Genomic DNA, 60948 nt, shown 5'->3' with positions numbered 1-60948 from the left:
GCGTGAAAAATGTTCGTTGTACACGTTGAATAATAAAAGTGGTTAATCTTGCAGGATGTGGTTTGAGACAATCTAAATAGAAAAAACTGTTGTTTTCGTTTAGTGCGTAGCATCTAAAATGCTGATAATGTATAAAAGAGTTGTATGTGATGTGATGGGCCAGACTTTGCAGAAAGCGATATAATGTATAAAAATAATTGCAGCATTAGTAGAGGTTCCATTCTAGTAGCACTAAGGACCCATGGAGACATGGGTGGACGAAAGACTTTTACCATAATACCTAGCATAGATGTGAATAACTGAGTGTCTCTGTAGCACCATTGTCCCCATTCGTTGGTGATATTACCACTTGTGGGTAATAATATGGTACCTATGAAACGTTTTATAATTGAAATATTCTTACATAGTAATTACTATGCGTTAATTGCGTTCATTATAACATTACATTGCTATCCATCATTACTTGAACGAGAACCTCATTAATCAAACCGTAATAGATAACTACACAGCCCAACAACGTTATGCTATTTGATGTATCCAATTCAAGACGATTCAATTGTCTTAACATCCAGAAGAATCTAAAATAATGTTAACTGTTAAAAGAACGCAACTCGTTAGACATACAGGGTCAGGTTATGTTTAACGAGCATCTGCCTTCAATGGTTGTCTTCCTTTATTTTTTACATTATGTATGGTTTGATTTTGTACTTCGAATTTTAAGGTCTTGATTGACGTCTGTCAGTGGAACAGATGGAAATAAATTTCCGTAACTAGATACTACTGCTAGAGCGTTCTATTTTTACATCGTGCCTGCAGGGAGGAAATTCTGCAAGCCTAGTTTACGAATACTACCTCCTGGCGGTTATGGTGGACTCTCTGATTTTTAGTAGGTGGGTACAGCCATTACGTTTCTCACTAAAATACAATTACAAACGCACAATATTTTGCTAGTAATTTTTATTTTTTTCTAAACTGCATGTCTAGGGTCGATTTCCAAAATATTGCGAGTGAACCCATAATATAAAAGGCATAAGTAAAAAACATAGAATACTATAAATACAATCAGTTCCTTTTCAGTTAATTCCATGATGTAATGAGGTGGTTGATTATGTTTTGAACTTTTCTATCTAAAAGAAATGATAATTAAAAGAAGAATATGAAAACGTTTAATACGCACCTGCTCGTTATTGTAGTACCAAATGCTTCGCCTTTCTTTTAATCCGCATTGTGTAATTTAGAATTTTCCACTGTCAGTCATAGTCATTATCCTGATGACAATAGGGAACTCGCGATTGTCAAATTTGATAAAGCAGAATTTTCCCACGGATTGTCTGACCCCTATACTCGTAATGTTGCCCGCGTTAAGTCAGATCCCCACCCTAATCTGACGTCGGTCGCCGACGGACCTGACTGTCAGAAACTTGAATTGAAGCCGGAAGAAATGGGTTCACGACAGTTTGAAAACTTTAAAAGAGAATATGTAAACTTGTGGACGATGAATGTGTTCCTAATTTAAATACCTACCTACAATATCCATTTGAACGTATTTTACGTATTGGAATTAAGCGCAGCGGTGGGCAAATCCATGGAACACCAATCAAAGCATGCGGCGCGGTATGGGTCCGAAAGTGACGTCACTACACCCGGCGAAAAAATCCGTTATCGATCAATCCTGTATTATATGTCATAATTTGCGCTTATTGTGACGTCATCACTAAGTATGTTTACATAGCTTCATGCAATCAATGGAAGAGAATACGTATGTAGGCGGCCATACAAGTGCTGCATTATGGGTAGGATACCCATTACATCAACGACTTGTATTGACCAATTACTAAAAAAAATTTTTGTAGTTATTTGTAACAGGTTGTCTGCGTCACGATTATTATTTGGACGTAAAGGAGAAATTTAAAAAAATCATTTCAATTGTTTTTTGAAATGATAAAAAATTTATAATTTGTGCGTAAGAAAAGACGAGAAGATTGATATATTACGCACACAACCAGACGATACCAGGGAAACCCTCTTCGGGACAAAAACCCTGACATAGTCCACACAAATACTCGAACTAAATTAACAAAGACAACAAAATCAAAAGAAAACCCACAATTGTGCATGAATAAAAATCAGGTCACGAATTTCAAGATTCTAAGAACGTCATCTTTTTTCCAAAAACATCAACGTGTATCCTTCCAGCTGGTTGTTGAACGTTGCAAGGGCGATAAACTTTCGCCTAACTTGTTCGTCGATCTTCCTGTTTTCATCCTGGTAAAAATCGAACCACAGCTTTTTTACCAAAGTGAAGACGCGTTGCTTTCGGATCTCTCCACGAATTTCAAAACATCGCAGGCGCCGTTCACCAGCCATTTTGTTGACTTCAAATCTTGAGGTTACTATCTGGAAAACGCAAAAAAACATGCGAATCATCTTCCAAATTAATTATTAATGGGACTAGGTCTTCTCGGCCAAACTTTACTTCTCCGTGCATCGAATCTAAAATAATGTTGTTGGTATGTTCTACACTGCGTTTCCAGATATCAGGTGTAACTGCATTAGTTTGTTGTCACATACCTAAACAATCTTCACAAAATTCCCCATATATTTTCGATGGGATTGAAAAGGCAATGGTAGGGAGACAACCGTAGTACCGCGTGTCCATTTTCTAATGCAATCTCATCAGCAGCATACCGTTTTGAAGGTTTGTATCTGAAATAACAAATTTATAGTCTCGAAACTAAAAGTTACTACGAATAAACTAAGCTGCAAGGTGCTAATATTTGTTTTTTCTTACTTTTTCTTGGTAAATCTGATGGCATATTTGGGTTATGCAATGTTGGGTGCAGAATATCCCAGTGAGATGTATAGTTATTGTTCGTTATGAAACTAACGGATTTTTTATCGTTTAATGTAGCAAAACGCGATAAAATAGGGAATGACAATGGAAGCAAACAGTTGTAAAATGTGACGTGTCGTAATGTAAACGTAAACTACCACAATTTTGATTAACAGGTAACCTGAAAACACTGAAACTGAAATGATTTTTTAAAATTTTGTTAATAATAATAATAATACGTTGGCATTACAATGCTCCCCAAAAACAGAATGGATGACGTGCGCGCAAACTAAGAAAAATCCTACTTTAGTTATTTTGTCCTCCAATATCCCACTACTACCGTTAATTAGTGAGTGACGTGACTGTGCTTAATTGTAATTTATAATTTGTTGTAACACGACAAATTCAACTGCAAATTTTAATTTGAATGGAGCACGCAGTAGAATTGCTATCAACTGATCTAAGCTACTGAACTATTTACACGAGATCTATACGATCAACGTCCGTGGTTTTAAGAAGTAAAGTAAACTAGCGTTTTCCTTTTTTACATTTTTGAGCGAAGAAATTGTTACATTATTTTTGTTTTGGACAACACGATAAAACTTTAATCAAAATCTACAGTTGGGTGTTTCCAAGAGTTCAAATTCTGACGTTCTTAGTGTATAGGAAATATGTGACAAAATTGCAACAAATTAATTAAATTTCAGTGACAATTCAACTCATGTATAAAAAATCGCATAAGCCGCAGTGCAATTGTCACTTTGACAGCGGCAAAAGTTACCTGCATCTTTTCCAGCGACAAATGCACTATAGACTTAGACCATATAGTACATGGACTGCTAATTGTAACTAAAATATGGTCAAGGACATCGCCTGGGTATGTGAGTTTCAGGGTAAACGAGTCTGATCGAAGTTGTCCGATTAGACACGATTTGAAACTGTCAACCTATAAATTAACAAACGTCAATTGATTAATCGCCTAGATATCCCAAAAAAAAGCAAACTTATTCTTATTTGTGGACGTATAGCAAATAATGAAGAGTATTTAAAGCTTCCCGTACTACGCGGGTAATATAAAGCTGCTCTTTACGCGATTCGAGTGGTGTTCATACGGCTTTAGTTTACCCTGAGATTCACATACCCACGACTACAGTGCCCTCTATCCGTGACCACCCATTTTGTATTGAAAGCATAGGGCGAATAGCAGTCCATGTACTATATGGTCTAAGACTATAGACCATTCGCACCTTAGTATGCAGTATGGGGCTTATGGAGAAACAGTACATGCTTGCCAAACTGATTATAGGATCGATTACTGCACCGTAAAACGGTAGTTTAGACACTCTTTATTACTTTTTAACCTAACCTCAGAAGTCAAAAAGGTAAATTAATAACAAGTTGTAATTGTTTGTCAAATGTGGCCGAGAACAGCTTGTATTTATTAAGTCCCCAAAAATTTACAAATGTACAGTATACATATTAGTCACTGGAATCGTGATTGACATAATGTTGCCAATTTTGAACCGTAACTTGTGAATAACCCATTTTTATTAATTCTTCCATGTCCTTTATTTTAAATGTTTTGTTATTCATTTTGATATGATGTTTAACTTGAGCCCACACCATTTCAATGGGATTTAATTCACAATGGTATGGAGGTAAACGGAGAATCTCATAACCTTTTTCTTGTGCAATAACATCAAGCTTATTTTTGTCGTAGTGATGCCGAACATGCGCAACAGAAGCCAGTAGGTCTCGTTTTAATGGATTTTCTTCAATCGGTACATTTTTCTCACGAAGCCAATCTATAATGTGTTCTTTTCTCCACGACATTGTTGGTATCTTCTCCAACTTTCTACTGTGGTACGAGGCATTGTCAATAACAATGACTGAATTCGGTGGCACATTTGGTAGAAGCTGTTCAAAAAACCACTTTTCATAAGTGTCTGCATCCATTTCGTTGTGTGCATCAGCAGTGTTCTTTTTGCAGAGAAAAGTCAGTTCCGCGCCCGGAATAAAACCATTATCACCACCAGCATGTACTAACGCAAAGCGAGGCCCTAGACCAGTGGGTGATTTTAAACCTGTACTGAGTCCTTTGATGAATGCCTGACGATTGCTTTCAACGGTGGTGTCATGCCACGCCCTGCTCACCGAATGACCAATGTTAACCCATGACTCATCCGTATACACAATATTTTTACCTAAAATATAAATATTATGTAATTTGCAATTAAATATAATAAAAAGATTAAGCACATTCTTCTCTCAACTTCCTGATGCGACGTAGGTATTTATGTCTCCATCGTATAATATCATCCCGTTCAATAAGGATACTCTTGCGGCCAACCTTCTTAAATTCAAAACCCATATCTTTCAAGAGATTGAATAATGTGGTGCGTTTAAAGTTGGGTAGATCGTTATCGTCATCAGCGGCGCCGGTCAGCGGCGCCGGAAGGGTAAGGCGACTAAGGCATCGAACTTAGGCCTCGCGCTTGATAGGCCTCGCACCGGTGTCTGAAATACCATTGAGAAGATGTAATGACATCCATAAATACCAGTAATAATTTAATAAAGTTTCACGACTGCCAGAAAATGTTTTTGTGTACATTGCAATTTGCAAGGTGAATGTTCTTTGCATTCGCTTAACACTTTCTGTTACAGCCACAGCGGAAGTTTGAATGACCCTTAGCATATCATAATTCATTGAATGAAAGAAAATTGCTGAAACGCCAGAAATTGCACCATTTAGTTCCTCTTTTTGTTTTCACACTCCCACTCAGTCGTCAGCTATATCAAGTTTCCTATATAATGTGGTCTTTATTTAAACAAATATTTTATGCCAATTTATATCATATTCGCATGGGGCGAGATTCAGCTCAAGTTAAACGCGCGTGCTGTAAAGAGATAAAGATATTTTTATACCTTACTACCAGTGTATAATGATCTTTGCTACCAGTAGACTAGTACGTACCTACCTACAAAGATTATACATTTGTGATTGTGATTATTTAATTAATATTGTTTTCAATTTTCCATTCGACGGATTTTACTTCATTTATTGACCAATTTCCCTACATTAATGTAAGTACTTTTAACTTTACCTACTTGTTTGTAGGTACCTAATTTGTAATAAGCGCTTAGTAACGTTCTTACTATCCTATTTTTATTACCTAATAGACACCCTCTTACATGGCAACGTGAAGTTGTGATGATATGAATGACTAATACTAATAACTAACAACACTATTATATAACTTTTATAATTATAATAATAATGTTTATTTGTGCTCATTGTGCAGCTATGGCTTTACACTAGTCAATAGGTATAGAAAAACGGGCATCTTATGACACATACGCATACCTAACATTATGCATAATTTCAGTTTACATCCACAAATTTACCTTTATGTTATCACATCTGTGTTTACCATATTTTCCCGAGAACTACCCTACCTAGCATAGGCCTCTTCGGCGCATTTTGCCTTAGGCCTCCTAAAGCCTAGCGGCGGCGCTGATCAAGATGTTCGGATGCAGAGCGCATTGGGATGTGAATATGCAATACAATAAGGCAATTTTAAATTTTCTAGAGCATCTTGAAGTTATAGATATTTTATCGTATATCTCAATCGGTATATTTCCGTTATAGTTTTATTTTTCTACGAAATATCTTGCGCTGGACACTGTACTAATATCTTCAGTAAATTACACAAGGAACGAAATCTTTTCTCACATGTGGAAAGTTGAGAACGAAAGCTATAACGTAATCTAACACTTGATGGGTGCGGATTTTCAGTTTATATAGGCGTTACAGAAATTCCATGTCCAACAACTTCTCTAACAAGGTATTGAAATTTATATAAGGTGGTTCGTCACTATTTGCAACCCTTAATTTAATTATTATTGATATCTTTCTTAATATTCGAATAACGAGACAAATACAGCAGGTGCCAATTAGGATTGCATTATGCCATTTCTCTGAGACTTGAATTTTTTCCTCACTGCAATTTTGTGGGCCGTGGCAACTGGCAAGAGCTTTAAAATGGTACCATACGTGTACACCGTCTACTTTCGGTTACTGATGTAAACTGGAAGTCGTGCAAGCGTAAAAATGTCATATACCGTTAAATTGGCGAAAGGTTTTGAATTTTCTTCGCCCTGTATACTAACAGAAAAAGGGTGCCACCAGCCTCTCTGACTTCTGATATGAATTTTTGTCATTGAAAATTCTCACTATATTACCCAATTGAATTTCGTTTTGCAGAAGTATCAGTACATGTGCATTCGGTTTTAAGATCCAGCAAATACGCGAAACGGACATCCTGTTGGTTCTGTTCTGCGTATACGGTACACGTCTGATCCGGTAAAAATTGACTCCATGTGAACGAGCTGTTTCCACAGGCGGGCGGGCAGCACGAGCGTTTGTAGACCTTCATTTTAGGTTGAGCACACTATGAAACGCTAGGGACGAATATAGTCGAATTCTTAAATAGAATATAAGGTTTTAGGCTATATTCAAATTCGTAAAGGCCCTAATAAGGTTAGATTTACTGGGATTATTTTTGTATGAGTATACAAAGTTACAAAGACCGCAGTTTTCTTGGATATTTGAAGAATTTGGGTATTGTTTGACTGTACTAGATAAGTAGCTGCCAAGTCGCTGGAATATTTATTAAGCCAAATGCCATTTTCTTAAATTGAAAGAGTCCACGCCCAAGAATGGTGAAGGCGGTATATTCACGACTGGATCCCTTGCTGACTATTTGATAGAATGCAGATTTTAGGTCTAACGAACTTGATAATTTAGCTCCTTTTAACTGGTCGAGAATTGCTGACGCATAAGCCAAAGGATAGGCGTCTTTCTTGGTGACTATTTAATTTTCGATAATCCCGAGGATAATCCACAACAACTCCCTTTCCAATAAGCTTAAATTTTTCCGAAACTAATGAGTTAGTCTAGCAAGTTAATCCTCTGTGAGGTCAGTAGGGGTATTTACAAACTATCTTGCAAACACCACGATTTAAATTTGAAATTACGCCCTTGGTTTTACAAAAGTTTAGTCCAAGGACTAACGAATGATATCCAAAATTGGATCAGCCTATTGAACTGGTACTGTCATACTACAGATCACATCACAACTAAATGCCGTTGGTCAAGGTACAAAATGTACTGTCCGTTTTTGTTAGAGGAATTTGCATATATTGTAAAATATACCAATACTCATTAGTGAATGTGTTGCACCGGAATCGAGTACTCCAAGAAATTTCTGACCAAATATATATAGATGTACATGGTCGTTGGCCATTTCCAACATGAGCCAAAATGTACCTAACCCAATACAATTTTCTTTCTATTAGATTTGAGATCGATGGTTGATTTTGAAATGGATGAAGAATGTGGATTGCATTTAATACAGTTTTACTAGTAACATTTGGACAGCCACATTTTGTATCAATGTAGTATTTTAGGTTGCCTACATTGAAGTGCTGTATGCCCAGAATTATTACAATTCCAACAAATTTTTTTATCCATAGAAGCGGGACGACTGCCAATTGATGGATTATCTAAAATTGCTGTAGATGAGTATGTGACTAAAATAGCTGAAAAATCTGATTCGACCCAACCTGATTTTTCCCTTGCAAGAAGGACATAATTTTCAGCTGGATACCTTTTGGTTTCAAGCATTAAACATGCCAATTCAAATAGTGAATGTATGGTGGCATTTAAAGTGTGTAAAATGGAGAAAGGTTGTGAACTATTTTCAAGGACCATAACGTCTAAATAAAGAATTTATCCAAGCAAAATAATCGACAAACCGCTCATTTTCTTACCTCTTGAGTACGATTGATGATCTCTTAGAGTAATCGAGGCTTATAATTGGGAGGCTCATAGTGTTTACGTAAAAGTTACCAATTTGCAAAGCGATCTTTGTTGGACCTATATCATAAAAGCGCCTTACGTGAAAACTCGATATAATATGATGTAAATTACAATTTCAGCTTCCAAATTTCCAAATAACCAAACCAACTTGGCAAGCTTTACTGAGCTTATAAAGACAGATCCAAATTGGGTATATTAACCGGGTACCTATAAAAACACCGAACCCATACAGCCCCACGTTGGGCGCCAAGATTGTGCTACAAATCTTTGTAAAAAAAATAACGTTACCGCCTGACAGTATCGTATTCTTCACCTTTAGTTACACAACTACATATAGGCTTTTGGCCCAAAAAGTACATTACAATTTCTGGGGTACCTTTCTCGTATATAAAAAAAGTACACACTCCAATTACCTCTAGCTAGATCAATTCTGCCACGTTGTTTCTTACAAATCATGGTTCTGAACGCCTCCACGAAAAGAAAGCAACAAAAAATCGGAACAGAGTGCATGCGCCGATCGCTTAGTTATTTTAACATATAGAAAAAAGGATTCTCTTTAAAATGATAGATAATTGCACACGTGGAGAAAATTTATAGAAGTCATAAACATTACACCGCGGATTACGCTAAATTGCCGGTGAGCGCGTTATCAACGTTCCCCGGTTAACAATGTAATATTATTCGCACATATTTGTTACGTGATTACCAACGCAGTTAATGTCACAAGTGCCAATTGATATAAAACAGAAACGCGATTAAGAGGGAGCACAAGATATTTCGCCAATATTTTCAAATTATCTTGCGGAATAAAATGGAGTATAATTTCTTGTATCGTTGGAGCATTTATTTGCTCTCCCACGCTTGAATTCAGCATTTGGGGACGCAGAGGATGTTGTTTTTCTATTAAAAGATAAGGCATTCCTGTGTCATCTTCCTGCGAGCTTCCGTCGGCTAATGTGGCCGCTGAGAAATTCTCATTAATGTAAATGATATACTGAGCAATACAGCGGCATGCGAAGCTCGAGTCGTATTTCAAACTCCATCGGAGCAGAGTAGGTTTTATATCTCTCCCAAGTCTTTTTTATGAGAAATGTAGATGCCGAAACAAAGCAAATTTGCAGTCGAAAAAGCTTTGATGTTTTTGTAATAAATTGTACTGAAAACTTGAATGATGTGAATGAGAGCAGAAATATTTTTCATCGAACCAAACTTAACCCACTAATACAGTTTTCCTATAATGGCGTAATGTCATTCATTTTTTTGTTAGACGTTTCATTTTCTTCTTAAATTACTGCATTTGTATTACCCGCCTACTATATTTCACACATTTTCACCTTATTAAATACAATAATAGGTAGTAGCAAATTAAATTCAGATTATACTTTACTAAGCTAACAGTGTTTTAACGAATTAATAAATAAAATACACACTAATTGCTTTGCAAAAGCTTGCACAAAATTCTTTCGCTAAATACAGCTCAGAATGCACAAATCTTTGCAAGCTCACCCAAACTCTGCTTTAAAAACACAGAAAACGTATCGTTTGAAATATTTTGCACTGACGCCAGTTAACTCAAGGGTGCCCCCACTATATTCGTGAAAATATTTGTAGGAGCTATTCTTTTTTAAATAGCGGGGGGTGATTACTCCGTTACTATCTAGACATAGAGGACTTTTAACAAAGTTTATTTAATTTAAACTACGGAGGAATGTCTATTACTAATCATTACTCTTTGTACAAAAGGGTATTTCCTTTAAAAACGCCTCCAGCTTTATAAGGAAAAACTGTAACGCACGTGGTAGTTTTATTTTGTAAAAGGTTACATCTGGTCGTTTGCGATAAGAAGTTTTATTGCTAGGGGAGCTCTTAATTAATGCACGTGTTCTGGTGCCGATAACGAATGTGTTTCGAAGAATTGCGCGTTCCATGGGGGACGTTTGGTGCGTTTCGTAGTGATTGGCGATTTATTTGAAAATTCTTAAAGAAGGGGTTTATGGGGGTACTGGAAACAACAACAAAAAACGAGGCGGCTGCTAGTTTCGCGACGGTTGAAGAGCGTATACATTTGTTTACACTAAATTTTTGAGCAGTCTCTATTTCCTTTTTGGTTTGTTATTGATCACTGAAAAAAACCAAGGGGGCGGTTGCTGGCTAAATACATTTTTTCCATAGTAATTAACTTGATAACATCAAACATTGGCCCAAAGTCGTAAACACTTGCCTCAAAACTTCGTAATATCATAAATGTACCAAATAATCACGGGTTACCTACCTACACCTACACTTCATTCAAAACCGCAGTTTTCCTTCACATTTCATTTTGATTGTCGCATAATTAGCTACTACCATTATTACACAGACGCCTACTACATCACGATTAATTAATATGATTACGCTAAATTTTTGATTTATTTTAGGGTCTAGTCAATGAATTTCAAATTTGGTCATATCAATGTGAGATCTCTCTTGAGTAAGGTGGACAATGTGAAAAATCTGCTATATATTAATGATTATGATTTCATGGGCATCTCCGAGACTTGGTTAAGTAAAGATACGCCTCTTGGACTGCTTGGGATTGATGGGTACTCTTTCTTCCATATATCAAGAGCATCTAGAGGTGGAGGGGTTGGTATCTATGTCAAACAGGTATTTCAGTGTCAAGTTGTTAGTCATGAAGTGTGTGACGATATAGAACATCTGTGGGTACAAATTAAAATCAATAATAAGAAACTGTGCTTTGGTACTATCTATAGACCGAACGGTAGTTTTACTAATTTTTTATTAAAGTTTGAGGATTCCCTTGCACATTTTGTTCCAACTTATGATTTATTATTTTGTATGGGGGACTTCAACGTTGATGGGCTTAAACCTGATAACCATTACTATACCAGATTAGTCGATACCTTGAACTCATTTAATTTATTGCAAATTATTACTGAACCCACGCGAATTGCTCCTCACTCGTCTACATTAATTGATTTTATTATTGCTGGAGATGACGTTTCTGTAGCGAATAGTGGAGTTGTTCCAGTGCATGATATTGCTGATCACTCTCTTGTTTATTGTCATTTTATTCTTGATGTGATAGTTACACCAACCACTTTGATATATCGCAATTTCAACAAAATTGACCTACCCTCTTTTAATAATGATTTGTTTGCAATACCATGGTATCATATGTTTGATATTTCAAATTTAGACGATAAAATCGATTTTTTCAATAGTAATATGCTTTCTTTATTTGATAAGCATGCACCTATGTGCCCACATAAGGGTAAGTTTGGTGATCCCAAACCTTGGATTACGGAAAACGTTAAACGTATGATATCACTTCGTAACTCTGCTTTTAAACGCTTCAAACGAACTTCAAACGTTGCTCACTGGGACTATTACAAACAACTTAGAAATTTCACAACCACCGCAATTCGCAATGAAAAGAAATGCTACTTAACCCAAGTAGTAAAAAGCTGCAATGCTAAACAACTTTGGAAGAAACTGAATCAACTCCAATTATTGAGCAAGAAGAATAATTATATTCCTACAAATTTTGCAGATGCAGATGAAATTAATATGTATTTTTCTTCAACGCAACGCAGTTGCATACCTGATTTGGAACTCTTGGATTACTATAGCAGTAATAAATTTAACCCAAATAGTTGTTTCACTCTTTCCGAAGTTTTGGAGGAAGATATTACCAAAATATTATTTAAAGTGTCATCTAATGCTACTGGCGTGGACGGCATCAGTATAATTATGTTAAAACATTGTTGCCCTTTTCTAACTCCATATATAACTTATATTATAAACTATTGCATAAAATCTTATTCCGTACCTTCTGTGTGGAAGTGTTCTCTTCTTAAACCTATTGCGAAAGTGGCATCACCTAGTGGTATATCCGACCTTCGTCCTATAAGTATATTACCTGCCCTCTCAAAATTACTGGAAAAAGTTATTGTTGCGCAGTTGACTGACTATATTAATCAACTTCATGTCCTCCCCGCTACGCAATCTGGATTTCGTGCTGGGTATGGTTGCCCTGGAGCACTTCTCGATATTGTTGATGATATATTAAAAGCTGTGGATCAAGGTAACTGTTTATTATTAGCGCTTCTTGACTATTCAAAGGCATTCGACACTGTGAATCATTCTCTGCTTGTGTCCATTTTAGGTTACCTAGGTCTTAACGCTGAAGCAGTTGCATTTTTTCGTAGCTATTTATGTAATAGAAAACAGATCGTGTGCATGGGAAATAATCAATCAAGTCCTGTTACAGTACAGTCGGGAGTGCCTCAGGGTTCCATACTCGGTCCCCTACTTTTTACGATTTACACCGCGTTTTTATATAAGGACATAAAGCATACCAAAGTCCATATTTTTGCAGATGATACTCAGATCTATATCTCATTCCCTAAAAGTGAATTTCAAAGCGCAGTAAACAATCTAAATCTGGACCTCCAACAATTGTCAACAAATTCTAATAAATATAATCTTACCTTAAACTCTAATAAATGTAAAGTTATGCTATTTGGGAGTAAGAGGAATAGACTACCGTTAATAAATCTCACTCGAGTATCCATGAACGGTACAATACTCCCACTTGTGGATAGTGCTAAAAATCTTGGGCTCATTATGGATTCAGATTTGCGATTTAAGTTGCATATCTCAAAATTAATGCAAAAATCATATTTTACGCTGAAATTGTTGTATTCTCATAGGCATTCATTAAATCAACATTTAAAAAAGTTGCTTTGCGATACTCTCATTTTATCGAATTTTAATTATTGTGATGTCGTCTACAGTTCAAATTTGGATTCCTGTGAAATAAGACGAATTCAAATCGTTCAAAACTCCTGTCTTAGGTTTATATTTGGCGTCAGAAGAAGGGAAGGAATTTCCCATTACATTAGTAAGGCAGGTTGGTTGAAAATGGAAGATCGAAGGAAGCTGCATTGCTACTGCACTTTTTATAAAATAGTTGTCAATAAATGCCCACAATTTCTGGTTAACAAAATACGGTTCAGAACTGACACTCATAATATTAATATACGAAGAAAGGATTTACTTATTACAATCCCTAAGCACAATCTTCAGTTATATAAAAGGTCCTTCTCTTATTTAATAGCTTTTTATCTAAACAAACTAAAAATTAACTTTTCATCTATGTCGCTAGCACAGTTCAAAACCTTAATTAAAAATAAGCTTTATTCTGGTGAAGTGTAATACCTATAATTAATGTACATTTGTACCATCTTACTCAATTGAAATCATTGACTTATAACTTTCTCTCCTTTTCACAATTTAATGGATGTAGGTAGATTTCCACGACTGAAGTATACCTCTCTATGGCGTATTGGGGCTGAGTGGTAGACCAGATGGTTAATATTTTTGACCAATCTGAATCTTAACCCCTTGGGGGAAACTGGAAGGACTAAGAAATTGTAATGATCATGTACCTGATGATGTATTCCATGTTAAACCCAATAAACGATTTATTATTATTATTATTATTACTTTGATCTTTTCCAAACGAAAAAGCTATATTCCCGTAAATATTTCGGTAAAGGCGCTTCAGCCCAGATTCAGTGGTGATGAACGACGTTTACGACAGGAAACGGTTCTAAACCACAATATCGGCAAATATGAGTTTTGCTTATGAATAGCTGTAATGTTAACAATAAAATGATCAAAGTGGCGGAAATTCAAAGTTCGCAGAAATGCCACGTGATCAGAATCCCGCAACATCCGAACCGTTAACAATGTAACGATGTGCATCTTAGAGTATAGGATCCGTACAAATTATTATTAAATTATTACGGCACATTTGTGCTGTACTTCGGCAAACTTCTACATATAAATCTGCTTGCAATGCAAAGCATAACTCGGTACATCCTTCAGGCAAGATTCACTTTATGCGACGTTCCTACTTTACCTTTGTAATTATCATTTCGTTAGATGTTTACCGTTTATATTCCGGTAGGAGATGGCGACACGAGACGTTAGATGTTGAAATTAGTAATTGATAAGATTTTATTTGTTAGTTTGCTTTAGATATCGACCCTGTCCTTTCGGGTGATTACGAGGTTAATAAATGAGAATCTAACTTTTTCATCTGATAATTAACTAGCTTTCAAGTTAAAATTTTAATTAAATCTTTGCGACATTTTATTCTATCAGATTTCGATGATCCGAATATGAATTTATTTAACAATTAATGTAATTATTGTGCACTAGTTCAAGTGATAATCTATTACTCCCATGTAGAATTTCTATCAGATTAAAAGAAAAGTAGTCACTGTAATTGGCAGGTAATTATATGAAAACAATATCTCTTCTAACTTTGGAGATGTACCCTACTTTCGTGGAGGAGGCAACCATAGTTAAGCCAATACGGTAATTAATTTTTTGGCAAACTCCTAATTAAGAACGAACGACCCTTGTAACTGAAGCCACACCGCGCACCTTTGAAGCTTCCCATGAAAGTAGAAGTACTATTACAACGTGAGTGATTTCGTTTACTGGTATTATTGAAATAGGTACTTAACGCAGTAATATCAGTCACTATCATTTACAACTCCTTTACTTATTAAGTGCAATGTTGGATTCTCTGCTTAAGGGGATAGGGATAGGGGACAGCTAACACTAATTGAAATTTGAATTAAAAGTTGATATCGACATAGTTTCACATTTAGTTTTAGGGAGAGGTTTCATGCAAATATAGGCAAGTCACAGGTGCCGAGCTTCACTACTCTCAGTGAACTACCTTAATAGTTGTAGCAACAGATTCTTATAAAAGTGTTTGTATAAATACGTATCAAAGTATATAGCCCAACCATAGGTACTCATGCGTCTTTATATGTATTTGTAATTAGTATACATTTTATGTAACTTAATTTAAACAAAAATGTAAAACAATATTCTTTGGGCGACATTTTGAATCCTATAGAAAAAACTGTTTATGAAATTTCCCCAAGTTGTTTCCAAAGCAAACGACGTGTCTTTGTTAGTTATTTTTACATCAAAACACCTGTTATACAATGCCAATGGTGTCTGCCAATATGCGGACTTGATGTCAAGTGGCCTTAACCATCTTGCCCAGCTTGTCGAGGGTGGCGTTGACATACGGGAGGGGGTAGGCATCTGGTTCGCTGACATTATTTAGTCGCCGCAAGTCTACACGAAAGCGATAGTTTCCATGCCGCACAACGCAACAAGAAGGATTAGCTGAGAATTAAATCTGCAACTATCACCATCTTCTTCCAAAAATCTGCCCCAAGGATCAGACAATTTGGAACTTTTGGGACCATTAGAACTTTCACGATCCAAGACTTATGCCGTAAGGTAGTTTGCAAGAATACAGTGCCAAAGCTCTGATAGTTGCTTCCATTTGCAGCAATCCTTTAAAAGCTTCCAACCTTCGTGACTCAGGATAGTGCGCGAGGTTCCAGAATCCAGAAGGCTCAAAAACACTCGGTTATATGTTGAAACGCTAAGGTATGGTTTTTCATCGTTCTGCGCATTAGCAAGGACAAAATTTAATAAAGCCTCGCGATTGTTGTGAGCGTCGATGAGCTCGGGAATCATCGGAATAAATTTTAGGACTATCTGTGCTTGAAGGTATGGTCGCAAATTTTTCAACACGGTACCATCGAGATCATTAAGTTCGTAAACCCACTTATAAACTTTCCTATTGACAATAAATGGTCTTACAAATTTGGATGCAAGTTTGGCTGCGAAGTAGCTAGCTGCATCAGATACAACATAATTCCTCTTCCAAGTTTTGTTTGACCTGATCCTGATCGTAGATGTCGTGTATAATCTTTGACCTTTTGTGCAGATCACAGAATTACAAGGGGCATCCCCTGGGGGTTCCTTATGATTACCCTGTGGATGGTAGTGGGATAGATGACAATTATAACTCGATGCTAAGTTTACAAAAGCTTTGCTGTAAAACTGTGTCTTGGAAGATGGTGTTCGAAGGTTTGACTGCTTATGATGTCATCCAAGTAGCTGAATACATTAGGTTCTAGGTCAGCTCCAATAAAACGATCTATTAACCTTGATCAAATTGCATTGTGAAGGATAAAGGGCATTTTACGTAACTGGAATCTGGTTCTGCCATTGTACGGACTCCATGTCAAGTGTCTTGCATCCCTTATCCTGTCGCGCGTGGTGTTGACGTAAGGGAGCGGATAAGCATCCGTTTGGCTGTCTTGATTTAGTCGCCGAAAGTCTACACAAAAGCGGTAGCCATAAAAAGGTAAACTCGGAATTTTACAGTCGTGTAATGACGTCATTTTCGTGGGAAAAAACGTATGTCCTATTAAATTTATTTGTTGCTAAGTAACTGACTACTGGTGTCTAATTACCTGCATGACTTTTACTATACAGTGGTGTACATAATATTTTAGCATTTTTTGATAATAATTAAGTCAATTTCCACAAGAAATCTATAGGTCTTAATAAAAGAAGAAGTCCTAATTAACTGACTGACTGACTGACTGAGATATCAACGCACAGCCTAAACGACTGAAGATATCGAAAATAAATTTTTAACATGTTAAAAAATGCGAATAGTTCATATTTTTTTGCGAGCGAAACCGCGATGGATAAAATGTTAGTATTTCAAAAAAGGTCATTTACTCACTAATTATTTTAATAACTTGCTCAACTAACATATAAGTAATATTAACATATTTTTGTTTTTAAATAAATAAATATTAACAAAACGAAAATCACAGAATATTATTTAGGAATCAATACTCCCGAAAAGACCCAAAAATTAATTAGCAGAGGAGTACATAAAAATTCAAAGAACCACTATCGAAACCACATCTACACAAGAAAAAATTGCACTACCTTGATGAATAGTTGGAAAATCAAAATCGTAAAACAAACATATACCAATGCCAATTTATTGCGATTGTAATGGTCACAGTATTAGAAGAAAATTAGTCGCCCTCGTCCGTATCGTCAGAGTCAAAATCAAAGTATTCGTCGTCAGTAAGGTCGTCATCTGCGTCTGTAGTGATAACAAGAGGTGGGATGTCAGAAGCATCACAAACTTGTACTGCTCCCCAAGCCTCTTGTATTACTTTGTCCGTATGGTTTACGTATTTCTCCCAATTATCCCTAGAAATCTCCCCGATATCCCTAGAAATCTCCCCGATAACCCTTTCCCATGTTGCCAAAACCTCTTGTGGTGATCCCTTAAAATTTGCAATGTACTGATCGTATTTTCGTTTACACTGAGACCACACCATTTCAATCGCATTAAATTGGCAGTGGTATGGCGGTAACCGTAAAATTTTATGTCCTAAAGGCTTAACATATTCATCAAGGTAGTACTTTTTCTCTTTGGGGCAGTTTGCGCTGACAATGCTCCATATTTGATCCTTCATTGCCTTTTCTGGATAGCCGATATTTTTTTCCCCTAACCATTCTATCATTCTTTGTTTTGTCCATGATTTGGTGGGAATTTTCTCTAAAAGGCCAGAATGGTAGCTTGCGTTGTCCATAATAATTAAAGATTTTTCAGGAAGATTTGGCACCAGTTGAGTCTTGAACCAATTTTCAAAATTACCCCTGTTCATATTATCATGATAGTCCCCTGTTTTTTTTCCACTTTTAAAAATCAAACTTGCCCCACCAATAAAGCCATCGTTCGTCCCAGCGTGGACAATAATGTATCGATGACCTAAAGAATATCTCTTTTAATAATATTGAAAAGGTATTATAATATCTTATTTTACCTTCATTGGGTTTAATTGATTCCGTGTGCTTAGTATCATCTTGCCAGCTGTTTCGAAATGATCCCTTACTAAATATCCAGGTTTCATCCATAAAAACCGGAGTATAACCCTCATGTCCCAAATTTTTGTTTTCAATGTACTCCCTTAAGAATTTTATTCGTTTGTGGACAATATCCGGTAAATCCATAAGATATTTTCTGTTATTGGACTTCTTCCATTTAAAACCCATACTTTTGATCCACTTTCTCAATGAATCAATGGAAAATTGAAAATATTCGTTTTGCTCCAGAAATTTTTGTCTAATAGTTGCCAGTGTAACATATTCCTTTTGGGAGTACATATAATAGATTGTATCCCGAATTTTATTCTTCAAATATTCTGTGATTTTCGTCTTGTTAATCTTTTGCTTGGTAGAGACATTAGATGCGTAATCTTTGTCGGATTTTACACCATTTTTTCTCAAATTTGAAATGGTTGTTGGGCTGACTTTCGTTGCTTGTGCAGTTCGCTGTATAACATTGTTGATGTCTAGTGGTATGCCATTCCGAACTTGTTCCTGTTCAATTTGAAAGAAAGCCAACACATTTAGAATTATTAACTGTGTTTGTTCGTTAAATCGATGAGGGTTTTTTGGCGGCATGTTTTGACGCTTTGGCGTTTTCAAAACTTCAAAACTGACAATCACTTGACAAGCATTTCAGGTAAAATTTAGCCACGACAACAACATTTCGGCAAAATTTTTTGTCATTGTCATTTTACATTAGTTAAACAAGGATAGACAAAAATGACGTCATTACAAGACTGTAAAATTCCGAGTTTATCAGCCTTTTCTTTCTTCAAACTCCTTTATATAAACGCGATATCGTGAACCACCTCCTAAGTTGTTCTATACTACTCCGGTATTTACCTTAGAAATTAGGAAAACTGCAGGAAAACCTAATTCGGAGTAGCCGGCAAAATGCTCAAAACTGGTCTAAGGAAATTCCCATCTCTGTCACAGATGAAAAATTCAGTCCAGGTTCTAACACCCAACCTCCGACTTTATAGCCCAACGCTCTACCATTGAACCATAAAGTCGGTGTAATATAACGACAGAGTAAGTAAATGATCCCCTTACAAAACGATTATTAAAGTATAACAAAAATGCAAGTATGTTTTAATGGCTAATAATAATTCAGATTTGTTCAGTATATACAATCTGTAATTTTGCTCTTGTTTTCCTTTACAATCAATAAGACATTTTTCTAACTTTCAATTTTTAGTTCTCGTCAAGCTGGCAGCGTAATGCTCAAAGGATTCCATTGTAAATTATATTAGCTCTTCCTTGAATTTAGTACAGTTTCAAAACACAAAGAATATGAATCCTCATTCCTTTCTTTCATGCTTCAAATTCCTCATAGCGGCGCTACTTAATTCACATTTCCTTACTTATTTCCGAAAAGGGCTAGAAAAAGTGCACATTCGTGATTTTTTGCTCGACTCTACAATGACAGCCCGCTTTTTCTTTGCGCTTATATTAAAATAACGACACTCTCGTCATGCAATGCGGGTAAAGAATTTTTATTATTGCAAAATATAAAACTACTCCTGTGTATAAGACAAAATATTGTAGTAAGTAAGTAACGCTGGCACGTTTCTTACAGAAAAGCGTAAAGCGAGCTCTAGGGAAGCTGAAATACCGCAACTCAAAAACTTTCTGTATTATTCAAAAGGATTTATCATATGATATGTAAAATTCAAACCTTTATCAAAACATAGAAGACGTCCTTTTTGAATTGTATAACAATGAAAGAACGGTTAAGGCGATCGATACAAATTGTAAGACAGACATTACCTTCAGGCTAAGTTGTTAGAATTTAAAGACACTTGAACTTCTGCGGATGCAGTTTTACAAGTTTCCGTTGCTTCAACACGCCATAACATTTTTGTCATACAGTTCATACTATTTCTGCAGTTTATCTTTCTAGCGTTGCCGATCTACATTTATGATTCCTAATTCTAGAAAACCATTGCGTTCTTAACCCAACCTTAATTTTATGTTTGGCCATCTTATTTTTAATATTATTGAATGGACCAAACCCTTCAATCCACATGAAGAATAATTTGGTCCGTCTAACTATACAGTGTGTTCCAGATCGCGTGGGATTGCACGGGTGACTTTCTTATTATTAAAGATAGAGAGGTTAAATGGACAATTTTTTGCAGTTTTAGATACTTATTTAAAATTTCCTTGCGAATGTTCAAAATGTCAAATAGGTTCGACGTAAATTCAAAAAGACTAAAATTGGTCATTTCCTTGAATGTCTTATATCATCGAAATCTTTCTTTTAAAATGTATAGTAGTGTTCCAACATGATGGTTTTAAACATGACAAAATAAATCAAGCTTGCGACTACTGGATGATTTGAACGCAGTATTATTGGGTATTTGCAATTCTGAAAATCTTCTTGTTCAACGATTCTGGTTTCTAATCTTAATTATTAATCTTCACCTCGATTTTGCGTCTATTTCAATTTTGAGTGATTGTAGAACAGAATCATGGTGACTTCATTGTTGTTGTATGATCGCATTCTTCAGATTTTTCGATGTCCGGTGATAGGTGAAGTTTTGTCTTTAAGTGCCTCATTACCAGTTTTTCTACTTAGGCAATTTGAATAAAATCTTGAAAACCATGCAACGGAATTGAAAATCTACTGGCATTTTGAAAAGTTTGGGCCAGGAATTCTAAGTAGCCAATTTGGTCCTTCTCATTACCTCGATTATAATAGCTTCGTTGGAGAACGGCCTCTAGAAGCCATATCTGCCGGGTTTAATGCTCCAGGAACATTTCCAACAGGAAGTTTTCTATTTTTGTTAAACCTTTAATCTCTTGAACTCTATTCCATACAAATGTCTTCCAGTGACCTGTCTAATTCAGAATAATACTGTGCTGAAGTCTGACTGGAAGTTCTGGTATGTCAAGAGTTTCTAACACGCTAGCAAGAAGTCTTTGTCCAATAAAGGTAACCATGAGTTCTAAGCCGAGAATTGTAATCTTTTGCACTGGGAAATTCTTGATTTGGCTTGTATGAATTATTGAATATGAACTTTTCCATGACTTTGACTTTTGAGACCTTAAAATTATTACAGCTGAGTACGCAGCATCAGTTCAGTAACACTCGGGGTATCTTCAAGTTTACTAGTTGTTACGTCCCTGGAAAAATCCTTAATTTTCCTTAATACCGACCTGTAATGCTTTACTTTCCTATATTAAACCGCGCTTCGCGCAAACGCAATCGTAAGAATTTTGGGGACATCAAGTTACCTTGAAAAATAGAAAAATCGAGAAGTTGTTGCTGTCTTGTTCTTCCCGCTGTGACACCGCAAAAGAAACGCCTTCGAACTTCACCGCCTGGCCGGCCAGAGAACCTTTATCGTCGTTTGTCGTCATCGCCAAACGGAAGCTGTCTTGTTGCGAGGGTGGCAAGATTATCCCCGCAATTGGAAGCTGTTTTCCGTATTACCATCGTTTCATCAGCTACGGCATCGTCTGTCTCATAGTTGCGAGGGTGGCCAGATTATCCCCGCAACTTTATCCAGAAAGAAGGAAGGAGAAGAAAATTACCCTTCGGCACAAGATTGTTTCCCGCATACTGAACCTTAACCGACCGGCTGCCAACAACGTTAATATTGATTTGTATATTTACAATTATTGATTTATTTAATTTTGTATTGCGATAGGGAGTAAAGCTTTTACCTATACTTCTCTGTTTATTTACCCCAAAAGACCAACCCTTTGTACGCTACACTAGTACAGTAAGCCATTAACCCAGTTTAAATTCTCATCCGATTCTTTTGCTAAATGATGCTGAATAGCGGCTGAAAGGATTGAATTTCATTCCGGAAACTCTCGAGTATGAAGAAAATATATTAAGTTTCATCGTACCAAAGGAATCTAGGAAGTCTCGATCAGATTGTAAAAGATTTGAAGGAAAGCTTTTCGGGTATCAGAGAATATGCCAATTATAAATTTCAAAAGAACTGAAGGTTCAATATCATTCATGCCTTTATCTAAACATTGGTTCAATCAAAGCTGATTTCTTTCGTGGGTGGATGCATCGAAAACCGGTCACTTATCGATGAGGGTAAGCCAGTAACGACCTAAATTTGAAATTTCGTCTTCGGGAACTTGCTCCATAATGCCATCTTTCAATCTTGAAAAATAACGTTGCAGTCTTGGTAGTGTCCATCTTGCTGGAATTTTAACATCAAATAATTATCAAGGCGTCTTTTAGCTATTATGAAGTTCCTAGGTAAGGAAACCCAAGTAACTTTCAAAAGCTGTGGGGTAGTTTTTTGCAGCTTGAGGGAAACTTTTTAGCAGTTGACGGCTTCGGGATTTCGGGACCATTGCTTGTAGTAGAAACTGGGACTTAACCTCAGGAGCAATGGTGTCGTCCTCATCAATTCTTTTAAATTGATTCCAAAACGCGAACCAATCTTTCAGGTCACCTCCGAATTTGTTGAATTAAAACTTCCATTGCACCCTGTATATACTGAATTCAATTTTCGCTCACACTGACCGACAATAGAGTTCCAGAGACCACCACCCTGAAACTTTCAACTTGATAACTTCAAAATTATGGCCTGTAGTAAGGTGTTCGGAAAAACTCGGAAAAATCACGAAAAAACTCAGACACGTGTTTTTCGATTTTCCCATAGGTAAATCATAACTGAAAATCAAATACATTTACTGTGAACTATTAGAACTCACTAATGCGTATAAGACCGCAGGAAGTACTTTCACATCGTCTAGTTTTGCTTATAAATGCCATGATACTGCAGTTTTGCTAAGAAAAAACGTGACACAAAGAATAAATACTGCAGTTTAAGGATCGAATAATAATTCATTAAATTATGAAATCCGCTTTAAAATTACAAGCAGTTTAGGGTAGGACTTGCTTTTGTTAACGATCCGTCATTTCAATATTTGTACCTGGTGGTTAGGCAACTCAACTGACGCTCAATTGGCGTCGATCTACATTTTAAGTGAAAGTAAACCAATTATTGAAAAACGATCAGCACGCGTTGTTATTAATAAAAATTACCGTTACGAAGGGGGTGTAGCTCAGATGGTAGAGCGCTCGCTTAGCATGCGAGAGGTACCGGGATCGATGCCCGGCACCTCCAAAATTTTGTTTTCTTTTGTACAGAAATTGATTCCTTCCTCCATGCTTGCAAAGAGCTCAGTTTTCCAGTCCTGTCTGAATACGTTACTTTCATATTAGAGATACGAGGAGCTGCGCTTTAAACGTGTGCAATAACTAGATTCTTGGTGGGAAATTTTTACTTCCAAGGCATACATTTTTAAATCATTCAGACTCATAAGGAATTTTGTCTACGACTGCCTTAAAATGCAGAAAAACAAACGTCGAATCGTGTTGAAGGCAGTACCCCTTCAAAGTATGGCTAAATTAATCATCATTCCTAACAAAAGTTAGACTGAAAATTATTAGTTGACTTGCTTTAAGTTAAAGATGTCACTGATAGCTGCTATAGGTAGGCACAAATATTCCTATACATATCAGTGAATTCTTTCTTTTAACGATGGCCGGAGTAGGTACGTCCCAAACTGAATATAGTTAATGGATTGGCAAAGCTCAAAATGTTTTCCGTGTAAAATATGTACGGTAATACACTTCGCACTTAAATAAAAAATGCAATACTGGAGAAAGTGCGTTAACTTTTACTACTCACTTCTTATACAATAACTGGGTGCGTAAATGGGAAATTATCTACAAAATAAAAAAAATCGATTGTGTATTTTATTCAATTTTGAAGTGGGGGGGGGGGGGGGGTTCTTACTGTGAAACCCTATAGCATCCTCATCCGGTATTTGACAATATGTCGAACTTGATTTCCTAATTTTCTACTTTTTTTAACGATTTGAGAAAAATGGCAAATTCATATTTGTGAATTTTATTTTGATATTATTGTTTAGTTTATCCCGTGAGAAAATTGGATACCAGACCACCCGGAGCTGCATAGAATTCCCCTCACCTCAGTATACAAAGATTGCAGTGTATTGGACATACTCTGACGGCAGACTGTATCTCGCATACAGTATCCCCGCGAAAATCGGTTTTAAAGGTGATAAAAGGTGAACTTTATCGACACAAGGATTGTGGCAGCTCCAGGGATTAGCCACCCCTGCCCTTTTAATGTGTCGGTCTCTGAGGGGTTGTAAAAGTAGCTTGATAGTGGGAAAAAGAAAATGAATTGTGCACTTTTTTGCCTGGAATAATTCATGATTCCGCTTAATCAACATTTGAAAGTCGGAAGGTTTTATGTAAGTATTAGTTGCTCATCGGAACTATGAAATGTTAGTAACTGGTGCGGAATGTACATTCTGGTCTCCCTTGGATTGGTAGCCAGTTTCATGTGTCCCAGCTGTAGGTAGATAGTCTTCCATACCCTTCTTGTAACCTTCCTCCAGTTTATTCTCGACACTTTCTATGGCGTTTCCAATAGATACTCAGGTTCCTTCTCCCCAATACAGCAACATCAAAATCCAGATGACAAACGACCCCAAAGACATAGAGATTTACGCGTTCCCACGGGAACCTCACTGGAACCGCTAAAATATTCCCAAAATATAACATCGACATAACCAAAGACAACAATAGTATGGTGTCACACTATGCTTTTTTACCGGTCCTGATAAAACCCTCCTGCTTGGCGGGATGAAAATATCACCTCAGTTTAAACTCAATAGCAAAAATAGGTAACGCATCCCGTTAATAGTATGACAAGTAGATGTCGTCCTGTCAAACCGCATCCGCTTTAGCAGGGGCGGTATAAACGCATAGTGTGACATCGCCCTTAGAACTATTTTCACCTTCTTATAGAAGCGGATGACACAAATTAACTGCGCTAATTAGTTTTACTGTAACCCCCGGTTCAAAAAAATTTGCCGCGTGTTTCCAAAAAATCCACAAATTCATTCTCCTGTTTCTTCGTCAAAAACCCCAAATGGAAGCCCCGATGAAGACCAAGTAAACGCCAGCAACTGTTTACGTTTAAGGTCCCAGGAGTATTAATGTGCGTACGGCATGATTCTTGTAAGCAAAGTTCAGCCGAAACCTCCCCACCAATTCGGTTGAAATTTGAAGCAGATGTTCCCTTAGATGGTCTCGAGAGCTGAAAAGCTTTGGGAAGCGATTCGAAAATGGCAAACTTTTTGGCAATAATTTGTAAACGATTGCAAAATGAGAAATGTCCGTTTGGCTATAAAACTTATATTTATTGGATACGGTATGAGCAACAAAATTTTGATTGAGAGAAGGTCGTGGAAATTTTAGGTAACGTTAATATTAATTAATTGGGCAGCTCTCGCTAAGAAGTTATTACCCAGTGAGTTGATTGTGTGATTAAATACAATTGTGAACAAAATAATAGCTGTGTAATATGTACATTGATCGGTGCGATAGGGCGTCGGGCTTACAACCTTCACCCTCAGAAGTCGATCAAGATGTTGACGTCGACGAGCTTCTGGATCATGTGGCGGTTATTGGCTCCGACAAGGGGTCGGCACCGTGGATATCACCAGGGGAAGGGGAAACCATTTATGGATCAGGTAACAGTCTTACAGCATAGGAAGGGGTCAACTTATTGAAAATCAGATAGGCGAATGATTGATTATGTTAGAAATTTCATAATATTATGTAGATAAGGATCCAGATTCGGAAAAAATCCTGTAGACTGTAGACTTTTTCTTAGCCAATCCACGAATCCAATGTTATTTCTTATTCGTGTGTTTTAGTGTACATGTATACTGAGGAGAATTAAATGTCCTTTAAATCAATTCCAGAAATTCAATAAGAATATAAGATTTATATCAATGAATAAGTAATTACTTATTCAATGGTTATATGCAATAAATATACACAGCTAGTGAACTCTTCCTTCAATCATTATAGAAAATGGAACGCTTTTTGTACATTCTATATTTGTATGTTTTGAATTCTCGCACACCATTGTTTGTGTTGATATTTAATTTTTCTGATTTTCACCTAGTATTACGTCTTTAGAAAACGAATTACAACACTGTTAATCTTTACAGCGTAGAATACTTCGGAAAATCACTCGACCCTCTGGGCTGCGAAAACAGGGCAGGAATTCAACAGGTGCTAGGCAACACACATAAAACATAAAGATTCAATAATAACAGAACGGGAGAAAATTCGTTCCAGTAAATAAATCGAGAAATATTTGGAGAAAAACATGATAAAATACTTCATATATTTACGAAATTTAGCGGTCTTAAAAGTTCCACAAGTATACCTTCCATGCGGTCCTACACTACTCCCTTAATTGCATTCGTCGTCGTCGTATGCTTTACTTTTAAAGTGATCATGACGTAGAAGACCCCGGAAAATTGCCATAATTTAAAAACACTTCTTAATTCTAAGCAGAAAATGGAAAAGAAATAATATGTACAACAAAAAGCGTTGTTCCAGTTTACTAATGAACGGTTTGTCGGGTTTTTAAATGTTTAAAACACTCAGCTGATGTACCACAATAAGCTTGTATAATTTATTCTGACTAATGCTACACTTTGGTAAAACGTAATGTAATAGCGTACGAACGACACAAGTTATGAAAATTACAAGATAATTACAATTTCGTGAATGTTTACGCAATAAATTTCGGTGTGAGCACAGGACGGAACTAATATTCAGGCAAATTAACGCACGGGCAGAACCACTGTGACCATAGGAAATAAACACATTCTAGCGGAACTATACATCTGCGACCTTATCTGTACTTAGATCGAATATTCCTCCTGTACATTTGAAGCCGGGAGGGTGGCTAATTGGTTCTATCGAGTAGGCTTTGAAAAGCACGCGAGCTTTCCTAGCACGCACAACACGCACCGATTGCTGTATTGCCCGAATTAAAAGATGGATGAAACTAAATCACGATCAGTTTACCCTTATCGCGGTGACTGCTACCAAATTCTCTAGCGGCGAATTTGCTACCGGCTGCATTTTAAACTAAATTGCAGAAAGTTTGCCTGCATAAGTCACGAAGGACGATATATTATAATCTGGCCTGTGCCACGCTCAAGTTCTAATTAAGAGGTAATTGGGGACACAAACAGTTCCGGTTCATGTACAATGATAATTCGCCTTCTTGGTGACCTTACATTAGATCCTACTTTAGATAGAGAATTACCATTAGCCGGGCTGAAATTTCAAGTGTTCGCCAAAGTTATGTGTTATCGTACACATTAACAATCCTCGTGGCGAGCTTGAGCTTGGAAAATATTTGTCTGCCTCAATATTGGAATATTAAACTTATGTAAATCAACATTGTTATAAAAATAGTGTTCGTCAAGACAATCAAGGTTAAGCTAATAAATGAAGTGCTGTAAAAATGGATTTTATACTTTGTAAGTTTTTAAATACAAACAATTTAGCAACTTTTGGCAGATTGCTCCATTTCAATAATTAACAAGTTAAAAAAGTAATCGTAAAACGCATTTCCACATTAACGGTCTTTGTACGAAAAAAATTAGTTACCCTTTGACACATGATTTCAATTTGCTTTTGTAAGAGTAAAATATATAAGAGTTTCCGCTGAAATTTCAGGAGAATTGGATCAAAAATAAACAATGTTAGTCTGTGGATGGGTATTAGTTTTATTTAGTCTGTGCACGTTTTATTTATGCACGTTTAATTTATTTTTTCCCCTTAAAATTTCAGAGAAAAACCACTCATAAATAAGAAATTGGAGTCTGCGCATGCGCAATCTATTTTTTAAGAAATTGCACATAATAAATAATGACCCAAAGGATCAAACGTGGTTTCTATCAGAGCCAATTACTTACTTTTATAATAAGCATCTTCTATTAAAATCTCAGAAAAATCCGCCCACAAACAATACCTCTTAAGATATAGATCTGTAATGATTTATTTTCTCCATTACGAAGCATTTTATTATTGTTTATGGTTTACTACTTGTCGAAGAACCCCCGTAACATTTGAAGCTATTTGATGGATGGCTCCGCCTATTGATGGAATTGCAATTTTTCGGCACAGAAATGACAGCGCATTCTCTTTGCCTCGATTTCTGGGTGTCTATTGTCATGTCTTTTTCTTTGTGAGCCGCATCGAAGTACACGCCCATTAAAAAGACAGATAAAAGCGCAAGAAAGAACGCATGGAATTCTAATTATCATCTTCCGAATATACAGGGTGATTCCTATAGTACCTGCCACCGTTTGGGAGCGTGTAGGTGGTGCGTAGGGGAGTATTTTGATATAGGACACTTGGGGTCGGAAATCTAAAATAAGGGTGCCAGAGCCAAATTTACCTTCTGGAATTTCGCGCCTGTAGGTAGGCAACCCAACCGGCCGGCGGTGCACACGGAGCGATCTCAGGCGGCGATGTGTGGCTGACACTTGATCAGAATTTTGTTTAAACCCACGAAATCCCGTCTGCAACGACGCGTATCAAGTGAATAAACACTATGGCAATAGTATAATAATAGTTGGCTAGATGTAGGAAGTGCATTGAGAACAACGGTGGCCACGTTGAACACTTGTAAACGTTATTGCTTTTGACTGTCGTTTTCCCTCCTTCCCTCCCATGTCGCTTCCTCGCGCTAACTCGCTCTGCATCGCTCCGCGCGAAACGTCGGTCGGTTGGGTTGCCTACATACAGGCGTGAAATTCCAGAAGATAAATTTGGTTCTGGCGCCCTTATTTTAGATTTCCGACCCCAAGTGTCCTATATCAAAATACTCCCCTAGGCACCCCCTATACGCTCCCAAACGGTGGCAGGTACTATAGGAATCACCCTGTATATGTATACTCATCTCTGGCGATTGAATTCATAATTTGGGAATTCCGTAGTGATTGATTAGTTTGGACGAGATTCACCCAGCTCCCAGTGGAGTTTTCATAATATACGTTTTACCCAGAGACTTGCAAGTCTCTAGTTTTACCCTTTTGAGGTAAATACCCTCATGATGCATTTCACTTATTTATCGTGTACCTTTTTTAGGTTTCGGCTGTAATAGGGTGATTCCTATAGTACCTGCCACCGTTTGGGAGCGTGTAGGTGGTGCGTAGGGGAGTATTTTGATATAGGACACTTGGGGTCGGAAATCTAAAATAAGGGTGCCAGAGCCAAATTTACCTTCTGGAATTTCGCGCCTGTAGGTAGGCAACCCAACCGGCCGGCGGTGCACACGGAGCGATCTCAGGCGGCGATGTGTGGCTGACACTTGATCAGAATTTTGTTTAAACTCGACTTGTAGCAGATCAGGTGGGTTGTAGTCAACACACAGTGTGGAACATCGCCAACAACAACAACTTACACCCATATAAGTTTAAGAAAGTGCAAGAGTTACGGCCGGGTGACCATGAAAGGAGGCTGGAATTCTGCAACTTAGTCGTCCAGGAGGAAGAAGCTAATCCGAACTTTCTGAGGAGCGTGCTAGTTACTGACGAGAAAGGATTCTCAAGAGAGGGGACCTTCAATCCTCGTAACAGCCACTACTGGGCGGAGCACAATCCTCATGAAACGTTTACGCGAGGATACCAGGACAAGTTTTCTTTAAACGTTTGGGCTGGCATCCTGGGGGACAACCTACTGGGGCCTTACATCCTCCCTCCGCGTCTAAATGCCCATAATTACCTGATTTTCCTGCGCGAGGTGCTACCAGAACTTTTAATGGATGTTCCAGTGAACTTGTACTGGGACCACTGGTTCCAGCACGATGGGTGCCCTGCTCACTACGGGCGGCAGGTGAGGGAACACTTGGACCAAACCTATCCGGACAGATGGATCGGCCGTGGAGGTGCGGTGGAGTGGCCTGCCCGCTCGCCCGACATCACCCCATTAGATTTTTACTTGTGGGGTGTGATGGAAGCGCACGTCTACGAGACTCCCGTCGAATCCGAAGAGGACTTAATTGCGCGCGTCGTCATGGCCGGAGAGGCTGTTCGCCAGGACATAGGAGTCTTCACGCGAGTTCGAGGGGAGTGGTTGGCTAGATGTAGGAAGTGCATTGAGAACAACGGTGGCCACGTTGAACACTTGTAAACGTTATTGCTTTTGACTGTCGTTTTCCCTCCTTCCCTCCCATGTCGCTTCCTCGCGCTAACTCGCTCTGCATCGCTCCGCGCGAAACGTCGGTCGGTTGGGTTGCCTACATACAGGCGTGAAATTCCAGAAGATAAATTTGGTTCTGGCGCCCTTATTTTGGATTTCCGACCCCAAGTGTCCTATATGAAAAGACTTCCCCTAGGCACCCCCTATACGCTCCCAAACGGTGGCAGGTACTATAGGAATCACCCTGTATGTATACATATGTTGTAATGTAATTTCCATCGACAATCGTTGCCTCATCTACGATCAGGTCTACGATTAACCCTCTTATCTGAACCACCTTTGACTTATTTTAGGGTTCAAGTTCCATACACGTTTTACGTTATGTAGCAATTCTTGTTCGACGTACCAGTTTTGTAACCTCGGATTAAACTCACCGTTCTCTGCGGGTGCCGACGCCCTTAGCTTCCCTCCACATCTGCTAACACCAGCATCAGAAATAGGTAACCGGCAGGAGCTGTTAACATAGATGATCGACCCTCATATGGGGGGTTATCCAAATATGATGTAATAAAGTAATGGGGAGCAATGGAACAGGAAAGTGAACCTTATAATCCGAACAGAACAATTTTTCTCAAGCGTAATTTAATGTAACAATATCCAAGGTTCTTGTTTGAACTAATGAATTTATTGAAAAACATAGATTGTAGACCGGGATCAAGTCAAAGTATTTCGCTAAGAAATAAATTTATTGTACAAATTGATGCATGTTATTAGTTACAGGATCTGAGCACGTTTTCAACGGAAACGACAAAACAATTGTTATGCGAGTAGTTGGTCATCAAACAAGCAGAAATTAATTATCCCACTATTGAGGGCGGATTCTTGGTCATTGTTCGTCCGGAGAAACAATTTAGACCGTATTCACGCTCAAACTTTTACGGATCGTTATCTATTTAATATCTCTATTCAGTCTCAATACACTAACTTGAGGCTGAAGTATATCAGAATATGTATATGTGGCAAAAAAAGTGCAAAAAATGTGATAGCCGTATTTAGCCAAATGTGCTATGCTGATGAGAAAAACTGCCAATCTACTAGTGTTTAAGAGTATTAAACTGTATTACAACGAATGTGACTGAAAAAAGCTAGGATAACCTATATATTTATAAAAATATACAGCGTATCCCATTAAAGATATTGAAAACGTATTTTATTGGGCACTCCCTGTATATTGAGTTCAATCAGTTAGATAGTTACTACATCTTTAAAATACGTTTGTGTTCCAAAATGAATGAAAATAAATGGGGGTCAAAATATACTGAGCAACCCTATACCATTCCCATATGTGTCCTTTTTAATCCGACCACACAGCAATAGAGAATTAAATTTAACATGTTGAATGCAAAAGGAAGAAAAAAAGTTGATGTTGAGCTGTTGTAATAAGCTGAAAACGATTTAAGGAATGCTATAGGATAAAGTAACAAATTTCTAATTTTTGAGTGGCAGTGCATAGGTGCTGTTTAGTTCCTTAAAATCCGATCTAAACTATCTAACTAATTTATTAAGTAAATGTACCATAGGTTTTATAGATAAAAATTACTTCAAGGACTGCGAGTCAGTGTCTGAAGTTAAAGAAGAAGAATTTTTATAAACTTGAATATGGCACTATTATGTTAAGAATAGACATAATATTCCTTATAAAGTTGTCGTTTATAAAATATGTTAAAATTTGTGAAAGGCGGATGTTTTCATTACTCCAAAAGTTTCGAGATTTAAATATGCCATGTGATGGATGGCTAAAGTTACCGTATGCTGACGGGTGGATGATTTTAAAGAGTAAAAGAATGTTTTAAAATGAATTAATCAAACGAGTTGCGCATTAGTATGGAACTAAAGTGAAGGAGCACATACGGAATACATTTTCTGTTTCCTTGATGAAAAGTATAAAGAAACAAAAGTTTTGTTCACTTTCACGGAAACAGAAACAACAAAGACATTACACACTTCTTAGTTCTTCTAAAGTTTTGCGAAAGGAAAATATAACTCAAATGGAAAACAGTTCTTATTTGTTTAAACTGAACTGAATTAAACCTTTTTCATATTGACACAGAAGGCCAATAGCTTCTGATTGGTCGAATGTATGATCTGTTATTATTTTATAAACGGCACAAAATGAATTGGATTGTGCTCTCTATATCAATATAATTATAATAATATTTAAAACACTGAGAGGGTGTCCCTTGTTTATGTTACCAAACATTTAAATTAAGAAAAATTACTCGAAGCCGGAATGATAGATATACATTTGATTGGTCTCAATAAATCTAATGCTCTTTTGTTTTTCGGTGCTTATTGAGTTTTCTAGCACTTTCAATAGATGTAGCCACTGAAAGCTTATTTTCGCAGCCGACACTCGATTATGAATTTGATTACTTATTTTCATATAATTCGGATTTTGCATTGGATTATTAAAAACTTCTTAAATTTGGTTGCCGTAAGAAATTTCTTTAACAGCTTAAATTTTTGGGGTGTTTTGTTTTTAGCCCATTCCCCAAAGGCAATACAAACTTAATATTGTGTGAAATTTGTCTATGTGAACATTCCGCTTTTTGATGCGGTATTTTCAAAGGTTTTTTACTTTAAATGTAGGTAGCTTTAATCGTGACACGGAACCTAGCAATAATTTTTATTGCATCCATGGATTGATCCTTCTAAAATGCAAATCAATACACCAGCCCAATGTAGGTATTAGCCAGGTTGCGGACAGCATTTTCCGTTATGTTAGACGGCCATTTTTCCTTATAATATAAGTTTATAAGTATAAAACATTTTTATAGCAAAGTTAAGTTGCGGTGTGTGCTGGGCGTGTTCAATTTTGCTTATAAGTTTGAAGGAGTCTTAACCTCACTTTTATTTTACATTGTGTTAAAATGTCCAAAGTTCACTACTATGCTCTTAGACAAAAAGAAAAGAACTACCGCCAACATAAACACTGCACAATTGTAGGTTAGCAGGAAAATGTTATTTATGAGTGATTACGTACTGCGCAGTGACACATTATAAGAACTTCATTTTCATTGGTTCCGCTATTTATAAATATATATAAATAATAATATAAATTTATATTTCTTATGTTATAAGAAAAAATGGCCGTCTAACATAACGGAAAATGCTGTCCGCAACCTGGCTATTAGCTAAAGTCACTAGATAAAGTAACGCAATGATGTCCGCCATTTTCAGTTAAAATGTGGCGCCAAATTTCAATAACTAACTATGTTCTTATGAATGTAAGGAAAGTGGTGATGCTCACTAGATATGGGGGTCCACGTGGTTGGGGAATAAACGTACCTGGACATAAATCAGACTTCGTATGTAAAAAAGATTAGTCCTGAGAGGCTCCACCCTGTATATACAACTTGGGACGATACATACTTTTTTGAGAGTTGGCAACCATGCAATTTCTAGGTGGGGAAACGCTACTGCTCCACCGAGAAAGCACGAACTGGGGTTACGTTTGGCATCTTGTCTTGAATGGCGGTCGTGAACGCGTCGCTCCATAAATGTTTGTTGTTATTTTGTGTTATTTAATGCAGGTACTAATTTTTGCATTTCTTTATATCGTATTTATGTTTTGTATGCCGCATTTTATATTTGTTGTGTGTTTCAATCTTTGTTTTTGAAATTTACTTGGTTTAACCGTAATGCAGAATCACATGTGTGATACCGTTATGCTATTGTTTGTAATTGTTTACGTTTTTGGTGTAATGCTTAATTTATGTTTATTGAGGTTGATTACTTGGTCTTGCCCCAGAAGTAACATTCATGTAAGTTTTGATAATTTTATTTTAATATGTGGAAATTACCGATTCGTTTGAGGTATGTACTGACTTGTTGTTTGTTACTAATAATTTTCTCCGTGAATGAAGCAGTTACGGGGATGAAAAAAAAACTGTAGTCGCAATTGAGGTACGACACCTAATTCCGTGATTGTCTTCGACATCAAACTGTAGGCTCGAAACCAGGGGCGGGCTACCCATCTTGCAGGAGCGAGATTACGCTAATCAAAGCTCTTCAGTTTAGAATCTATGCGCGACAAGTGAGTGGCGATTCAATAATTTCCACATATCTGTTTTTTAGTCAAATTTGCCTACAAGGCCATGTAATTTTCCATCTTGCTTTTAACAAAAGGACTTTATTGCACCAAATATTCTGTGTATTTCACCCTTTCTCAGAATCTTGGTACCTGCTCCTACCTGACCCATTGTTCCCAAAAACTTGCGTTTTAACCTTGAGTGTAACCAACCTTATGTATATGCATTTACTATCTTTGTTAACTATTGCTTAAACTTTTACAAAATATTAACTTTTGGACTGTTTTAATAAACTGCAAGGTTTTTTTTCGTCGTGCTCTTTTTACCTTTGGCAGTTACTTTTGCGAAAAGTACGGCGCCCTTCTGGCTTTGCTTACTTTGCTTACATTAACGTATATCAACTAAATTTCCGGGTTTTCACAATCTTTATAATTACGATCATTATTATACAAACTTTTCACAATTTTAGTGTTTTATTTTACGTTCCTTCCCGAGTGTACTTCAGGTCATGGCGTTGTTTACTACTAACGTAAGGGGACTTGCCTTAGATGTTTGATCACGTGCCACTTCTCAAATTTAAGCGGGATCTTGTTTAGTTTTGGAGGGAATAGTCATTCGGGTGGCAATTTTTAAACGTTGCCGGGTTGACTTTATTTCCGTGTTCTTGTTTTGTGAAGTTAGCGTAGAACCTGGGGGTTAAGTACACTACAGTCCTAAGATTTCATCTTAATTTAGGTTACCAACCAACTAATTCTTACTTCCGAATCTGTGGGAATCAAATTTTGATAAATTTTCGTTTTATAAAAATAAGGACCAAGGTTTCTCCTGAAAGGTTAGTTTATTGAGACAACTTCCTAGGATTTCTGTCATGCGATTTTTACCATTATGAACTGCGGTTGGAATAGGTCTGCCACTACCATATTTACGTTGCACTATTTTTAGAGTATTTTCCTCAAAGTGAAAAATCGCTATTGGCTGCACTTTGTCGTCCGTCCGTCCGTCCGCCCGTCATACGTACTCCTTGTACACCACGGAACCGATTGGGGCAATACGGGGCTCATTTGAAAGGGCTTGGTCCAAAGATTCCGTGCATACCGATATTCGTTGGTTTTGCGCATGCGCAGTGTCAAAAATTTAGATTAACGCATGTGCAATGCTAACTTTTTTATTTATGAAGATATTTAAATGAAACTTTATATGTAAACACTATTACTGGCGTTTTCAAAATGTTGTTTTGCGCATGCGCAATGCCAACTTTCTTATTTATGAAGGCATTTAAACGAAATATCATATGTAGGCACTTTGAATCATACTAAAACTAATACCGGTTTCAAAATTACTGTTTACGCATGCTGCATGTTTTATTTATGAAGGTATTCAATGAAATTTCTAGTGTAGACAATGCGCAATGCTATTTACGAAAGCATTTATAAAAAGTTCCATATGTAGACATTTCGAATAAAAGTAAAACTAATGCCATTGTTTAAATACTTTATTTAAACAATGCTTATGCCCATTTCAAAATTTGATTGTATTTGTATACGCTCCACTATTTTTCATTAAACTGTATAGACTTCGACGATAGGCGGCTCATTGGTCCTAGCATTAATATTATTAGGAGGAAAATACGCCCTCGTCATTTATGTTTACATAATGACTTTTTAAACTTGTTTTTTTATTTACCTATGCCATAGATATACATATACGTATAAGCGTCATTTTACAGTTGTAAACGGCACATGTTTACACTGCTGCTCAATAGAGGGCGCTTTTAAGTATACCTAAATGTGTTGCCCATAAAATTAAGGTTAGCAATCTGTTGTATGTATCTGCGTCTAAAATGTATCTTAGTGTAGTACAAAATTCCGTCTCATTAACAGCTATTTGTGGAAATTTATCATGAAATTTGTCAAGACAAGGCCTTCTTCTTCTTCTTTATAGCAAAAACTCAATATTTCTCGTGCTCACATGTGCAGTTTCCCATCTGCGAGGTATTTCACTATCGCCACAATTGCTTGCTTGCTTACGCTTACAAATATCTAGAACACCTAAAAGTTAAATTAGTTATCAGTCTCAATCAAATTAAACGAAATTTAGCATACGTCTATATCATCTGCACCAACATTCGAAATAACATGAAACGAACTGATGACCGGTTGCAGGAAAGCGAATTATAATCAAAATCCTACATTATTTGCCAAATCTGAGTTTAAACAAGAATTTTGACATTTGATTGGCTGCATACTGCAGTATAAAGCAAATCAAATGTCTTAATACCGGATTAAACAATGATCCTGGACTATTTTTTTATGCAACTGGCCGTGAGAGTCGTAAAGATCGAATTTTCCTTAATTTCGGTGAGCTTGATTCGGTCGTAAATGTCGGTAATTAAGCGGTCTTTATTGTATCTTATCGCTCGATACTTGTTAGGGTCATCTTTAAAGCGTGATGAACTTTCACTTTGGTTACATTGGCAAATGCGGCAAGGAAAATTAGCTAAAGCTTTTAACAAAGCCAAGCAACGAATTAAGGCCAAGGTTATCGCCCACCACCAGAGCAAGCATGAAATGAACTTTATAGCTATCATTTTTAGTCTAAATAAGAAGACCGTCATCTAACTAAAGCTTTAATTTGATTGATTAATAAATTTATAGAAACTTCGTTTACATTATCTTTTGATTTTAATAACAGAGTAACAACTACATATTATATTTTGAAGGGATGATTGGTGATGTAGTGGGAAAGCGCAAATAAAACGCGGCTACAGCTGATTGTTCACATACACGAGGATTATTGATTTCGAAATCATCATAATAAACTATGTAGGGTACTGATCTCTAAACCACGTCAGGTGGGCGTTATTTAGGCTGAAATAATACCAAAGATAATAACGTACAAACCATCTTGTATATGCGAATGTTTTAATTTAATTTAAATCTGGAGGATTTCATTACGAATAAACACAGAATTGGTTTATTTCATCGGAATGTGTTATTTTAGAGTATACTTTTCCATTTTAGAAATGTTAAAATACTTAATTTCTTGTTTCAATTTTATCGTTCCTGTATATTTGTTTATTTAAATGTTAGACGACGACATTCAGTTGGCTCCAAATTGGCTGACAATTTGCTGACGAGTCTGCTACCATAATCACGAACTATAACTCTGGCGATTTCATCAGAACCAGTGTGCAATTGTTGGATGCTACCCAGCCTCCATTTTAGGAAAGGCGTGGTCTCATCTTTAACTAAAACTAAAATGCCTATGTCGGCCGGTACGAATTTTTTATCGAGAACCCGATGGCTTTTTTAATACAAGGTATGTACGTATTTCGATCTCCAGGGTGCCCAAAACGACTGCCGAAGTTGCTGTACATGTTGTCATCGTCATCTATTTTACTAATAATAGCGTTAAATTCTTTTAAGCTGCGAATTTGATTACAAACGATACGAACGAAATGTTTTTTTCCGACTTGCCACAGGTCACCGAAATGTGGAGTAGAAGAGGAGTTAAACGCCCATGTAATTTTCTCAGATTCAACTGAGGTTTGCATTAGCCGATTAAGCCGATTGGCACCCATCATTTTAATCCAAGAGGGTCATAATTTCGCGATAACTCCGCCAAAGTGAACGTTTAGAACAAAAGTCCAGTCCAACTGAAGCCCTTTGAGAGTTACCGTCGAACAAGTGAGTTTGAAATTGCCGATGTTCTAAAGGGGCGGAATCTAACTCTTCCGTGCGATTAGATGTCCATTTACGAAGATGAAAGCAATCCAGCACGAAAAGATTTACTAATTCTACATCAACGAAGTTTTTAGCATCATCTACTGATGGAGCTCCGTATAGCAAATCATCAACATACAAACTAATGGGAATGCCTTGAGCGGTCAAAGGGAATTGTTGCTGACCAAGGGCTGCGAGTTCTAACAAAGGTCTAATGACCAAAAACGGTGATGAAACACCATACGCGACGGTGTCTAACTGGTACGTAGTTATGGGATCCGAAGGTGAGAATCTCCATCGAATCAGCTGATACTTACGATCCTCTGGGCGAACAAGAATTTTACGATACATTTGGCGAACGTCACAGGTAACCACCGAATAGCTGAACTGAATTTAAACAACTCACGAAGCTGCAGAACGCAATTAATTTTTTCAGATATCAAAATTAAATGCAAATGCAACAACAGGTTAAGAAAATTGTCATGAAATAATTAACGCTGCATATGGTTAAACTAAAAATGTAAATCTTTTTCTTATGGAATTGTGATGGACTCATAAGCCTTTCTCCACAAGCGAGCACTAACCGATTCTTCTTCGCCCACGCACTTTCTACACAGTAATCGATAAGGATTTAGTTGAAATCAAAAGAGGTAAAAGAAGGTAACAGCATAAACTCTTTCAGTTAAAAGTTTGTTTCCAACTTCGACAAAAAAAAACCGTACGCATCAAATAAGAAAGTTTTCAATACGTTCGGCTTAAACATACGAATTCGGTGTTTTAAATTTGATGTCGTCCACGAGATTGAATAAATCATTTCATCTATCTATCGCAACGAACCATATTGGTTACAATTACAATATTCATGATTTCTAACTGTAAAATCAGCATATACACTTTGAACTTTTCGAACACAGGAACTAAGGTGATTTCAGCCTGCAAATTGAAAAGTTAGAGGACTCTATTTTATCTTTGCCCTAAGTCTACCCATCCGTTGCGCAACTTCTATAGGAACTGTGAAACGGACAAAGCACTTATTACGAAACCACTTTCGAATTGACAAAATTTTCAAATTGACTTTATCTTTCAATTTAAAATGAAGACTATAGGTTTTGAATCTCCTTTTAAGTTTAATTTAAAATCAACTTTCGCTAATGACAAAAGGGGCGAATCTGGAAACGACGACGCGGAGAGTGAATTAATATTACGATTATTAGATTGAAACATCAGGCAGTCCAATTCTTCTACTGTCTCGATAGTCTATCGTCGAACAAAGGTAAACTGTCGCTTAGTTTCAGGTTAATCAAATGAACAACTAACGTCGTATAGAGAGCACTTAGGAAGTTCCGTAAGTAGGTTTACTTCAATTAACAATTACGTGGTTCATTAAGCATTTTGTTCATTAATTATTAGTGTATAATATTAGGACCACGGAGTGTAACGTCTTTCAATAGAATTATTTCGGTTGACGAATTTAATTTTCTAAGATGATTTAGCGCATTGTGAGTACGAGGTTAAATTTTGAACAAGCAAGAAATTACTTTACAGTTCCTCGCCCAACGTTTTCGGAAGAAATTAACTGTATTAATCGCCAAAATGGCAATTACGTACCTTTGAATGAAATCAATGCATTTTATAACGTAACATTACCCCACAAACGTTTACGGTTTCAATAACGTTGCCGAAATATTTAACCGCAACAGCAAAAATTTTCAAGTCTGTAAGTTTCAAATCATTTTTCTCCGTTTTTTGAAAGCAAGCGGTTCTTGTTTGAATTTGTTTTGGAAAGTACTGTTCTGTGTTTGCTTTGTGAAAAGGGTTGCGTAAAATGACACTGAAAAATGCAATCAATGTATGGAAGTTTTGTAGTTTCAAGAACGTTCACGAAAAGAGCTCTAGTGCAAGAAAGGATTCGATTTATGAACTGTGTACGTGACTTCTTAAACGTTATCAAGTTGATTACATAACGGCGTACGATTATTGAAATTGGTTTGTTTTAAAAGAATACTCTGATTAGTGGGTTAGAACAAAAAAGTCCAAGAAATTTACTGGAACTAAAGAATTTGTAAAACTAAAAGTGACGAAGAGTTCAAAAAATCTTGAGAATCCGATTCCAAAAAAAAAGGAAAAGCAGAGTTTGAAAAACCTGATGGGTTTAAACTAAAGAGTCCGAATAATATCTCGCATCCACAATCCGTTAATTTTGACCTTTATGGAATTTAATGAAGTTGAAAAATGAGATGAATGTGAAATATTTGAGAATTCTGAAGAATTGAAATGGTTTTGAATTTTTAAGATTTAAAAAAATTGAAAAATTAGCTGAAACAATCCAAAAAAGGCGGCTCTCCCAGGATGAAGCCCTTAATTTCACTAGGATTGGGCTGACTTCGGTGATTATGATGTTGATAACAGGGACGCGTAAATGTTGATAGTCGGGACTACGTACGCGCTGTTCGGGTTATGTTATTGAAACAAAGCATTACGGTGGTCGCAGTGAGGGTGTTGACGCAATGTGGCATCTGCCTAATTCTGTGAATGTCAAAGTGAAGCGCGACATTGTTCCGCTACCATTACCATTCCACGTCATATTATTAGCTCCCATGAAATTGGCCGCGAAAAATTGTAGGCTTCAAGATAAACCAATGTACCTCGATCTGAATTCAATGAACCTACCAAATATGTTTGCATTGTACTCACATTCTTTTTCGGAAAATCCGATTTCAACGAACACGGCCAACTTCACAGGAGCACCAGAAAAATTTGAATAAATACCAAAATTATTAACGTGCTTTCTTTAGAATTCGTATCAAAATTTGTTTCCATTGCACCCCAACTTGTTTGGAAAACCCGGTTTAGAACATAACGACCAACTTCATGCAAGCATTAAAAATAGTTTCCGTGGTATCCTTGTCCTTTTCGTTAAATCCGGTTCATAAAGATCACGATGAATCTAACGAGGAAACCGAAAATATTTCAAATAAATCCTAAACCACATATATGGATCTCCTTATGAACGTATGTAAACCAACCTAGGACTCGTCGCTTAACTTTGCCAAAATTATGAGGAAAAACGAATTAAATTCTGGAAATATTACTTTTAGTACAGTCAAATTAGATCAAAAAATGGGCATTCCGTGCATCAGATATGTCATCTCTAATTTTTCTTTTAAATTGTTAGGATCAATATGGATGTGTAAAATCCAAGTTTTCGACATTGAAAGACCTGTGCGAGCGACACAGCACTTGAAAATATGTCATTTTTCTTACCATTTTTTGGTTTTTGTAAGTTTTACTCCTGAAGAACCCATTTTAATGCAATTATTGTCGTATACTTTTTTGAACTAGACAAGTCGTGAGTCGTAATAAACTTGTTGAAGAAGTGCTAAAAATTGCGGATAATGAAAGCAAATTAAATATTGATTTTTGTCTTTTAGTGGAAAAATATCTATGTTTATAATTTATATGATGCCTTATTCAGTGATCATTCAAACCATAGTGCTGTGAGTAAGCTTTCTGCTATTGTCACAGATCTTCTATATTCGGTGTCCCTTTTGAATGGTCGAGCAAGGTCAGGCAAAAAGAAAAAATTCACAGATAGTGGATCTTGCTGAAGAAGAAGATGACAACTTTCTTATCATGGGAGATGCTGGGGATCCAGAGGATATCAACATTCTAGCTCTTTCTATGCGGATTTATGGAGACTCCTCACCACAAAGTCCCCCCAAACGAACAAAATAATAAAAATGTTCATGAGGTTTTTATGCGAAAAAAAGGCAAATTTGATTAAAACTGAAGAATTTACGAATTTTTGAAACGCTGTACCTCCAAAACTATTACACTTACAGAGCCGGTCAAAGGCTTGAATTGTCACAAATTTTGTCTAGTTGAAAAAAGTATACGACAGTAATTGCTTTAAAATCTGTCCTTCAGAACTAAAACTAACCAAAACCTAAAAATAATAGAAAAAATGGCGTATTTTCGACTGCTGCGTTGCTCGCACAGGTCTTTGGATGTCGAAAACTTGGATTTTTGACATCCATACTTAGCCTAACAATTAAAAAAAAAAATAGAAATGACACATCTGATGCAAGGTATTGTGATAATTTGACTGGACTATTTTGTCACTTCCGGTTTGACTGGCAATCCGAAACCGAAAAATTTTTTTTTTTAATTTATCGTCCATAAAGGAACAACGTCGCAAAATGTCACCCAGGAAAATAGTGGGCGTATTGTTGAGAGTTTCCCTAACCCTTTGATTATATACTTCCACAAAATGCAGAATCTATTGCGAAAAACTAACTTAATATCTACAGATCTGGGGAGGCGGAAATGAAGATGGCGCTGTGCGTCATTCTCTTTTGGGAAAATGTTGAAAGGGATGTTTATTCAACAATGACCTAATTTATTCTACAAACGTTTAGAATTGTCTAGTATCTGGTTCTGATTCATTGTACGATTTGTGATTCAGTTTCAGTTTTTCTTCACAATAAACGAAAAAACGAACCTTAACAACTCAACATATCAAATAATTCCAACAGTCATCGGGTTCATTTTGCAATTCATTCAAAAATGCTGTATGAAAATCCCCTGCTTTTCAGCAATCACTAGCGGCTCCATTTTGTTCTTCTTCTTCATGACTTTTTCAATTTCATGGCTAAACAAACCATATATAAGCCGACCACAACAGTACCTCTTTTATGGCGAAAACGATATGTAAACAATACGCGCCTTTTGGGTTTATGTTAACAATAAATTGGCAATCCTATGTATCGTAGCGTGTAAACTGGGCTTTACTTATAATGCAAATTTTCTTACAAAACACAAACAGAAGATGTTCAATTTACATATTTACTAGGTCACTTATTTCACCATTAAAAAATTATGGATTAAAACCCTATTGAATAATAATCGCCGTTAAATGAACTTGCTTTTAAATAACTTCGTCTTAAAATCTGAAATGTAGTATTATATAAAAAAGGAGAGAACAAATAAAGGATTTTCGCATATGATCTTGGCAACAAGACAAAGCTAAGATTGAAAATAAAATCAATTTACTGAATATTCCTCTCACAGCCGATTTTTTAAGCTTGAAAAGTTTTTATCGAGATAAAGGAACACTAAGAAAAGCATTATTAACTATTATGGGGTGACCGTTGCCAACACAAATACATAAAGCAGTAGGGCATCTAGGAATTGATAATCTCGGAAAATATGTCGATAGCCATCTTTTGTGTTCTCAAAATTGATAACGGCTCATATCATTTCCAACCTGTAATTTATCGGAAATGCGATCCTTTTGTGTTTCAGAGCAACGCACCCCATTTAGCTGCCCTCGAAAATATTTAAATGAAACGTGAAAGAGAATCGGTTTACAAATTAGACACGTCGTCGACTAAAGTAATCCCTTCAAATATGAGATCGCCTGAAGTATAGAAATGACAAAAACTAACACTAACAAGGTACCTACAGAACAAACCAAAGATTCCAACCCCTGTGATTTAATCTTTAATTAGTCCCTTCGGCCTCCTGAGAGTCCTTTTTCGAGGGAGAAGTATCAAATTACCACACCTTATTGATTCCGATACCAACAGAACACGTTACGGATATTATCATCAAAAAATATAGTAGCCCTAAAGAAGATACAGCCAAACATTGCGATCTCGATGCATCCTGGGGCTGATGAAATATAAATTTAGGTTAACCAAAAATTGGTAATGTATTATAAATAAACCGCATTGTACTTTTAATTTCCACTGGGAAATTGGAAACGCCGCTTAAAAGATATTTGAGGCAATCATTCTAATAAAACATTAATTTACCAGAACAACCACGATGAAGTCCGTTTAGAATTCTTGCAATCGATAAAAAAGGAGAAATACCTACCCACGCACGGTTTGTTATGGAAGAAAAAAGTGGAAGCTTTTAGAGAATAAATACGGCCGGTAGTTTAAGTTAATTACCTTTAGCGTTAAGGTATCGCTCATATGGGGAGCCGTTAAACAAGCCCAATTTAACTGCTTTGATGGCGAGAGAAATTTGTGGAGATCCAATCTAAACCTATAAAATCATTAACGATCTTTACATCTGTGGTGCCATTAAGCAACTCTGTTTCGTGTAAATCTAAATTAAATTATGTGCGGCTTCACCGTTTCTAGTAGAAACTTATGCTCGTGATTTTTTGTCCGGGTCAATGTTAATGCAATGCGATGCGATCAGAAACTACAAGGATTAAGGAGTATACAACTGATACAAAGCAAAGGTTACTAAATTAGCTTGTCTCCCCATAGGAGTATAATGCAAAGGTTGCCATTTTTGGAATTACATATATTATAGTCCGTTTTTCTCATGACTCTCGTGAAGTAAACGCAACAAAAGAGCTTTATTGTAATGTTGCTGCCCGAAAGAATTAGTTTTATGTGGATGATTTAGTAGTCGGCGTACGAGACGATTATATTATGTAACAATTTTACAAAAATAACGAATGTGTTTAGGAAAAATGGTCTACATAAATAACATTGGACTATGGTTAGTAATAAATGAAAAATCCAACATCCCATTGTTATTTTGGTTAGATTGACTTTTCTATCCAAGTATCTTTTCTATCCAGGTACGCTGTGGGGCTAATTTGCAAAGCAACCCCTCTTCGATAGGAGGACGGATTTATCTTTCCGAATTCGCGTAGTAAGTTTACATTTCTGGTTTTTTGTTGTGTTTTAGATACTCGTATAGTCGACATCAATATCTACAATAACTACACCTACAGAACCTTTTATGCCTTTAGGTATTTGTCTATCAGTTATATACCCCTTTCTCTTTCTAATGTTCATCCTAATTTCACCTACAGGTGCAACTTGCTTCAGAGTTCAGGAACTGGTATTATTTCGCCTTTAGTTTACCATACCTACTAGGGGATGCAGATGGTCAATTGTGCCATTTAGCAAATTCAAATGTATTTTGTTTCAAGTAAGTAATCTTACCTTGCGGTAGAATATGAGAAGCGTAACTGCACTGCTACTCGCTATTAAACTAATGAAGTGCACTATGATCACAAAATAGGGAGTGATATCGCAAATTATTCGTTAGGGAACTAATAATAATAATGAAAATTCCCTGATGTTTATATCGCTGTGAGACACCTGTCCCGTTAGCTCAAACAAATCAAAGTTGACACTTAATAATTCTATAATCTCTCCTTGCATACTTCATGGATCTGCCTTACAGAAAAATCCCTAAAGTTGACTTAAATTAATAATTGGCGAGACTCGGTAGACTCATTCAACTTCCGAAACTTCCAAAGAATTAACTTACACAAATTTTGATTTACACCAGAAATAAATCTTGGGCATGATTAGAACATTCGTCGCACTTTGAATTATAATAAACGCACAATTGATTTAATTGAGTTCCGAAACACAGTGAAACAAATAGAAACAAAATCCTTGCACGAAAGAGAAGCTTACAAAGCTTGTTTGGACCTAATACCCCGCACCCTGGCGTGCGACTGATAACATCTTAAAATTACTTAGTGTTTTTCTCAATAACCCAAATAATCTAGTCATACAAGATTTGCGATATTCAATCTCACGTAACAAAAACATTTGAACTGGCGTAATAAATAAAATAAGAAACATTTTCGGCGGCTGCTTGGACGGTAGAATCTTTTCACTTTTAACAAAATGCCTTGTAGAAAGGTTTCACTAACCAGATAACTGGTTTGTTTATTGAACTCGAACTAACTTTTTCTGAAAACGGATCAAACTGACTTCACTTGACGATAACTTAAATCTTTTATCAAGATTTCTTAACTCTCTGCACACTTTATTTCGACACCGAAGAACTGAAGACCCGTAATCTAGCGTAAAATGATTTAGGCGCTCTTTATCGTCGCGGAATTTGCAGCTAGGCCTCGTTTTTTCATTGATTCCCAGTATTTAAAGGAACAACCCCTTCCAGTGTAAAATTAAAACAAAAACACCGCCAATCACATTTGGATTTAACAACTCTAGCTTTGAAGAAGCACGCCAAACGTTCCCACTTATGCCGAAGTAACGTGCAATTTTTTTAAACGCCACCAGTTCTCTTCGTTATCAGCACCAGATGTGCATTACCTTGAGATTAATTAACGTTTACCCGATAAACACTCATCGCAAACGACCAGATGTGTTTACATTTTAACACGTAATTTGAAGTTTTAAAATTAAATACCTACACAAATCTAAATACACAATTTACAAAAGCGATAAAATTTAAACAACAGTTAAACGAAAACTACACAATTACAAACAATTTTAAAAAGAAGAATATACACTGAGATCAATTCAAATACAATAAACCAACTTTGAAAGTATTCGTAAATAATCCCCGACATTTACACAACAAATTGAAATAATCTCATATACAGGGTGTCTCGCCATTATTTTTGGTGTTTAGACCGAAATAACGTTACATGACGTTGTTATCACAACAACATATTGTTTATTAACACTACTCAAAATAATAACAGATAATGCACTAAAAGTATTATAATAGGTATACAATTTTAGGTTTTCTTCCAGTTATATACAAAATAACAGACACCGACCCCTTGTGGATACATTTTAATAAAACAACATTTGTAGGCGCACACAGGTTAAAGAAGAACAACGTCGTAGAGAGGGTTACATTGTCTTTTTCATATGGACCGCCTTTTCCGTATCGACCGCTTTTTCGTATCGAACGCCTTGTATACCCCAGAGGGGAAGGGGCACCTATAGTATCTACCATATGGGGCTCCTTTTTGGTACCGAACGCGTTTTCCGCCAAAGCATTTTAACACAGGTATAGATTGGTCTAAAACGGTGCATTATTTTGTAAAAGAAGGAGAGAGGAATTAAATGGAAAGGGAAGGAAGGTTTTCGATAAGCGAACCAGGAGCTCTGTTTGGTGGATGACTTTCTTTGACCGAATTTTTTGCAAAACAACCAGATTTGTCATTATCGTGGCTTTTTGAAGATACAGTCAGTCTTGGTTAATTGTAAAGTTATGTAGAAGAAAGCTACAGAGTATTTTACGTTTATGAATAAGTTTTCCTATACTCGTCAAAGGGAGGTTTGTCCACCACCAAAAGGCCAATATTACAATTGTAACTATAAAGAAGTCAGTGTCGTCTAAATCGAGACTCGAGTGTTATAAGTGAAGTCAAGAAGGGGCGCTCCCAAGTATCATTCAGTTTGGTGTTTGGTGTATATGTTAGTGCGTCTGTTCGTTGAAAAGCGGAATTATGACCGGATAATAAGGAATATTTAACGCAATTAAAACTTTGTTTAAATTTAATTTGTTTAATCGATCATTTGTCACGTAGTATGTGTGCCCCTGAGTGCCTGTTTTTGTTTCAGCTTATTTGATTGTCGAATCAATTTGTACATCTGTAAATGGTTGACCTCAACTTAAAATTTTTTATTTCGTACCCAGAATTACATCAGATGAACATTTGTCTATTAACGGTTAAAGCTACTTAATCTCTCAAATTAATAAAAAAAATTTCGAAAATGCATGACAGTTTTGTAGTGTTCTGTACGTCCTATGGGAGTGAGATGTAGCAATGTGCTCTCTCAATTTTGTGTTTTATTTGTGTACCTTCTTCGATTCTCCCATCAACATTCACGGCACAATTCCTGTAGCGACCCCGTATTATTTATTTAGATTAGTTAGGATGTGCCGGTCACGTGCTTTAGGATTCTGATAGTGTTGAATGTAAAGTTCCCGTACTTTTAGACTAGCCTAGGTACATTACAACTGTTATATAATATCAAAATGTTGCGTTTTCAACTGGCTGTAAGCAAGCATCTTTTACGATGTAAGGTAAATGAAATCGATACAATACACATATAAGCTGTAGGAATTTTGTCGACAGTATGGCAGCGACTTTTTCCATTTTAAATATGAGTTAAATCTTGGCAAGAAACTTTGGCACAAGAGGTTGATATTGTCTCGGTTATTTGTGATGTAAAGGACGCAAATGTCTTAGCAGTTCCAAGGATCATATAGCCTGTACTTTTCTTTTGTTAGCGTGTGAGTTACAATCTCCAGACTGATAACACTACCAATAATATCCCGAAATAAGTTCATTCACAAAACTTCCGTTAGGCCGTACCGCCACGCCAACGAATCAATTTGTATTCGCTTTTATTCGTCACAGCAGGCACTAAAATGCATCGGGTTTGTTTATATCGGCTACGTATTGAATGAGGGCAATAATGCTTGCAGTAAATTGCTTTTCGTAAGTGTATTGGTACTTAAGATTGCAGCACTCTTTTCATTAAACCCTTTATAACTCAATATTACTATTACAGCACTTATTGTTCATAGTGGATATTTCCTATACAGTGGCTTATTTTATCGTTTTATATTTACTCTTCAAGCTGAAGGACCAATAAACGTGTCGAATTAATTGCAAAATCATAAGAATCGATTCATTTAAAGGCAGTCACTCGGTGAAATCGACCTAGTTAATTCGTGCACTAAACGTCCAAAGACCCCCACTGCATCTGAACAAATGCAGAAACCAATTCGCTTATCGACCACGGACTTCAAGCTTCATTGCTTCTTCTGCGATCGATTGGAGGATATTCAACACCCAGACGATATACCTTTCTGCCAGGTCGGGACTTTAGAAGTAATTCAAGTATATTCGCCGGCCCTTGTGGCGCAGTTCAGTTAAAGCTGGACTGTGGTGCTAAGGGTCCCTGGTTCGAATCCGGGTTCGGGCATGGATATTTGTAAATGTATAGTGGGTTGGGTTGGTAGAGCAGCCTTGGCTGAAACTCCGCCCACTCAAAAATAAAGGCAAAATAAAATTTTAAAAAAATAAAAATATCGAATATTTGCGAGTATGCTGTCAAAAGAAATACCCAGTGGGGTGAGAAGATTACCATGCACAAAGTTAAGGGTGGTTTTAGACTTAGTAGCAACTGAGGGCAGAATATGCGATGCAATAAAAAGTGCAGTGCAAGTCCACGATACATCAAGTGAAAAGCACCTTAAAAGGAAACTAAAAGACAAATTCGGGGAGGGAGTTGTGTTCACTGAAATACAGGGAAAAAGTTCTATTGTATGTTTCACGGGCGTTGGCATAAGATGTTAAGTGACAACTGGTGCAGTAACAGAAATGCGGACACTCAAAGTGAGAGGTTAAGGATCATACAGACAGCAGTTCGCCTTCTTCGACAGGACACACTCTCTTAAATCATCTTGTTATCCATCTGCGCCAGACATGTCAGGGGGTGGACAGGACCCTCTTCCTTATTTCCAGAAGAGCTCTTGCAAACTAAAAGCAAGAATGTAGATGCAAATAAAAATAGAAAGCTAGTAGCCATTGGTTGAGTGAGAGTTTCTGATCTTCGTCCGCAGTCTTTTCTTTCCCCGTCCTTATTTGGACTTGGAGTAGGTAACTTTGCACAGCCTATTTGGTTCGAAATTACTCCTCGAATGCTTTACAATTTAGGTTTTTGTTGTGTGTATGTACAATGAAGCAGGGAAGTTTGAGGATTCACTGGCTAAAAGTGCTTCCTCAACTAGTGATCAGAGTGCATATGTTCACTTCTACATTCTCCATGAGAGTAACATAGCTTTGTAATAGTTTTCTTTTGTCATAGGCTACTTTTGATGAGAAACTCCACTGTGAGTCGGTTCAAATGGTCTTAGCAGAGCCGTTTGACAGTCCCCTCAATCTGACTGTTTTTACTTGTTGAAATCATTCTTGGGAGCTATCCACAGCATCATGGCTGGTAGTTCACGGCCATTTCTTGGTGCAATTGGCGATTTTCACCTTATTGTTCGGGCGCATGTAAAATCCTCACATGCAGGAAAGTTTGCGGGAACCCATATCAACGTAGACAAGCCAGATCTCTCCAGAACCGAACCAGCAAATTTTGGGCTCAGTAGGTACCTCAAAATAGTATCTCTTATTCGCATGTTTTTAAGGGCAGAAGGAAGTGGAGACTGGGACCTTTACGTTTTGATTGTTAAAAAAATCTTCCCTTATGTCCACGCACCAGGATATCCCAATTACGCGAAATCGGAACAAGTATACCCGCAGCAGATGATGGAGATCAAGATAAAACGGTCCGAAGATTTTACACAATACAGCGTACGGCAAAATTTTGGTCAGGTCACAGAACAATTTGACAATTGAATGAGTTACTTGATAAGTTTCTGATATGAGTAATTTCAGACAAATTATAAGTATCCTGTAATATGAGAAGTGAATGAACACGACATGGGTTTGAATCTGAGTAGAGGCAACATATTAAGAAAATAGAAAGTCGTTTAGTATTGGCGTTCTGCCATCGCTCTAAACCGATTCTAGCTTTTCCCTAGGAAAATTCCAGTTTTTCCAGGTTTTTGACACTGGAATGAACTTAAGAATAAATCTGAAATCTCAGATGTCTCAGACGATATAAGGTTTGTCACATTTGTTTTGTTCAATTTTTTAACCCACCTACCTATAGTTACATTTTTAATTTATGTGCTCGGTGTCTGTGTTATACGAAAGGTTTTTGCATAAAAGACTTCGAAATCATGCCATTAACGTTCCGTATGTTTCCCGGACAACTTTTTGTTGTAAAACTTAATCAGCATGCTAAAAGATACTGTCATTAAAACTCACAACACCGGTTGGTGTCAGATCTAACTATGCCTTTTGAGAGCTTCTTATTTATGGCCTAGTACCGTCCAATTTCTTCTAATGGCATGAACCTCGCTACACTGTAGGTGTCCGTATCAAAATACTAGGTAGGTACAGTCAACAATGGAACAATGAAAGGATTTGGTAGAACAAAGTAAAAATGTGTGCAATTTTTATCACCTGACTAAAAATAGGGTAGTGGCGCATCATGCTGATGACAAGGAAGAGTAATTACAACCGTTATTCATAATTAAGGCTGTTACAACCAACACCTGTGAACAATTACTACACTTAACTTGCATATTATGTTTGTTAACTACGACATTATGGCGATAGCAAAATGTGCGTTATTAAATGTGTTAATCTTTGTTTTGTGTTATAGAAAAATCACTCCACAATTGCGACTGAAATTTTGAATTAATTACACACATCAACAAATTCTGTTTGTATATAATTTCCGCTTGAACACTGTGGCTGCAATTTCGTTGAGTTTGGCCGACGACCAGGTGCATAAAGATAAAAGTTCATAAACTTTAACCCGTATAGAACGAAGTAGTAAAATAATTTCCAGCAAAGTGCAGAAAAATAAGGTGGTGATTTGAATTTATTACTTCCTAGAGCAAATATCCTAGATTTCCATGTGAATGTGAATACAAATGTGAAGATTTCTAAGTAGTGAAACGATCGGCTACCTTATTTGAATATACTTGCCTTTATAATTAAGACAGATTGTCGACTATATGTACATAATGTCCAACGACGAATTAATTTTATTCGATGAAAAACTAAAGTGAGCAGATTTTAGAAAGAATGGACAAACGGTTTTATGCGGCTTTCAATGCTAGCAGTTATACAAAATAACTTGTAAAGATTGTAGTCAACTTGGTACATTGGTCATATGTAAAGATATCTGAAAATTCATTTTACGCTTTAAATACAATCGTTGGGGAAAATCTGGAGTTGTCGCTTGAAAATAATGATATAGCAGACAATATGTGTCTAGTTAAGCGAGTAAATAGTAAGAGTAAATTAGGTGGTTATGAAAAGTTTAGAGATTCGTAAAAAGAGACGTTTCCTAATAATAACGAGGAAGGCCAATGGGACATTCACCTTCACTTGGAATTAGTATAGATGTAGATTTCTTACCTCTTGTAGTTGTTCGCTGATGTTGAGAGCTTTTTTTCCTAAACACTTAGGGTTTATTAAAGTTTTATCGTGGTTTCTTGGTGTTTTTGATACTACTAACGGCTACAAGAGTTTCGGTGTTCAAATAAGTGGAATAAAGCTTGTTTGATAATTATTATTAATTTTTCATAATGTCTCAGCCTTTAAAAATCACGCCATATGATGACTAAACTAAAAAATTATTCATATACTAATTTACTTTCCATATTTTATTAAACTGTCATTAGTAATCGTAATTTATTGCTGCCGTTAAACCCCTGAAGATCATCCCTTGTAACTCGTATATCCATTTCGTTAAATTTTACAGGACAGCTAAAAAAACATCTTGAAATTGATGTAATTTATTTAGCGCTAAAAAAAGTGCCATATTTCCTAATATTTGATTAAATATCAATATACATAGTCTGTCAGCATTATTTTCGAATTAGAGTTACATCATTTGATTATTATTAATTAGAAAGGAGTTAAGAGTTTTTCATCTCCTTAGTATATGGAGTTACGAGGTTTGACGAATACAAATGAAACTAAATAATAAAGATCACAATTTTTTCCTTTGAAAATAAATACATTTGTGTGGGATATAAAAAAAAACAAAAAAAAATCATTAAACATGAGGAATATTATCGTAATAGGCATGTTAATCTTTGCCAATAGTTTTTTTTAAGATCTGCAATTGGTCAAACTTCATTTTTACTGGAATTCTATTTGAATACAGAAGTGGCAACTGCTCAAATAGGATTGAATTTTGTTTTTAAACTCGAACCGGCAAATTCTTCCAATCTTTTGAAAATCTTATATTGTTTAGTAGGTACCATTAGGGTTGTATTTAAGCGCTCTTACATGGATACAGACACCAACCAACCTACTACCCAGAGGGAGCGTCCTAGGATACCCCTCAAACTCTGTTGCAGGCCACCGAGATTCTCAATCAGGGCAGCGAACCCACGTTCCCAACCACCCGAAGCTTGCGATTGATCTCAGTGTGGCATCATCGAGTATCTCTGACCGCATAACGAACTGGCAAGTCACTCCAGAAGCGACTATGTCAGATCATAGATTAATTTCATTTGAAATTAACTGCAAGGGAGTCGTCCAAAAGGGTTATCGCAACCCCAAGGTAACGGATATTCCCCTTTACAAACATCTCCTCCGGAGAGCACTCTTTCGGAGGACGCCTCTCGGGTCCTGCCGACTTACAGGACAAAGTAAATCTTCTTACCAACTCCATTATTGAATAAGCATGTCCTTTGAGGATTGCCAAGACGCCTATAACCAGTTGTGTGCGATCAAACATCTACCGATCTAGTGTTCAAGAAAAATCGTGTGTATATTTCTTTCACGGTAAGTGACACTCCAATCTTTCTCTACCATTTCAGTCACCGAAACAACATTAGTGGTAAAGTTGATGGACGATCTTTACGAATGGGAAGAATGGGAAGAAATGAAAATTTGTGAAGTCTTCGTATCCTTGATAGGTAATTAATTGTTGGAGGTTTACAATCGCTACTTTACCTGCTCTTTAAGGTATTTTTTGAAATCAACTCTGATATAATGATTAATTGTAAACACACGCATATAAACCAAACCATTTCGTGGGATGAAGACATTCATCAAATTCCATTTTGGGTTAAATTGATTGTTCTAAATAACAACGCGCTTGTGTGAATTTTAAATCTATATAATTTCTTGCTGCCCGCCTTCGCACTACTAATAGGATTGTTTCGTGTCATATTCTCACGCTCGTTGCAGATGTAATAAATTGCTCGTATTATAAAATAAATCCCGTTGAAAGAAATTAAGACGTAAATTTCGAAAAGCAAATAAGTTGGCGAAACAGTAAATACATGTTAAAGACGGAAAACGAGCGACTAAAGGGCTTTAGCTGTGCTTCTAAATTAAGCACCTGCCCGTTTAATTTATGTATCATCCGGTAAATGACCCAGAAACAGATCCTCTTTAACTATTATTAACTGCACTTGCCGATAGGCAACTGTGTGAAGGAACCGTTTATCACCTTCTGTTTATCGGATATTTGATTCCCTTGAGGGTTGACGCCTCGATAGTGAACCTCGGAACATGCTACCACGTCTGGGAAATCGAACCTCAAATTTAGTACCTAAACTTAAAAGTTGTTTATTGTTGCGTATAGATTACCATTAAGCTTATATCGGTACAATAGAAACGAATGCATATTTACCACACCCGATTTTTCGTCGATTGTAGGCATATAACATTGCAATTATGACTGTGGGCATTTTGTCATAATTTAGTTATGAAATGTCCGATTTCCTTTTTGTATATTTAAAAGGAGTGAAGAAGTGTATTGTGTGGATTTCATAAGTACTAAAAATGAAGAAAATGGGATCCAGAAAACGCAAAAAAACAAAATTTTGTTCCTTTCACATACTTAAAATAGAGTTATTTCTATAGATATATCTAGTGTCTTTGGTTATTGGTGATATCATCTCTAATAAAATCATAGAGCTACAGTGTTTGAATATAGAAATGCGAAAGCTCTCTCTTCAACGACTTTATTTTGTTTAAAGAAAAGAATAATAATATTAGCCAGATGTCAGATTCCGTTTTTTGACTAATTGTTTTTACCCAAAATGGTCATGAAACCTTCATTTTCATGACTACTTTATGTCAGGAAATTTTAGTTTCCATAACAGAGGCAGACCAGACTACTTTTCTTGCCGCCTGTCACTTTATCGGACGCATCTGTCACTTTTTCGGCCGCACCTGTCACCTGTCACCCAAATTTAATACAAAACTCGTCAGTAAAATGACACTACTAGATTTTCCTGACTGTTGTGTTTATTTTCTTAAATATAGTAGTGCCCATGCATGTCAGGTTCCGTTTTTTTTATTAATAGTTTTTACCTTGATCATTCGTTATAAATAACCGTTTTACAGCGTGTTTATTTGTACCTACACTCTTTTCTCAGTAGTTATCAAGAAAATTCAACATGTTTATCGCCAGTATGGATGAGATCATCGACAGACTGGCCGAAGCTGAACTGTACGAGAAACCGGAAAAGGAGCAGAAATAGTATGCAGATAGGTACACTACCTCTGCCCTAGCGCCTCATTACGGTGAAGGTTCACGGGAAAAACCAGTCTTACACGTAAGATGTAGGGTACGCCAGTTGAGGGGATTGCGTTCAGAAATAAAGGACCGTTTCGGTTTTTCTAGCGGGCGAGATTCAAATAGCGACAAAAATAGGAGATAAGCTGATTTTCGCGAGCGATCGCGTACCAATTTGGGTACGCTAATTATTATTGGTTTATTTCAAGTAAATACGTAAGGTTTTCGTTTAACTTCAAGAGCGGGCACATACAACTACCGGCGGCATGTGAAAAAATTGATTCGGGGACGACATTATTAGCTGCATTGCGAGAAATATCGTCGCGTTTGTGTGTAAGATTTGTGGTTGGAATTTGGGAACCGGAACGTGCATAATGAGTGAAATTTATCCGAATAGTAGTAAAGGATTAGCAATTTAACTTCGGGTAAAAACATATAGCGAGAAATCCTAAATTTCGAGTACGTCGTGTCGTGGAGAAACATTTCATTTTGTGACAGAATTGCAGGTTACCTGCAATTTTATGTGTGGGAATATACCAATTACAGTATGATTATATACACGCATCAAATCAAATCAATACTGAACACAAGATTAACAGCAACCGTTTGTGAAATATATTCGAGGAGTGGTATAGGATAGCCATTGGGAACCGTGGGATTTGGGGCTAGTCTTCATGGACGGCGTGCTCGCAGCTTCGCTCGTGTTGATGTAATGCACTACGTTGTGCTCTTCAAATAATATTCTGTCGCATTTACAATTATGCACAACGTAGATTTTTGTCAGTTAAACAATATGTAGCATAAATTTTACCTACTTTTCAGAACTTTTCTATGTAACAAAAATTTTATTATCTATTGTTCTGTTTAATGAATATTCCCCGTATACAATTACGATTTCAGTTTTCAAAAAACCTGAAGGTAGTCTTTGTACAAATTTTTTTAGATACAATAATAACAGTAATTATAGAACAAAATTTTCATTTGAACGTAGATCGATCGCCAATCTTGTACCAGTTCAAAATATAAAATCCATTGTGCCTCGTTTGATTAACTTTACCGCGATATAATCAAGATGAATTCAACGGAAAAGGCTGCATTTCAAACCGAAATTTGATTCTACAGGCATAGCATCCCTAATACGCCGTCTATTACGTTGCTTTGTAGATAATCTATATTAGATTTCACATAAAATTTAAACACGTATGGCGCCCTTTCCTGACCTGCATATCAACGTCTTTTTTTTAGAAAGGAAATTTAGTTATGTCTGATTTATCAAAGACTTCCGCACTGCCTCGTTAAAGGACAGATAATACCAAATAACGTTTATATTTAGTTGTTACTGTTCTCTTTTCTTTATATGAGAGTATCTATTAGTAGTTAATTTATCCGATTAATTCACTTCGTCCCAACACGTAATAATAAAAAAATTAAAGCTTAGAACGGATTATTGGGGTTTCTGTAGGATGATGTTTTTGTATTATTATAGGATTATTCTATTACGCAGGTACCTCGTATATCACCGTAGTCGGCCCACTACCTCTAACTTTTATATGGTTTTATATGATCAATTTTAATAACGTCAAACCTTAAAAAGTGTTCTATTTAAAATAAAAAAGTGTTCTTACCCCCATCCGGTAAAACGGGAAGTGAAACGATCATGATAGTATTTTCTTTCGATAAATTATAGATCTTCGATTTGTTTTTATAAATCGATCTAGTTATTTCCTTTGTAAACCGGTAGTGTAACATGTAGTTATTCCTGTACTAGATTTCTTATTATCGTAGTTCTTTGTTTCGTCGTTAGAGGTCATCTGTTATAGGTTTCGTTTACCTAGTTTTTTGTTTCATTGCTAGTGGTTGTCAAGATTCTGCCGTCGTGTTGGTTGGTTGCAAATTATTTTTCTTCGGTACGCCATTACTTTTCTACTGACTTCGTGTCTACCTGAAAAAACATTATTGTTTTGGCTGTCACCATATTTCTTTGGAGTGGTTTCCCTTTTTTTGATGTCTGTGGTTGTGCTCCATTGACGAGTTTTACGGATTTGTATTTGCACATAATCAATACGAGGTATGTACATTTATTAGTTCTTAATGCGTATGTTTTTATGGCTTTATTTGTCCTCAAAATCCCTTTATCTTCTGTCAAGTTTTCCCCCAACCTTTCCTCAAACTCTTTTTACTCACTTTACTTTTTACCTGGACCCGCCATCTCATTAGGATTAATGTTGGCGAACGTCACGCTACACGTAGATGAATTTCTATATTAACGCAAGATTCCATCTGTGTTACTCCGAAAAATTTGTTCATACTATCTTGTTTGTTTGTTTGTGTTATTATCTGTTACAGATAGGCAGAAAGCGCCCTTCTTGAGCTCGACCTGTAGTTCAAAAGGTAATTTTTTTTAATTTTCGACGATTTCTTGCTATAACGTTTGATTACCTACTGGTTTTCGATCATTTCCACTCACACACCAGCAAAGACAGTAGCAGATCCTAGGTGTCGGTGTCTGTATCTTTAAAATTGACGTTGGCACTAACTTTAATGTTCAAACTTAATACCTTAGAAAGTTTTAAAAAAAACCTGAACGATTTTTGAGTTCATGTTTATCACGAAGAATCGCATACGAGCTTCAGTAGAGAAATCTTTTGAGTTTGGCACCCACTTCGCATTCGGAAACACGACTTCTAATCCGGCTCATATTCAATATTGCCGGTCTGTGTGGCACAGTGGCGTGGAAGGGCGACTGTGGTACTAAGAGTTCCTGGTTCGAATCCGGGTTCGGACATGAATATTGGTAAATGAGTATAGGGGGTGGTTGGTAAAGCAGTCTTGGCTGAAACTCCCTCCAGTTAAAAATAAAGTCCAAAAATAAAATGGAAATAAATAACTAAATAGCACAGATCCCTGAACTCGTAGAAATCGATTGGTCAAGGTTTGACATCGCTGTTCGTTCTCGAGTTAGACGAGAAACAGGCGGACGGACATAACCATCATATTATAAGGGGAATTTCTTTCGTTTGTTTTTTGTTTGAATTTTGATCGGGATTAAAATATGCATTTTGCCTTATCCATCGCAAGTCTCAGCAATAACTGCAAGTGAATTAGCACTGCAATTAAATTCTGACAATATCAATTACTAATACGGTGTTGAATGACTTTCACCTCAATAACCTAAACGTACACTGCATTAGTGCCGTGAATTACGGTTTCCCATTCATAATAGTTTTGTACATGCAATAGATGTGCTGTTTAAAGATAAATCAATTACTCGCCCAACGCGGCCAGACCAATGCGTTACGTCGCTCTGTAAGGGTCAATTAGGATTTGCAATTCATGGAGTCCAAAATGAATCTGTACTATAAATTTAGACTTGGAAAACCTAGTCGATTAATTCTGTCCGTGTAAACTGCTGACGAAATCACGTTATTTACCAATCGTTAAATACGGATCTCTATAATAGTTGCTCTTTTTGTACTCTTTAGCTTTCCAATTTTCCGCAAGTCTTACAACGGGTTTTAGTATTTTTCGTATCTTGATGCTTACCACTTGAAAGTGTCGTTATGAGAAGCAACGGTAGGGAGAACTTCAATTTCCGACCCGACAAACAATTTATATTCACTTAAAACGCATTATGCGTACCCAAGGCAGAAATTTGAAATGTGGATAAGTTGCAAGCATTTACTTTAATACATATTTTCCATATACTGTATCTAAACAACTTTTTTTATCAAACGTAATTAAACCAGTCAAGTTTTCGTGTAAACGCAGAGAATCTTTGAAATGGAAATCAAAAGGGGAAGCGAGTTACAGTCTAAGCGTTGAAAATGTCAAATTGTCCGTAAAAATCTGTGTTCTTCTGCACAAACTTCTTGGAATACATAACACTTTGCCCATTTATAAACTGAAACTTTAATGTCGTGCATGAAGCGAGATTTGCAAAGTTTGCAGCTGACTTTGTATAAATCTCCCTTCGGGGTGTCTATATCTTTGCTTGTAACTAATTGTGTACCACACAAAAACGTACAAATTGTTTGTAAAAAAAGGCACTTGTTGTTTCACGTATTTTCTTCAATGCAAGGAACCTTTAATTTATTCTGTTAGGCGATCTACATCCACTACGAATAACGTACACACAAATGGACATTTTATTTCATTTATTACAACTGTTTCGGAAAATACGAGTGTTTTCCATACATAAATTACACGATAACGTAGTCACATAATAAATGATATTTTTGTTGAAGCTCAAAATCGTAAATTTAAGCAATCCTAGTACATTTTATATTTTGTTGTGGCTTAACACCAACAATTCTGTATCATAACTGCATTGACAACGCGTGTATCGGATTAAGCTCGTGTTAATGAACTACAATATCATAAATTCACAGTTTTTTTCACAAATGTTTTCGTATGCCATTTAATTTGTAGGTAGTACACAAAGTATTATATAAGGTCTATAGCAAGTATTCGAGAAGATTTTTTTGTTTTAGCGATTTCTTTTCCAAACAATTTAACAGGCAGAATTCCTTGGTTTTTAAAACTATGGTTTCTCTTAAACATATGCTCCGAATTGACGCCACCTCCTTTAATAGTTATTTTGAGCACAATTGAGCATGCCACGTAAAGGTGACCTTGGGCTTTCACCTGAAATCAGCCTTTAGACTTTAAACGGCAGGGAATGGACTTTGACCGGTCGGTAAATAATCTATGGACTTTAAACAGTGTGGACTTGCTTGACCTACTTTCCAAGGTCACCAACACGTGACCTTCGCCCAATATCCAAGGGCACAACAACGTGACCTTAAAGTGGTCAAGGATCCCCCTTGTATAACTACTTCTCTGCCCTGGGACTTCGATAGGTACGCCCCCGATCTTGGCTTGTATGCCCCTGGCTTCCATGTTGTTGCTCGGAAGAGGGGTTTGGTGGTAGTTACGGGCTCTCTTGATAGTGTGACTTCTTCGATAGCTGCAGGTGTAATGTATTGGGCCACTGGGTCTTGTGGGTTAGCTACGCGCCAGGAAGTGGTCCGTACCCACTTATTCCGTAAAACATCGTGAGATGTTCTAAGGGCTATTATTAAGTAAATTAGCGATGTACACATTTTATTTGTTAAACGACTAAAAGACACCCCTAACTTACAGTTACATAGTTGTCGCGTCGTAATTTTTACAGCTTAACAATGTTGGGGCTCCGTTGGTTTGTTATGGACTAGTGTCGCCATATCATAGGGCATACATTTTTAATGAAGTGAGAAACAAACGAATTGGAAAGCTAATAACGCGCATGTTGGGAAATTTATCGAATTTAATTTAAATTTTCCTTTCAAATTCAAACTTTTGTCTTTTTCCTGCGGACATTAAATTGCAAACTATGGATTAAATGCCTACAGTTTAATAACAAATAAAGATTATTTCAAGTAATGTAAAAGATTATTACTTACAAAGATAATTGCAAAACGCATTCACCCACACACTCCTAATGGATTATGTCAAAACGAATTTGTTGCACTGCGTAAGCAAGAAATGGGCAAATAGCATTTCAACAATTATAGGTATCTGACAGTAAAACCCCATTACAAAAATTATTTAAATTTGCGCGTAGGGACTGATTACATTAATAAAAGCGACAGTGACAAA

The 60948-nt window shown here is 36.6% G+C and overlaps 1 protein-coding gene, 1 long non-coding RNA gene and 1 other non-coding gene across 8 annotated transcripts; 1 reads left to right on the top strand and 2 right to left on the bottom strand.

The window, feature by feature from the left end:
* Positions 1-423: 423 nt before the first annotated feature.
* On the bottom strand, positions 424-3278 carry LOC116160694. 6 transcript variants are annotated; one of them, XR_004143287.1, is made up of 6 exons: positions 3073-3278; positions 2792-3014; positions 1525-2706; positions 1178-1464; positions 625-1127; positions 424-578 (listed from the first exon to the last, which is right to left on the bottom strand). It is a non-coding gene; the product is annotated as an uncharacterized LOC116160694 (long non-coding RNA). The 6 variants fall into 6 exon arrangements; XR_004143289.1 differs by lacking the exon at positions 3073-3278 and having other exon boundaries at positions 1525-1834; positions 2108-2706; positions 2792-3048; XR_004143288.1 differs by lacking the exon at positions 3073-3278 and having other exon boundaries at positions 1525-2493; positions 2572-2706; positions 2792-3048.
* Positions 3279-17662: 14384 nt separating this feature from the next.
* On the bottom strand, positions 17663-19272 carry LOC116161007. Its single transcript, XM_031474184.1, has 2 exons — positions 18464-19272; positions 17663-18408 (listed from the first exon to the last, which is right to left on the bottom strand). The coding sequence occupies exons 1-2, from the start codon at positions 19101-19103 to the stop codon at positions 17663-17665; spliced, it is 1386 nt and encodes a 461-aa protein (XP_031330044.1). The 5' UTR covers positions 19104-19272.
* A 4287-nt stretch (positions 19273-23559) lies between these two features.
* Trnaa-agc lies at positions 23560-23632 on the top strand. The gene has a single exon. It is a non-coding gene; the product is annotated as a tRNA-Ala (tRNA).
* The last annotated feature ends 37316 nt before the right edge of the window (positions 23633-60948 follow it).

This window comes from Photinus pyralis, unplaced genomic scaffold, assembly GCF_008802855.1.
Source record: "Photinus pyralis isolate 1611_PpyrPB1 unplaced genomic scaffold, Ppyr1.3 Ppyr1.4_LG1, whole genome shotgun sequence".
NCBI classification, from domain to species: Eukaryota; Metazoa; Arthropoda; class Insecta; order Coleoptera; family Lampyridae; genus Photinus; species Photinus pyralis.
This window is presented reverse-complemented; position numbering and strand designations above follow the sequence as displayed.

Excerpts from the sequence above, each read along its gene's own strand:
- LOC116161007 (XM_031474184.1), bottom strand. The coding sequence starts at position 19,103 with ATGCCGCCAAAAAACCCTCATCGATTTAACGAACAAACACAGTTAATA. Across the intron at positions 18,409-18,463 it reads ATCAATTAAACCCAATGAAG|GTCATCGATACATTATTGTC; the intron begins GTAAAATAAGAT and ends GATATTCTTTAG.